Genomic DNA, 72089 nt, shown 5'->3' on the forward strand with positions numbered 1-72089 from the left:
TGAAAACTATTATTATTGCACATAATGAAGGGCCAGAGCATCCTTAGCTTATATACATCTTTTAGTGAGTCCATTCTGCCTTAATGAGAAAAAAGAGAGAGCTGTCAGCACTATTCTAAGTTAATGGGTATCCCTAAGGAAGAAAATAATTGGACGCGAGGGAAAAAATATATGCAAAGCCAGTACCTTATTTGGAGGCTTGTAGGTGGACCCAGGTTCAAGATTTCTCATTTAGATTAACTAGCCTGGGATGCTCTTTTCCTGTACTCAGTGATATCCATTTTGAAAGAATCAAGATGAGCTAGAGAGAGCTTATCTGAAGCTCTACAGTTACAAGAAAGGTGTTCACTTCGGGAATGATCCAATTACATAGTGAAATATGAAATAAGATTTCAGTTAATAAGAAGTGGTCAAAATTCTTGTTGCTGCCCATTCTGGAGATGCACCTGACATTGCCTAGAAAAGGCTCTTGGATTATTTAAGTGTTGTCTTTTCTCAAGAAAAACTTGCTGATTGGGTGCTACGCAGTCTCGGGTCTTACTTGTAGTTGGGTATTACACAGAGAGACAGAAGGACTCCTCTATCAATGTCTCTGTCTGCTAAAGTTATTTCCCAGCTTTTATTTTTATTGGCCATATGGGCATTGCCAAAGCTGAAATAAAAGAATAACAGCAGTCAGGATTTCTACAAAAACATCCTGTTTCAGAGGTCCACTGGTAAGTGAATAAAAACATCTCTTACATAGTTAATTTTATAGCTTATCAGACTTTATAGCTTATGGTTTCAATCCAGGCTAGGTCTTTTTTCCTAAAGGTCCATCCCACGTCCGCACATAGTGTGAGGGTATCACTGACCCCCCACATGACTGCGCCTCCGGTCAGGCGGAGTGTACTTTCTCCATGTGCAGTGACACGCGTAGATAACACATGGCAGAGGACGCCCACAGTTTGGTCAGCTGATGGATATGTGTCTGGTTAACGTGACAGAAAAAATGTTCACTGTATACAGCCTGCAAATGCTGCCTGTGAAGAACCTGTGAACCTTGCTGCAGTCAAAAGACCAGTATTTCTTAACATACTGCTTCATGATAAGCCACATAACTATAAAGGCAGCAATATCCAATGGATAAGGCCTGAACTAGCATTTGGAAAATTCCTGGAGTGACATCCTTTGGGTGACCTTGAAAAAAAGGTTTTGTCGCTTCACTTTTCTTCTTGTGCTTTTTCTCACTTTCCGTTATTGGAGATCACTGCGCAATAAATCTTCAGCCTCAAACAAGCCATTGATGTAGTACAAATAGATAACAATAATAATCATCCAAGTAATAATAAACTCTCTTTCCTACCCCGCCCCCTCCTTTTTTAGCTTCCCCTCCTCTCCAGACATACTTTAGAGCAGACAAAAATAAACTGTGAAGAGGGCTTGACATGTGTTGATTGGCTGTTAATATCTTGTAGTGGTTTTAATTACTGTATCATCCACGTCCTGTGTTTTGGTATATTTTCCTCTCTGGTGAAATAATGTGACACAAATTTAAGTAGGAGTGCAATCGTCCCACATAAGCTCCATCAATATTGTTCCTAGACTCTAACATGCCGTGTTTCTGTGCCAGCAGTGCTTACCTTTATGCAATCCAATCTCCAAAGTATAATCCTACTTGCAAAAAGTCTTTCAAAAGGACAAAAGCCATGTGAGGTTAAAGCGACTGTTAAGAAACAGGAGACTGGCCTCAACTTCTGTGCTGCTGTGAAATTTCTTGGCTTAATTCATTAAAAAAATGTATAAAATAGCAAGAAAGCAGGAACCTGTGAGAAGGTGTCTTTTGTCTAGGGTCAAAAAATCATCCTTTGTCTTTGTCTTCTCTCTATTAACAGACAGGGCTATCACGTTTCTGTGTTCTCTTTTGCTCTTTGCCTGCATATGTTCTTCTCTCCTGCCTTCAAAGTTATGCGTGGGCAGATTATTTTGGCTGAAGCAGCCTGTGTCCAGGTTGTTTTCAACCTCATTAGGGGCTGGATCCTGGAATCTATTCCTGAGCAAAGAGCCAAAGGAAGGGCTGAGCTCAGCCACTGTGGCACTAACAGGAGAGCGTCGCACACGACTGTCCAGGGGACTAGCAAAGGGCATCAGCAGCATTTGTAAAAACCCCACAAGGACCCACAGGGCTGTGAGGTGGTGGGCACAGGGTAGAGCTGGAGAGATGCGCACAGAGGTGCCGTATAGGTGGTAGAAAGCCTGGGGAGCTGAGGCTGTTGGAGGTGGGGATCCACCTTAGGAGGAGCTTTGGGGGAAGGAGAAGGTGCAGAGGGATGGGTTCAGAGGAAGTGGGGGGGTCTCAGGGAAAACCAGGACCCAGGGAGGTGGTTGAGTGAGGGTGGCTGAGATGTAAGGTGGGGTGGGAGTCCGCTCAATGGCTGCCAGATACGTCAAGGAAAGGACACCTCTGGGGAGAGAGGCTGGAGGTTTTTAAGGGATGAGCAAGCCTGGGAAGGCAGGCTGGCAGCATGGGTGGCAAAGGGGTCTGCGTAACCAAGGCGCCAATGTGAGCTCTTCTAACCAGCACCTGTGGCGTGAAATGCGACCAAGACAGCTTCCACACGAGCCTGGACAACTTGTACTCATTCTCCCCATCTCAGCAGCACCATCACATCTGCTTTATGGAGCAATATACGCCTTTTATAGGCAAATAAATACTGGGAAAGGGCAAGGTCCATTTAGTTTTTCTACAGCAGTTCGGTATGTTTGATACCCTCACATGCAGTGTATATGGACAGCCGCTGACGTCATTTTGCTGGCTGGAGGTCTCCAGGTAAAGAGACTTGTTTGTAGGTATGAAAATGGGGCTTCTGACCTAAAACCTTTAACGACGCTTGCAGGCATATGGATCCAGTTCAGATTTCTGTTTCTATGAGATAATCCCCTGGCACTAATGACTAAAGGTCTGTAATTTATTCAGCAAAATGTCCCACCTCCCTCTTGCTTTGTGACTTCTTCTTCAGGCTTCAGGATTATTTTTTTATATTTTTTTTAGATTTGATAATCCTATTTAACCCTACTGCAAATGGGACCCCAGGGAGAGCTTTTCAGTTACGCACAATTAGTTTTATAAGCAGCATTATTAAACCATCCATTAGCTGTTGGTTTTTTTTTTAAACTCCTTTATTAATAGCAATAGAGGCTTTTGTATGAAGAATAAAGGGTGGCATTATATGAAATGGTTTCAGACTCTAATAGTAACATTTCCTACTTGTAAGTAGAATTTAGAAATGAGCTTTCTCATGTGAGATTTCCTTTAAAATCTGCCACTCCTTTCCCCCACACAGCCTTTGTCACCTCCTTGTTTTTCCCTCTGATGTGTGAAGTACGGCTATGCTGGATCCTGAGAGAGAAGAAAGGTCACGGAGCAGGGCCATCCCTGGGGAAGTCTGGCTGGGTTACCAGCAGTTTAGGATTGTGCTCCCGCATCAGCAACCCCATTGCCAGAGACAGCTGGCTGGAGGATCATGGCTCAATCCAACCAGCAGCTCTTGGCACTTGAGGCCATGGACCATAAGAGGGGCCACAGTTGTTGCTGAATGAATTGCAGCTGGGGGCAGAAGGGAGACGGGGTGCTAGAAAGGAGCATACGAGGCTGTGTGAGGACTGTGCCAGCCTTATATTTATAAGACCACTGGGAGAGTCAGGGTGAGAGCAGGCGCCTGCCTGCTCCAGCCCCACAGTCTCCAGGGAAGAGTGTGAGAAACAGAGCAATCACGGGATAATATTTCTCCCTGCTGCATTTTCAGTATCTGACTCTGTTACACAAAGCTGCTGGCTGTACACAAACCACCACATCCACAAGGCACTTTTTTCCATAAATTCGACTAATTGCCTTCTGCACCCATTTACGCTTTTGTCTTCTACAATATCCCATAACAACACATTCCCCAGTTCCTCACTGAGTGAAAAGGTATTTTCGCTTATTTTTAAATCCATCGCCTGATAACTTCATTGTTATGAGACATACTGAGCAGCCATTGCTTAGTCACTTCCTCCCTGTCACTCCTGATTCCCTTTGTTCTCAGTGTATTGTATTTGACAAGGCTGTATTTAGGTCTTGTTCTGAGTTTACCACAAACATAAGGTTTAAAGCTCTGAAGTTGTGGAGTGGAACTGAATGCACTTCGTCTTTGTCTGCTCTCTTGGGACTGTTGTGCTGCCATCCCTATTCCTGGCAGGCCAGTTCATTTACATTTTAAAACCTGGGATTTAGAATGGATATGTAAATGGACCTTCTAGTCAGTATAGTAATTCCTTCTACTTAGTTTTAATTAAAATACTGATCATAAATTTAGGATTGAAGATATAGGCTGTATTCTTAGCTAATTCGTACTGAAAAGATCTTTAAGTAAAAATTTGATTTGAGAAAATTGAAATAAATATTCAGTTAAAGCCAATCAGCAGTATTATTTCTTTCTACTGAAGGTTCAGAAGCTTGTGTCAGTTTTGACTGACCTTTTCAAATAAAGATTCGCCTTTTCAAACTTACTTTCATGATTCTGCAACAAATAAAAAGAGAAAATTTGAGGGCATATTCTTGTGAAGAGGCCTGGCTTCCCCGGCAAGCTCCACATACAGCCCTTTCTTCAATAGCAAATTCATTCTGTTTCAGGAAAAAATCTAAACAAATTACTTTTGCTTATGAACACGTGTTGTTGTTTAACCCCAGCCAGCAGCTAAGCATCACACAGCCACTCACTTGTACCCCCCAAACGGTGGGATGGGGGAGAGAATCAGATGGGTAAAAGTGAGAAAACTCATGGCTTGATATCAAGACAGTTTAATAGGTAAAGCAAAAGCTGTGCACACAAGCAAAGCAAAACAAGGAATTTGTTCACCGCTTCCCATTGGCAAGCAGGGAGCCATCTCCAGGAAAGCTGGGCTCCATCAAGCGGAATGGTTACTTGGGAAGAAAGACGCCATAACTCTGAACAACCTCCCTTCCTCCTTCTTCCCCCAACTTTTATGACTGAACATAGTGACAGACAGTATGGGTTATCCCTTTGGTCAGTTGGGGTCAGCTGTCCCAGCTGTGTCCCCTCCCAGTTTCTTGTGTCCCCCCAAGCTACTCGCTGGCAGGGTGGTGTGAGGAGCAGAAAAGGCCTTGACTCTGTGTAAGCCCTGCTCAGCGGTAATGAAAACATCCCTGTATTATCAACACTGTTTCCAGCAGAAATCCAAAACATAGCCCCATAGTAGCTACGATGAAGAAAATCAACTCTATCCCAGACAAAACCAGCATAACACAGTAAAAGGAGCAGACGTTAATCCTTTTAACACAGAGAATTTTTAAATGAAGAAAAATTAGGATTAACAGAACCGTGCTCTTTCACCCCGTGGCCATTTTCCTCTTCTCTTCTTTGTCTTACAAAAGCAAAACCAAATCCATGCAAGATTCCAGTGGACAATATCATTTTCCTTTATTTTGTTTAAAAATATATATTGTGAGTTAAAAAAAATAGATAATATATATATACACATTGGCAACAAATATAAAATGGCACTTTCTGTTCTAAGACTAATCACAGGTTATTTGAAGAACGATGTCCCATACTGTCTGGAGACATTTATTGACAGCAGAACTCTCAAGAAAAATGGTTATCACCCACACTGGATTAACATTTTCTTTACATATCTACAATTGCTTTAGGACTTCTCCAAAGAATTTAATAGACTGGCTGATGTCTCACACTAATGTGCAGAATACCATTTGCTACATGCTTTTCCTAGGGTGGGAAAAAAAAACCAACCTCCTTACTCTCCATTGTATTGTCTTTTCATGGGTAATTTTCATAGCTACAACACAAACAGAACAAAACAGCAAAGCTTTATATTCCTATTTGGTTCAGCTGACCATAGCTGAAAAAGCTATTAGATGATAAAAAAGCTAGATCACTGGGTTTAGCTGGGAACATGGTATTACCATCTTCAGTTCTAAACAATAGCCTTTATTATTTAGTAGACCATTGTTGGCTTGATCACTTACTGAATCCAGAAGTACTTTAGGAATAAGTCTTCAGAGTCAACTCCACAAAACAAAATAGAGTTGTTTCTTTGGAGCTGCTTAGTGTTTGCTTTTCAAAGAGCTTAGGTTTACGAGAAGAATTTGTGAAAATCAGTCATTTTCACAGCAACAACAACAAAAAAAAGGGACTTAAAAGAGACACTTGCCCACCTCTCCCCATTTTTCCGGCCTCAGTAGGAAGAAGGATGTCTGATGGTTCCTCCCCTTCTCTTCCCTGGACAATTCCCCAAAGAACGCCCTTCAACCTGCAGCTTGCTCTTGGTGTCTGACCTGCTGCCTGCAGACTTTCTTGGGGAGTAGCCCTTTACTTATATTTTAAAAGAAACTTCCTTTCCCTTCCCTAAACCTCTGCTTTCCAAAAAAAAGTGAGTGAAATCTAAGGAACAGAATCCTTCCCAAAACCCAACTGGACGACTGGAACTTACGTGGGGGAATAATTTACCTTTTCTCTCCTGTCTTGACTCTTCTTAATTCAGAAATATGTCACCTTACTGTGGTAGTGGAGCATGGAGCTGAGATACCTCTGCACTGTAACAACAGCAGTGGCTTCCAACTTCATTGGAAAAACATCATTTCTGACAGCTAGATTTTCCTTGCCGCTGCCCACTGTGGAAGGTGTCTGCCCCATTCAGGTGCAGCCAGGCCTGAGGGAACCATTTTTCCAGCTCTCATGGGTAGGTGGAATTGTAAAGCAATCGGTGCACTCACAAGTTTTTCATTTGCTCATTTGCTTAAGAAACATACCTATTCAGAGCTTAGAAGGATGGTGAAAGGGGTGTTTTTTCTGCCTACACATACAAAGGGAAATGGAACTGGCTGACACAGCTCTTTTCCCCAGGCTACTCAAAGAAATTGGTAAACTGGAAGCAGAGTGTCATTTAAGGCAAAGACCAGGGGCTGGTATTTTTCCTTGTCTCCTCCCAAGGAGTTGTTAGTCTCATCCCACTTCGCAGAAATCCAAGAAGGTATGTGTGCAGGCTCATGGGAAAGCTGTTCTCTCTTGACAGGGTGGGAGGAAAGGAGAAAAGGTCAAGAACAGAGTGTGTTTACCAAAGCCATGTGCTCCTAGCTGTGTGCTGCCGCTGAGTGCAGCTGCTTCCACTCTCAGTTGGCATTTTGTGGTTTTGAATACTAGAGAATAAAATATGGGGTTTTAATACCTTTTTTTTTTTTAATATAGCCAGTGTGGGCTGCTAAAGTAAACAGAATATTGCACGAGTGCACATTTCATTCATATGAGCAGAAGCTTAAATTAAAAATGGGGAGCGCAATTAGCAACCAAAGCCCACAGTCGAAGACCCTGGAGTACAGCACAACTACAGACAGATATAAATTCCCTTTTAAAGAAATATTCTTGGAGGATCAGTTGCATAATTCTGCAAGCTAAGGAGAACACTGACTCACTAAGTCAATATTTGCTAAATCTACTGGGCCAAATTCAACTCTCATTCAAGACAGAAACAACTTTGCCGTTGTTTCACAGCAATGAAAGGGCCTGGCCATGAGAAGAACCGGCAGCAGCCTCTGCTCCCCAGGCATTTCTCTTCCCAATCCTGATCACTGACCACTTTCTCAGGATGGATTGTCCTTCAGCCTTGAAGACTTTGGGCAGCTTGTCCTTCATATTTGGTAAAATCACACAACTAGGAATGGGTGCTTTTGGTAGCTTTTCCCCCTCTTTCGACTAGTAGCAATAACAGAATAATTCAGGCCTGAACCAAGAAATTACTTTCTTTTTCAATAGGCCGTGTAGTAAACACACATTTAGTAAAGGTAAGAAATTAAGATGTGCAAAAAAAAAAGGATGGAAGCAGAGACCTGTCTTCAGAAGCAGGAGTAAGCTGAGTTGCTTAGCTGCTGCAGCCAGGTTAACAAAAGAGGGTAAAAAAGAAAAAAAGAAAAAAAAAAGAAAAAATAAAGGTGCTTAACAGGCTTTAAGTAAGTGAGCATGGCCTGCTGGGACACGGGAAGAACAGCTGGTGAGAGAACATCGTGAAGCTGAAAGATTTGCTCTGTGATCTCCTCTGGTATTTCAGCTATTAGGGAGCAAAAAAAGTATTTCCCTGCAGTTTTAAGCAGGCAGATGGTGTGTGACCTGTTGCACCACTGCAAAATCCTGTTCAGGTTTCACAGCAGCAGTCTGAGAAACCTCCAAAAAGTTTTCCTGGGAATGTGCAGTGGTACTTTGTAAGTATTATTTTAAAGAATTTATTTTAATTTAAGGTCTATTCTGCTTTCTATTTCCTATTACTGAAGCAAGTGCTCTTTCCTCGGCCTCCTTCCTGAGCTATGCGTGCTTTGCGAAAGCCTGATGAAAGTAGAAAAGAAAGCAGGTTAGAGGAAAGGGGAGGGGAAGAAAAATATTTAAATGTACAGTTTTGTTTTAGAATCACAAAACCTCCCTTCTTAGTAGAGATCAACTAAGTGGAAGCACAGGTTATGGACTGAAATGTTACTCCTTTGCGGTACTCCTGAAAGAATTTAGCTTTGTCTTGTCAACTGCAAGTGATGGCAGAACACCAATTTTCTTTTCAACTGGTTGTCATGAGTATTTGCTGAAGTTTCTGAATGAATGTTGATCAAAGCTGCTCAAAATGGCTTTAACCTTTTACATCTACCACTTAACTAAAAATATATTTAACATCATGTTAAAAAATTAAATAACATCGGTTAGCCTGTAGCTATTATTCATCCTGTATTTTCTGTATTTATAATAAGCTACTCTGGAATCGAAATATTTTTGTTGATAGCAGCTAAGCAGGGTTCTTTTTAGAGCATATGACTAATGATAATTAATTGCTCCATAAATAAATGCATCTAAAAAGCATGCCACTGTTAACTTTTTTTGAGAAAATAATAGCCATCACCCCATATTCTTCATACAGTAAGGTGGAAGAAAATTATTAACAGAAGCAGGTGTGAGCTGTCTACAGCCCTTGTACCTACAAAGCCACTCTTCCCTATTTACCTATTTATTAACAACAGAGTAGGAATAAGCAAATGTTCAGAGGGATGGACAGTGTACGCCGAGAAGGCTTCCTGAATTTCCGCTCAGCAGAATCTAGACAAATTTGCTGGAATGTCAAAAAAAACCCAAAACAACAACAAAAAAAAAAAAAAAACACAAAAAAAACCCCACATACACAAACAGTGTTGAATTACATCAACAAACCAATCACCTTTGACCATGACATTGCTTTTTTCTCTTCCAGTCTCCAGAAAAGACAGCAGAGGTTGTTTTGGAAGGACTGAGCAGCACACATCAATTTTTCCAGGTGCAAATAACTGTTGAATTTCTGTTTTGTGAGATGAGATTAATTTCGTCTCAGTTGAGAACAGAAAAATCCTAAAGTTTTTTTCTAGGCTACCCTGCACCCATTGACTTAGAGTTGAGGGTTTTGGGCACGAATTAAAATAATGTATTAAATATTTAATTTTAATACCCTACTGCAAAAAATGTAAACCTAGGCCCCGCAGGCTGAACTCAACCATGCATAGTTCTGTTTTTAAAACTGATCTCCACCTGAAAGTCAGTTGAATCAGAAATAGCTCCTTTTTGGAACCTACAGTGCAGAATTCAAGTCATTTTTGTTGACCTCATTAGTTGAATCCCCCACTCTTTTCTTATTTATTTGGTAGTCCTTAGCAAGTTCTGACGATCTGTAGCTGAGAACCATGGGGCATTCTGTCCTGTTCTGCAAGCATCACTGAAACACAAATATCAGCAGTACAGTTTCTCAAGAGATTTCCCCAAAAACATATTTTGGTGAACTATTCCTCTTCCTCTGTTTTGGAGAAAGCACTTGCCCTTAGCGCCTCCATGCAGTTCACAAGAATTAACGTTCCAGTTAACTCTCGCCACTGTTTTGTTACTGGGTTTTTCATTTTATCCAAGGCTGATTGCAGATCTTGCAGTACATCCCTGTAGCTGTCTCCATAATGGGCACCCCACGTGTAGAGAAAGTCATATGCAGGCTTCCACATCATCTGCAAATAAAGCAGAAAAAGAAAAAGAGTTTAGCTGCAGAAATTGAATTATTGAGCAAAAAATCTAAATCTTTCCAATAGTGGAATAGTCATCAAAAAGTAAATAAGTGTTTGATACCTAGCCTCACTGAAATGCTGTATGATAAAAGACATACTGATATAAAAAGTGCACTAACCTTACGTACTTCATTTCTATGAAACTCTCAAATTCTTAGAGGGGTAAATAATGGAAAGATAAATTCTTCATTTATCACCAAGTCGAAATATATCCCCGTCTGAAAATATAATTCAAAAAACAGGGGTGGAAGGAAAACACTTTCCTCTTGGTCATTTTCGCAATGCATATACCCAACAGCAGTTTCCCTATTTGGAGTTTGACTGGTTTTGATGGTAAATGCCTCCCTTTGTCTCATTAATCAACATCCCACTGTCCCCCTGCTTAGCCTGGAAATTTTAAACATGTTTCTTATCTTTACAAAAATGTCTTCTGGTAACAGCAGCAGGAAGATGATCTATCTGTAAAAACTCTGTTAAAAAAAAAAAAAAAAAAAAAAAAAGAAAAAAAAAACCAAACACTCCAAAAGCAAGACAGTCAAAAGCTTTAATAATTAATTTTTTAAAATCAGGACATGCAATTTAAAAAGCGTCCTGCAAGAAAGACAGGTTACCAGTGCTCCTTCTTTCAAACTACAATATGTTTATTTTATGCCAAACAAATATGGAGGAGATCCTTAGCAGGTGTGATCTGTCATTGATTTAGTGACATTAATTAAGCTATGACAGCATGATTCAGATACCAAGCTGGACACACATCTTTCGAAGTGCTGATGTCCAGAGTAAGTTTGCTCAGTTTACAAACACAAAGATTGTTTTCCCAGCTGCTGCTTTTCCAATTTTAACTTTGGTTATCCACTTTCTAGTTTCCCACTCATCATTGGCAATAAAGGTTTTGCCAACAGCAATTGGGTTAGTAATTGCATCAATGATACACAAAGCAAGAAACCCATCGCTTTCCTAAAAGGTTCTGGCGTTTGCTGTTTTAACAGAAACACACTTATGCATAGTAATAAAAGCATACAGACTGATGTGTGCACATTTTTATATACCTACACACAGAAGTGATCAGGAAGTCCAGATTTTTTAACATCTTTTTCTCTTTTAATGGAAAAGCAGTTTTCATGGTTCTGAAGGATAATTCAGCAGGAAACTGGTTATTTCCTCAATATAATCCTATTAATTTACAAATAATACACAACATAAAGCTCCGCTTCCTTGATTTAAGCTTTATTTACTTGATCCATTGAAGAACTGAGTAGCAGGAGAATTTTTTGCTCATAGTTCTGCGCTTTTCTCCACATTTGGGCTAAGAACTCTCAACTTATCCCAAGATTGATTCTATCATAGTTTCTGTAAACATCTCCCTCAACTTCTGCTGGCTTTGTCCCCCATTCCCAAATGGAAAAATCCATCAAACTCATAACCCCAGTAGCGTGTCTTGTAGTCTGATTAGTCTGGCTTCTGCCTTCAGTTTAAGATGTAAAAAAGTGCCTATGTTTTCAGTGCAGTTTCTCATTTTAGGTGTACAGAAGGGAAGGGTACCATCATTTACCTAAAATCAATGCTGCCTACTTCTCGCTTTAAGCAAGTCTATCTTAAATCATAACCATCAGGTTACAAAAGGAGGAAAGAAAAGTAGTTTGGTGGTAGGTGGGAAGAAGGAGAATGATGACTTCTTCCCTTTTATTAGACAGACTATGTTGAAAAAGAAGGTTTTAATGTACTACTGTAAATACTACGTATTACAATATATTTTAATGAACTAAAGCAGCTCACCACTGTTGTATTTATGGTGACACCAGAAAGTGTCTGTTCTTAGCTTGATAATCAAAGCAGGCAACAGGAGAAGCTGGGATTTCCTGATATTCTACTGCTGGCTATGCCTTTTCTCTGTCTTATGCTTCCTTTCCTTATACTCCTGACAGACCAGGATATTTGAAGAATTGGGGTACCACCTTCGGTCTTCACTAAAATATGAAGAGACAGTATGAAAAGATATGATGCTTTGAGTTATGCTGAAGGTCAGTCTGACACTGCCATCAGAGAATTGGCTGAAATGTGTTTAAAATACAAATCCTGCTTTCCTCTACTTTGTCACAATTGATTATTTTTTTCCCTGGGACAAAAGAAAAGAAAAAAGAAAAAGGGGCGGGGAGAGGGGGCAAGGGGGGTTAAAAGTTTATAAACTGGTCATCAGTGATACATGGTTAACTCAGCAATAATCTATGCCCTCACCACAATGAACTAACACTGCAAACCAGGCTTCTAAGGCAGATCCTTCTCCACATCCCCATACTTTAATGCAGTGGCTGAACTGAATTGCATTTGACTTTCCTGAATTATATTAAAGCAGATTTTCAGGCAAAACATTAAATCACTGCAGCATGCTGGGCCAGTCTCATCTCAGCTGCATGCAGGAGTTTTCCCTCTGCTCTCAATGCCTCTGCTGAGTAGGTAATAATGATACCTACATCCTCTGTAAAGTGATTTGGAATTTACTGATGAAAAGCACTTCAAAATCTAGGCACCAATTGTATGTACCTCAAGTTACCTCTGTGATCAACTGGGAAAAGACTTCTCCTACTATAAAAATATTAAGTTTAAAAGTAGAAACATTTTTCAGCCAATCAATTCTCTTGATGGGAGAACAGTCCTTGATGGGTAATGAATTGCTTAATGTTTTCAGATAATCCTCAATAATTAGCCAAGACGTATTACTCCCTCATCTGTGTTTGGCTTCCTATTTTCACACCAACAACTACTATCAATAAGAAAGCTTTTCCATTAGAAAACTCCAGGCTAGGACAAGGTGGTTTTAATCAGGGTTCTGTTATGCTTGCTAAGTAAATGTGAGGATCAGCAATCATTCTGAAATTGGTCAGACTAATGCTAACTTTGTAACAACGCTAGGGGCATCTCCACACAGGTATGAATTTACACTGCGTTAGTTGCATAAATTTTGCATCCCTACTGAACAACATACTCAAAACTTTATAAACAGAGTATTGCTTTCTCTATGTAAAGGTTCAAATTCACCAGAACACTGAGAAGTTCAGAGGTCAGAAGAAAGCACTGAAATGCAGTAGAAAATACTGAAACTCAAGGTTAGATTCACAGGACTGTGAGGATGCTGAGTGTTCACGTGAGATACCAGGGCTAGAAACATGGTGTGCTTTGAACTCACACCTGTGTGGACAAGCACTGGTACAAAGCTCACACGAAACCAATAAATTCCTCATGGGCCCATCCTAAGTCTTGAGAAATGACATAAAAATAGAGCAAAATTCTGATCTTTGATTGCTTGTTGAATGTTCTCTTGAAAAATAGAACATACTCTATTATTGGCTTTTTTATGATGAATTTGACTGTACTATCTTCTGGCAGCAGACACTGTCACTGAAAGGCAGAGGATCTTGTAGGTGGTTTATCATAAAAATAATGTAAAAAACTTTTGAAAATCAAAGAACAGAGTGTATGAAGCAGAAGATGGGCCTTATAAAAATAGACACACATTTAAAACAAAGTAAGCATACGTATTTTTTATATATTTATATATAAAACTAAATAGTTATGGTGCTGGAAAAAGAGTTTTAAGATTGTTTTTGTTCTGCTGTCTGTTAGCAAAGGAGAAAACATTTCCAAATACCATGAAGACCAGTAGAGTCACACATTGTTCAGATCTATAATTCCTTCTGTAGAAAGCTGGGGTTTTGTCAGAGAAACACAGAAAGCTTAGTAAGTAAAACAAAAGTCTAGGAAGTTAGGCAAGGCACTGCATAAAAGTTAAAAAACAAACAAACAAACCATAATGGAAATAACAAACATTCACATTCTGTTTTATTTTAGTATTTTAGAATAAGGTAGTGCAAAAACAGAGCCAATAACAGGGTGATTTTTTCAGTAAAGGAGAGTAGTAGACTAGGGATTGATAGACCTGAGAGTTTTATGAGAAAAAAATTTAATGAGAAAGGTGCATCCAGGCACAAGTAGTGTACCCAGAACAACTTAAAAAAAAATAAATACACAAAATAGCTCAAAGAGAAAAGCAAGATCAGAGGAGGCGGCAGTGTTTGCAAACAGCAATGATGATAGAAATAATTTTGCAGAAAAGTGCAGAACCTTGTAAGTAAATGTGTGGAATTTTGGTCAAATATTGATTAAGGAGGGAGAGTGGAGCATACAAAGGGAATAAGAGGTGGTGGTTCACGATTAGAGCAGAAATCTCTTGGTAGCTATCACCAGGCAGATAGAACTGAGATGAAAGACACTGGATTCAGACTATGGAAAGGAGGATATGTTTAGCAGGGAATAGGAAGAATCAGCTACAGGGAAAGAAAAAGGAAGAAAAAGTTATCTCAAGTAGTTGAGAACCTGTGAATGGGAAATAGCGATTCCTTTGGTACTAAGAGGTAAGAGAGAAGGAATTCAGGCTGGATCGTGAGCATTACCTGCAATAATTAGGGGATGACGGTACAGGCAGAGGGAGCAGAGCCTGAGTGTAAGCACTCAATGCAGAAAGGTCATCTTGAGCATCATTCAGCAATGTTTATCATAGAATCAGAATGTGTTGGGTTGGAAGGGATCTTTAAAGATCATCTAGTCCTGCAGTAAGCAGGGACATCTTCAACTAGTTCAGATTGCTCAGAGCCTCATCCAGCCTGGCCTTGGATGTCTCCAGGGATGGGGCCTCCACCACCTCTCTGGGAAACCTGTACCAGTGTTTCACCACCCCATTGTAAAGTTCTTCCTAATGCCTAATCTAAACCTACCCTGCTCTAGTTTAAAGCCATTGCCCCTCGTCCTATCACTACATGCCACTGCAAACTGCCCCTCCCCAGCTTTCTTGTAGGCCCCATTCAGGTACTGGAAGGCCGCTATAAGGTACCCCCTCTTATAAAAGACGATAATCAGGGTAACACCCAGTCTGGGACCTAGAAGTCATTGGCATATAACTCTGTGGTAAACAGTGGATCTACTGCATGCTTCAATGTTAAAGTGAGAGTAGAGAAATGGAGGAAGCAACTTGGCTGCGTGGGCAAAGGTGTGCCAGGAGCACGGGCTGGCTCTTGGCTCAGAGGCGCAGATGAGGGCCCACCCTAAGTCTTGTGGCATATCTGACATTGCGTAGATGCCATGGGTACCTCTGGGCACCTCAAATGGTACTAGAGATATAATTAGGCAGATAAAATTGCACTAAAATACATCTGAGAGGACAACTTGACTTTTATTTAGGACTCATACTTCTGTATAAGCAGAGTGCTTTACAAAGGAGGACAAATAGCGTGACCTACCTGACAAACTATGAAAGTAGAGCATGTATTTGCCGTGTTCATATAGCAGGACAGAAGTGGAATTGGTGTCAGAGCTTCCAACCTCTTGTCATGCTACCTAAGCTAAATGACCACAAATATTACACGGGCACAGAAAAGTGTTACTGGTGGCAGTAAGCTTCCTTTCAGTGGAAAGAACAAAAGCTGTACTGAGGGTGATTTGAAGTAGCTCTTGCAAGGACTGGATGGTCTTCCTCACTGTGTCTGAAATGACAGCGGAGGAGTGAATAAGATTGCCAAGAGGACAGGACAATAAGAAGGGACTGAAAATGGCCCTTGGGGTGGGAGTAAAGAGCTGAAGGTCAAGACAGAGATCAGGACGTCCACAGCAAATTAATTAGGCACAGTAACACCAAACAATTGGCCTCAAAGGAATATCTATATAATTGCAAACAAAAGTTGGTGACAATTCCTTGCATTGAAGGGCTTACAAATTAAATAAGGAGGCTGGACTGCAAAAGGGAAGAAGTGCACAATGCAAGGACAAAGAAAGGTCCCTGTCTGTGTTTGTGTGGAGGAGCAAGTGTGCACGCCCCATTACACCGGAGCCTTACCTCCAGAGCTACCACGCCATTTTTCCCTTGGTGGGGTACTTCATAAGCCTCGATTTGCTGCTTTGTGAGTCGGGCTAGCTTCTCCGCAAGCTCCCGCCAGTATTTGCCAAGCTTGACAGCTGAAGTCAAAATGATGGTGTCCTGGGTAAGACGTGCCACTAATCCCTGGCAATCTATTTTCAAAAGTGCCTGCAACAATCATTGTCATCAGTGTTCCTTCAACAGTAATTACAAACAGAACATTATCATTTGTTTTTATAGCACTATTCTGCATTTCTAAGCAGACAGAAAGGCTCTTTGTCTATTTTGTGTTCTTACAAATATGTAACTTTTTTTTCCCTACAAAAAGTGTTGCCAACAGTTTCACAGGAAAACTGCCGACAAGCTTCAGAAAAAATTAAGCTGGCATTGAGCTGCTTCAGCATTCCTGTGTCACATGGATCCTGCCAAGCTTACAGATCCTAAACGAAAAATATGCTTCTCCAACAAAAATATTTGCGACATCAAATTTAGCTTCTTAAAAGTATGACAGGAAACTTAATGAAGTTAGAGCATTATTATACTAAGGTGTGGTCCTTCATCTACTGCTTATCTGGAAAATCATTGATTACGTTGGCCGGCACCTTTTGATTTACTCCTCCAACAGAACTGATAATTTGATCAATATTAAGCAGAAATGCAAGCATAAAACTCTCCCCTCCCCCATACCAAATGAGCTTTTAACAACAAACAAATTAAAATGGTTCCAGGAGTGAAACCCTGAAATGCAGATACGTTGCATTCTCCTTTCTTTATTTGTTTGGATAAGAGCTAATGAGAAAAATAGGTTTGTTTTTTCTTCTCCTTAAATTAACAGCAAAGAGTTCCACTGAAAATGTTGACTTTTTCAGTGAAAGATCAAGAAAAAAATCCAGAAGTTTTCCTTGGTTTTAGATACTGATTTTTGATAAAATATCAAACATTGCTGCAGAAATCAGACATTTGTGTTATTTAATCGTAAAACATTTTTCTGTAAAAAAACCTCATTGTGAACCAGAACTTTTGGTAGGCACAGTACTGAGAAGGAGACTATAGTGTACAGTACCAAATCCCCCTATACTTTGGCAAAGTGGAGACAAAGTTGTTCAGTTTGCCTTTGCTCTGGTAGTCAAGAACCCTATTAAACATAAAAATAGGAGATTTATTAAAAGAAATAACCAGTAAATTCTACCCAAAAGTGACATGGGTGGTATCCAGCTTTAAGTCTAGCTTTACAAAGACAAGAACCTGCATCGGCATTTCATAGCTCAAGATCATATGCATCTCAATAAGATTAAGATTGTTAATCTTATTAATTTAATAAGATTGTTAATAAGATTGTTAATCTTATTATGCCCCATCTTTCGCCTGTTCTGTAATGAACTCTGTTTCACTGTATTCAATTAAAAGTTTGGATCATTTTCACCTTTAACTCACCCCTCCCCTTTTTGTGCAGAGACGTGGCAGACTAAACTGTACTTCACACTTGCTCAGTTTTATTCCACACAGTTTAATGCAGTCTTAAGAGTTGTAAGTAGACACTATTACCAAAATTTTCTGAATCCTTCTGAAATTGCTGTCAGCACTTCAAAGGGCATGTACTAGTCATGAGAAGTAAACCCTGTTAAGGTCTGCAATTCAGGACAGTCAAAAGGCTTTAGATGAAAGGCTACAACGTGAATTTTTAAACACCCACTTTCATAATACTTCATTTTTATAGGAGAAATTTAATTCTCTTTTGTCCCTAAATAGGCTGGTAGACTTTTCAGTCAGAGCCAAGAACAGTACTGAGTAAACATTAACTCCACAAAAATTAATTTGCACACAAATTCATAAGTAAATTAAGATGGTACACAATGAAACCTATTACCTGGAAGCATTTAGACTAAAACTACTTTTGATTCACATGTAACAGCATTGAATCATATAGAAGTTGTCCAGTGACTTACAAATGAGGTCCATGAAAATATATATTGAAATATTTGCAATAGGACTTAAGTTGCTACAACATTGACTATGAAGTTGTCATGTAGATAAAATACCTTGTCTTCAACATGTGGGTCAGGATTTCCTTGCTTTAAAAATACAAAGTGAACTTAGACATGCACCTTTATACACAAGATATATAAATAATGGAGTTTCCACACTACAAGGTTAGTAAATACTTCACAATGGGAATGTGAATTGCTCAGGGGTGCAATTTACCATGATGAATTCCATGACAAAAGACAAAACTATTTCAATCATGGCCGTTTAAAAACAAACAAACAAAAAAGTCAACTCAGTCACTCTACCAAATGAGCAAGGCTCCTGGAACGTTTACAGAACACTGTTCAGAATTAATTTATGAAAGTATTATTCTTCATTAGAATCTGGATGTATTTTCCATCCACAGGTGTCTATAACTCTTAGTAAGATGTTCAGGTTTGTAAAGATTCCCACAAGGGTGCAGGAACATTTTTTGTTGTTCACACATTACTACTGAGTAGTTTCTTGGCAATGCATTCCCAATAACCAAGCTAGTTCATGCAATACTTACAACAATGAGCTCATAAAGAAATAGTCTTTTTTTTCTGTTCGCGTGGCAATCTTCCTTCATCCTCTTCACAATGTGCGCTACTCTCTCTGATTCTTTGTCAGCAAGTGTCTCATTAAAGTCATCCAAAGACAAGTGTGAGTATCCTAGCACCTCAGCCAAAGCTCTCCAGTCATAAACACTCTCTGATACTGTAGACAGAACTACAGAGTAGATGTAAGTCAGTTTTTTGAATGGCAATGCAATTTGTTCAACGAGATTCCTGGTTGTTAGCTCACTATCAGCAGTGTCCATAGCTTGTTCTTTGGAAATCACTTTAATGTTTTTGCAATGTACAAGACCAATCTTTTTTCTGAGAACTCCTACATACCACTCTTTTATTTTAGTTTGTCCAATGGCTTTTACTTTATCTTCACCTAGAAGTGCTATTGTGTCCCCTTTAAAATATTCTAGCAAATAGTCAATCTTATTTTGACGTAACACAGTTTTCAAAGCCACTCCATATGTATTAACACTCAAAGTTTTATCTTGAAACTTTGGATATTTAACTGTTGGTATTAAAAGCAAAGGCGCAGACTTGATTTCTTTGCGGTTGTGTAAGCGCTTTGGCTTATTGATAATTCCACTTAATTTTGGAGCTGGATCAGGAGTCGTAACATGGAACTGCATTACTTGGCTACTTTTTAAGACTTTAATCTGAACGAGGAAAACAAAGAAGTGCATCTCCCTACATCCAAGCATGGAAAACAGGAATTGTTGGCGGACCATTTCACCAGTTTTCAGCTCTTCCTCTTTAATATTTTTGCTTTGGTCTTCCAGCTTCACTTCAAAATCTGGATCACAGGATACCAAAGAAATGTTTAGATCTTGTGGCTTTTCAAGCAGAAATGTATGTTTTCCCCACAGTTGAAACACAACAGGAGGCATACTTTTCCCCCCCTTTTTTATATCATAAATTGTAAGTTTTCCTGGAATGTAGTTGTGACCAAAGACTGTAAAAACTGCTGTAAAAGATGGATGAATATATTTGGGACCATAAATTCCAACTGAGACTGTTCTATGAACGTAGTCCCAGACATTAGTTGCTGGAGGCTGAATTTTGTTTGCTTGTACAGCGATCACCGCATACATCACGTGACTTAGGTCCGTTAGCTTCACTTGTATGGTATCTTGATAAGTGTAGCAATTCTCCAGTTTCTTAAAAGGCCCTTCTTTATTGAGACTAAAAAAACACACAATATCACTCATAACTTGGCTGAGTGGATCATTCTTCACTTTAGCTGCAACTTTCACCTCTAGGAAAATAGCTTCCTTCGTGTTGAGGTTGCTCAGTGTAAGTTCTATCAGAGGACTTACGGTGCTAGACATTTCATTATTAAATGATGATGGAGGGTTAAGGATAGCCTTTAAACCAACTTCTTGGAATTCCCCAGGTAATACATGGCCCACAGGCACGTGAATGTTGATATCTGAGTCAGGTAGCTGTACTGAACCCCCTTCATGATTCAGTTTACAAACCACATGAATGTCTGTAGCTTGCGTTTGTGCCCATCCAGGACTATGGCTCATGGCTTCTAAATCTAGGCAAGACCGGGTGAGTTGTCGGTGACTCAACCAAGCCATCTTGTAGGCTTCACGGTCATTTTGAAGCCACGTCATGTCTGAAGCTATAGCTTTTTGAGGTGGTGTCTTGCGAGGATTAAATTTTCGGTTATCAACAATATCCAGGAAGTCAGAGACACTCTTGGATCGTCCAGATCTTCTCGATGAAGTCTTTCTTAGAAGACAATCAATATCTAGCTCATCACCTGAGGAAGCCAAAGAATCCCTGTTGCTAGAAACTTTGGAGAACAAATAGGGTTTTTCTTTTAAGATCGAAAGGTATTTGTTATTTTCATTTCTATTTGAAACAGCTATGTCATGTACGAAAGGATTGGAGGCTGATAGTTCATTCCAGAAAGGATTAGTCTTGGAAACAGCACGGGCATGTTTGAATACATCAGACCAGTGAATATCCAAATCCAATTTACTTTCATTGACATCTGTTTAAAAGAAAAAAACAGAAGCATTTCCTAAAGCACAGCGTCTTGAGACATTCCATTAATTTCCAACTGATAGTCTGTTAAGCTAACGGGTAACTAAATTTATCCTCCTAAAATACATATAGATCATTTGTATATTTCTTCTTCAGTTTTTTAAAGAGTATCAATATTGATTGCTAAGTAGCATTAAGAATCTTTGTTAATAGAAAGAGTGCTAACAAATTAGTGCTGAAGGATGTAAAGCATCTTCTGTGAAGTGCTGATCATTATCAATTACTACAACTATTAACTGGCACCAAGTATGCTATGGACCCTTAAGGTTTAAATCCTTCCATTTCAGTAATTTTTGGCTTCTAACAAAATGCAATGGATTTCTTGCCTTTCTGTCTAATTCTCTGCAAAGATTAAACAACTACTGTTTCATTTGTCAAACACTGTAGACAGTACAGATAAATGCATTATTCAGGATTCCTTTTCATGCTAGTGCACATGCATTTAATTGATAACAGCACTCTTACAATTTGTGTCAGTGTGTGTGGAATTTGCTATACTAGCTTTCCATTAAAAAAATTCATTGGTAAAATTTATGAGGTCTTGTACAATTTGAAACTTGGAGAGAAATGTTTTTGTGGCTACTAATTTTTCTGAGATCACCCTTAAATAGACAAATAAGGGTGTAAAATTGATATTTTAATATGCTTTCTAATAGAAATACTCATTATTAACAGTAATGTCTATTTGTTCTGAAGACAAGATGTTCTTATTTTTTGTATTAATATGTGTTCACAGAGCTGGTTTATAAGTTGATCGAGACTCACATTTCCAGCAATGAATAGACTATCTGCAAGTTTTTGTGCTAAGGGCTTCTATTACTTCAGTTTGCTGTTATTTTTCTATATACAGAGGTTATACCATCCCTTCTTTCTATATCCTTGTAAAGAATTTTAATTTAAGTGGGAAAATTCAGCATTTCTATTCTTTCGGCAAATCTATATCCTTCATTATTGCACTTCCCATAATACCTTCCATATCCATGGTTACTAATTATTGATCAACTGCAAGAATGACAGTGCTTTCAGACACACACAAAATATTTAAAATTTATTACTTTTCTTTTTGTTTCATTTGTCAAGAATTGTGACAAAAAGCCAAAACCACAGTTCCAAAAAAGTCACAATTTGGAAGAACCAAAGTGGAATTTACCTGCTTCCCAGGTGCCCATCTGGAAGGCTCTATCATTGTCTTGACAAGAGCCTTCCCGGTGAGCTGTCAGGGGGAGCAAGCCCAGGGGCAGCATCTGCCCCTCTGGCACCCAGCCTCGGCCAGGGCCACCAGATGAGATTGGGCTGCTCAAGCACCAGCTGAAAAGTCCTTTTGTTTCTGCCCACAGGCCAAAAGCTTTCCTTGTGCTGTGATGCTATTACAGTCACATCGTTTTTGTCTATTAAAAAATAAATTAATTAATCCCAAAGGAAACATTAGGGTTTTTTCCCTACCCTAAAGGGCATGTTTCTATATGAAAAGTCTGAGCAGAAAACTCTGGTAGAAACTGAGTCATTAGGTTGGACACTTTCTCATGTCAAGGTAATACACCACATTATTGGGGTGCAGTAGGTTAGCGAGGAAATAATTCCGGCTCCTGAACTCACATAGCAAGTGCCAGGCCCGCCATTACTCACATCTGCTACTGGACAAAAAGCTAAGAGAGTGCCTACCTTGTGGAGGGGAATGTTTTCTTAACTTTTGGGCTAAAACAGCAATGAGGTTAAATCAACTTTCTTAAGACTCCAGTTTTTAAACTGGGCTAACTCCAAAATTACCTTGCCTTCCTGGTTCTTAAAAACCTAAATAATGTAATTTGGCTAAGAACTCCCTCTTTTCCTCATCTCAACCCCCAGTGAACATACTCTAAATAGCGTTTATTTATGAAATGTTAACGATTCCAGCTCTCCCTCTCAACCTGCCCAACCCACGTTTGTTATGGCAGTGGACAGAGGACTTCTCAGCAAGTTTCTCCTAGGGGACCTTCTGACAACACCTTGTGTTTTCGCTCCAAGGACATATGTGACGGCCTGAACAGTGCAAACCACACCCCAACTAAAAAAATGAAAGGAAAAAAAAAAACAACCAAAAAAATGGTCTACAGGGGTTTTCAGAGTAGCTATGGCTCTTGGCACTACTGAGAGTTTTGCAAAAATACAGGCTTTAGGTGGAGAGCCTTAGTATGGAAAATAGCAAAGAGACATACTGTAGCTGGCTGAAGGTGTTCGGTCATCCACGTCAATCAAAGTCCCCTCTGACCTGCTCCGTGGAATCTCTCCACTGGTTAGGGAAGCTGTTCCACTACTGGAAGTGTTTTCCTCCTAGGAAACAGTTAAACATATAAAATGGCAGCAAGTATGCAATTTGAAAAAGGGGAAACTCTTGAAGAATAATTATGCTTGGTTCCTGTGATGTGACACAAACAACAAAAAAAGTGAAGTTATGTTTTATGAGTAAATTTACAGAGTCTGCCCAAGAGCATCACAATCCTGAGTGAGTCTTACCATATAATTTGCAGCAAAAACACCAGATGCTACAGCTGTAGTACAATACAGTACCTCAGTCCATAGTGAAGCCCAATAACTCACATAATTAAGTATCTTGCAATTGGAACTGATCCAATTGTGTGATAACTTCTGTTCAGAAGGTCTTGAATAATTTTTTTTTTTTAAATAAACATCCTAATTCCTGTTTTCAGATAAGTTTGACCACAAACATTAAAGGGGAAGAGCTAGATCTGTACCTTCCTTTGCCAATTAATTTAAAATATTTCCACCCTTTCTGCTTTATTATTCTTCCTATTCTCTTCCCCGAGAGAATACCGGGTCAGATGTTCTTTCTGTTCTGTACAAGAATAACTTGAAGTGCCCTTCTGCAGTGCCCGTGCCAGCACAGCAACAGCCCAAGAGAGGACATTCAGGTCTCTCCTCTTCCTTGTTCTGGCTACAAGAAGTTCTGTTTGGTTTTGATGCAGTTTGCACATGGAGTGCACGTGCACGAGCCTGACACGAGAGCTGTAAACCAGATGCTGTGGTTGAAAGAGAGAGGGTCAACAGCAAAGCTATCGCCAGGGCAGGGCAGGAGGGGCATCCCTCTGAGGCAGGCAGTAGGAGAACGAACCTCTCAAGGTACCACTGCCCAATGCTGGTTTTGGCTGCCCAGAAAGGGGAGTTGCAGGTCTTCAAAGGAGCATTGGGTATCCTACACCCTGAAGTTACTGTGTCCCAGAAACAGAAGCTGAAGGAAATAAAACATTTTAGACGTTTTTGTGCAGGAGAGCTCATTAAATCAGTGCCATAAACCAAGGGATCATTTAGTGATTTTACCAGAATCCTCTCACTGACCCTATACATAGTGAAACAGAAATGCTGATGGGCAGTAGAGGCTTTAAGACATATGGTTAAAAAGAAAAGAAAAACCAAAACACCAAAAAAAAAAAAAAAGGAGAAGGGGTAAAAAACCCAGAAGTTTTTCTGGGTCCATCCACAGGATACAATAGTCAGCTTTGTTCAGGAGTCTGAAATATTGTAGCCTGCTGCTTCTGCAGCAGCAAATGCAGCCTAAGCAGATCTCATTTTACCATCTTTAAAATAAATTTTAAAAAAAAATTTAAAAAAGATGCATTGGGCATAGTTTTACTGTGGCTGTAAGAAAAAGGAATCTTCAGTTACAGTTCTATTAGGTGAGTTATGGGAAAAGGGAAGCATACCTTATATCAAAGAGTTACTGAACAGAAACTGGAAGTCGGCTCTCTGTTTCCATTGCACAATGCAATGGTTTAAGACATCTTTTCTTTCCCCACTACAAATGTGGGAAGAACAAAAAGTACCGATTTACAAGAGCTACCTTCAGCTAATGGCAATCTGCTCAGCTGCTGATTTGCTCTCAGGCAGGACACCATGCTGAGGTCAGGCTGAGCCTGACAGTCACGCAGCCGCGCCGCTGTCACGGGACTGTACCAACTTTCAGGTTCCTCTGTTACCAGAAATCTCAGGTGTTGGCCCCAAAAGCTCTGATTTCAGGTGGAAGTGAAAACTAGCCTCCAAGATGAATATTTTGTGGCTTCTGCTATTAATGCCCTACCGGAATCAAACTGGAAACTAAAATACATCCTTAATCCCAACACTGTAGTTCCAAGATCAGACATGCCACAACTGTATAAAAATATCACCGTTCCCTCCATCTCTAACCAGGGACAGTATCTTTGACAATGTGTACTGATTCCTTCAGAGGAAACCATTTTTGCTTTCCTGCTGCATCTCAAAATGGTGAAAAACTGAACACACTGTAAGAACATGCAAAATTTTTATCTTGGGCTTCTGCTTCAGGGACTGGGGAGGCTTAATCACCAGTGTAAGGTATCCATAGTCTAGAACTCCAATAAGTGTACAAAAGGAAAGTCTACTTTTTACAACACCCGTGTATTTGTTGCCAGTACTAATCTCTGATGACTTATTGATCAATTGACATACCAATCTAAGAACAGTTCTTTAAATAGTTAAAAAAAATGCAATTATTTCAGCAGCTGTCTGAAATGTGAGGCAGTAAGTAAGGATGAGGAAAGGGCACAAGAGCGCAAGGAGATGCACAGGGGCTAAAATAGGAAACCCTGGGGGACGGGAGAGGGAGAGAGAGAAAGAAAAACAAATTTCTTTACACAGTGGGAGTATATTGACAGAGACATGACAACAAGATTGCATATAGAAGTTTTATAAATGCTAAGAATTTCTGCAAACAGAACAAGCCATTTCCTAAAAGTTCCCTCTGGGAACTCCTTAAAACCTTCACCTCTAGCCTGGCACAAAGACAGAAAAGGCGGATACTGAAAAGGAAAACCACTTTCAAAAATAAGTCATGCCTCCCCCCGTCCCCACTCTGAAAGAATTCTTTGGTATGAGAGCATGGTGAGGGAGCCCTCGTGATTTAGGCATGTCTTCAGGCAAGCCAAGAAGAGGATGAGAGAAGGGGGAGATATAAACATTCCTGGGCAAAAGATGACCACATTTGGTCAGTATGTCAAGGGATGTGGGAAATGCTGGGGACAAGCTGTACACACGCTATTGGGTACCAGGCAACGTGCCTCCTGAACATGATCTGACACCAAGGCTGTGTCCCATCTCTCCCATGTTCCAGCCTTAGTGCTGGGAATGCATAAATCCCCAGTGCCTTTCTATGAGCTTAGGAAAATAAGAAAACCCAATGCTCATCCTTTTCCATGGGTACATTCTGTGATATAATAGCATCCCAAATGAAACTTTTGATAGAACAACCCTATTAATTAGGAACTTACCTGGACAAATCCAGAAGAACGATCATCCACAAGAGAAGAGAGACGAGTGCATGTGGGATATAAAGCCATGCTGATCAGTGGCAAAAGGGAAAGGTATGAAACCCTTTTGCTGCAAAAAGAGGGAATTATGTATAGGAAGAATCAGAAGCTAAGCTTTTCATTCGCTGTAGCTACTGAGTAAGAAAGATGAAAACTGACAAACGCTTAATGGTGCAAAGAATTATCTGACTTGATGGCGTGTCAGCTCACAGTGTGAAGTGAGCAGGGAATGAAGTGAAGAGATCGGAAAGAGACCAGCTACGGAGGTGACCAGTGACTGAACCTGAGTGACTGCTGAGAGATGTGGCGTTTTTCTGTAGGAGAGCAAGAAACACTTTGCCAGGTGCACTCTGCTGTTCAAGCCTGGTGGGCATTGCTGGACCCATAAAAGCAAGGGACTCAGGATCCAGAGTGCTGCTGGCAGGCACATTGCGGCACTGTTACAGAGGAAGAAAAACACATTAGAGGAAGAAGAAAGTCTCAGGTAGAAAGTTCAGCTTCACAGAAGTCAGGAGACAGGCTTGCTGCAAATTACATTCTTGCTGCATGGTGAAGCCTCCAGAAATCTCTTCCAGGTCTTTTAAAATTCAAGTGCACTTTTTTCTTTTTTTTTGGTTTTTTTTTTTCTCTTTCCAGTCTCTCTACCAAAGAAAACATGTCCTGCTGTGCTTAAAATAGTGGTAAGGAAGAAAATTAAAAAAGCCCACATGCAAACACATGCCCACTGTCTTTGCCCTCAAAAATGAGAGGGAACACATTCCCTTGTGTTTTTAAAGCACCAGCGTCCCAGAGCAAAACACTAACAATTTGCCTTTCATTCAACCTTAACCCTTCTTCAAAAGCAGGGTGTGTTAAAAGCAGAGCTCTCCTGTGGCAGCGTCTCCCTACAAACCTCTACGTGCACCTTAGACAGACAATACTACTCAGCCATACCATTATTCACAATGATTCATGGCCTTTGTATCCAGGGGATGAAGTTTATGCATTTGCAGAGAGAGGACAAGCAACACAAGCAGGAGATGCACCGCATTCCTCTGGCTCACTTTTAGCTGTCATGGGGAAAAATGACTTGCTAGTTATATAGGCTGGGTTGTTAGACTTACTTTACAAATTTATTTCTGAAAAAGGAGCAAGGCATATTCACCGGAATGTTAAACACAGTGTTCCTGATCTGACCAAATACTGAGTATACTGAATTATTTAAATTCTATTAAATAGAGAGAAGAAAAAGAATTCTAAAAAGAAAGCAATACACAGAAGAGAGATGGTTTCAGAAGGCCCTAAACATCACCATCAAATCTAAAACACTGCCTGTTCTCAGGAGATTAACATGTTTCTAGCTAAACATTAGTTACAGTGATAGTTAATATTTTAACAGTTCCTCAGTACTTGTGGCCTGGAACAGCTTTACGCAGCTCAGAGTTTGGTGAGAGGCAGCTGGACACGAGTTTACTGATCTTTGATTATGGGGCTGAACTGTAGCTAATGGCAGTACAGGAGGGCAAACGAAACCGTCAGCTGAAGTGATAAACTCTCTGACTTGTTCTCTCAGCCTGGTGCATGTGAGGCGGTCAAGAAAGTGCAGCTGTATCTCATTTTGAACAGAGACAGAAATAGCTCTTAATGTTCAACCTCGAGAGATCTCAACCCTTACCTTCCTAACGCTTGGCAGCAACCCTAATGCTTTAGTATGACCCTATTACTTGTCACTTTGCCTATAATGGTAGAAAGGCATGTTCAATTGATATATCTACTAGTTTACTCTCTTGTTTAATAGTTGCCAAGTTTGGTACCTACTTTTTCAATGTTCTGAAAATTTATCACCCTGTGGGAACTGTAGAGCCATTCACCCTCCTTCCTGAGCCCCGGGTTTAAGCTTTCTGCAGGCCCCAGATATTCCTGCGCTACTGCTTGTAATGGACGTAATCGTTCCTCGTAATACTTCACCTGAGCTGGCATTAAAGGGTAGAGCTAGTAGTCTCAGCACAACAAAAACAGGACTTGAAGTGGGTCATCCTCTCAGTAGATTTCCACAAGTTCACAAGGTGGGTTTTTACAGCCTCTGCTCAGCTCTGCATGACCCAGAACTGACTGCTTCCCAGCCCCATCGGGGAACACTGTGCAAGCAAAAACGACTATACTATAGACGCTCCCTCTACAAGGCAAGAATCCTTCCTTCCATTCCACACACCTACGCTTCTAAAATTGCTTGTTGTGAGTACAAGGGCTAGAGCATTTATTTTCAATTATAAACTTTACATTTGGGAATATTGCTTTCCGGAAGCCTCAAGAATCTGTAGTCAAGTTTTGATGTTGTCTTTTGGGTTTCAGCTACCACTTTGAAATAATCCATGGTTTCTCTTTGGCCTCAGGAAAAAATAAATATGTTGCCTTCTACTTACATTACTAAGTATCTTTTTTTAAGAACAGGAAATGGAAAGTAAAGATGTCACTAACAAATTAGTGAAAAGATCCAACTTTGTACTATTAAATTGTAGTATTTCTTCTTTTTTGCTGAACAGAGAAAACTTAGAAAACTAAAACGCAAGTTTATTAGCTTAATTATTCTATGAACTCATTTCCTTACCACCTCTCAAAAGCCTCTAAAACAATAATAGTTAAAAATCACACTGAATTCTCACTTAACCATACCTACCTTGGAAGCACAGCTAGTTTCTTGACTTTTGGAGGTCCTATGAAAACACTTCTGGCTCCTTCACAGAGATTACAATACTACAGGCTATTACTGACTGTGATGCCAACAGACTTATTCCTTCAAAATGGGTGTTGAAAATACTCTGTAAGGAACACCGTTTATTTAGCAGTTTCATTAAGTGGTAAAAGTTTCCATTTCTAGGTGCCGCAAGTGTCTCAGTGCCGCCATAATACATGCAACATTGCAGAGCAAAGGCAAAGCCTCTATGTACCATGTTCTGCATGTAAACCAGAGCCCTGCTGCCCCTCCTCGGGTGCTTTTAATGCTTGCTAGGATGAAACAAAAGCCTCAACTGTCAACATTTTTGAACAACCTAGAGGAGTGGGAGAGACTGGGAATCTCAAAATCTCTGCTAGCTGTTTATATCCTTGTGAGCTACAGCTGTGATACCGGGTTTGTAAGTACAGGATGCCTCCAAAATACTCAATATATTATTTTGTTACTCTGATTTCTTCTTCTCTTTCTATTAAGTTAGACTTTTACTCAAATCGAAGCTGCATGCAGAAGTTACACTGGGGCTTTAACTGAGCAGCTTACCTGTCAGGGCGAGTGGAGATAAAGCCTTAGACACCTGCACACTAGCTTGGCTTAGAGATCACTCCCAACTCTGCGCAGCATTTATTATGTTCTTCCCCAGGAAAGGCCCATGTCTCTGCCTGTTAATGCCAAAAGTCAGCTTTGCAGAGAGACAGATATGAGCTGTGGTCTGTGAGGGCAGGAAGCAGTGGTGGGGGACAGAAGTAGCAGTAGCGCTAACTGTAGTGAATGATTTACAATCTCAGAGCTGACTTCAAGGATAATAAAGGAAATTTGTTTTCTTTAAAAAGCAGAAAAGCCTTTGTATGCCTCAGTCACAGGGCCATGACAGGGGAAAGAAAAAAAAAAAGGGCTTCCACTGTCCAAAAACTTGATTTTGGCAACATCTTACCGTTTAACACTCTTCCAGTTAGATATAGAAAATAGCACATCTACTGTCCACCCAGAAAGCGAGTAAAGGGTAACAGTTTCCAGACAGTCAAACCCAGGTCAAGTAGCAAAGTAGTTCCTCATTAGGAACTGACAATCAGGCACTTAGGAGTTACATGTTTCACTGAAATAATTACTTTTAAATTTAAGGGCTGAGAACAAGCAGGGGAAAAGTTCCTCTTGGCTTTCAACATTTAAATGTCTCACCCGGTCCAGTGAAGTGACAACAGAAATCCTGCAAGAGCTGTGCTCTCTTCACAGCGTCAGGGCAAAGCAGAACGCACCAAGGAACACACCTGCAGGGAAGGGCCAGTGTTTTACTTGCTCACGGCTCTTAAAGTTCTTAAAATTATAATTGTAACTAACATTAATAACAGATTTTAAGGACCTGTATCATCTGGGTATGTTGCAAAGACATAGGATGGGGGGTTTTGCTATTCCATGCTAAAAACAATATAACAAAGCGATGTGGCTGACACTCCAAGACATCAGGACCTAGTCTTGAGCATCCAACTGTAGAACTGAATTGCCTGTCAGTATGCTGCCTGGATACTGATGCTTTATTTTGGACAGATGTAGACTGAAGATGTATGAGCAAAACATGCAATGTAAACCTTGAAGTGAATTGAACCTGATATCCAGACACATACAAGATGCCTTTACTCTTCTGATGTTCTGTTTTCAGCAAACTGAGGTGAGCGCCTGAAGAAAATTCCCAGGGACACTGCAGTGTGTTGTGCTTTTGATGAGACAGAGGACTAGAAAGGTCTCTTTCCATAAGCATGACAGACTTTTGCTCTAGGGAAAAGGAAAAACACATCAGAAAGCCTGCCCTGTCAGGTGGGCCTCTTTATATGGAACCACTTTGGTTTGGTGTTGGTTAACTTGGAGGAGGGACAAAAACAAAAAAACCCCAAACCACAAGACACCCCCACCCTCACCAAAAATTAGTTAACATGAAGACATACTTGAAGAGTTTGTTTACAATGTTTAAACTATGTCAGGCAAGCTTTCAAAATGTATAAACTAGCCAAGAAGCAATCTCAGTTGTGTAGGGCATGAATGGGGGGCAGGAGAGGGGCACAGGACAGGACTCAACTCAGTCACTTGTTCCATCTCTCCTGGGGAATATAAAGGGAGATCAATGCTGAGAGGGCAGAAATGACAGAAGGTGTGTGACACGTGACCAGCTCAACGTGGGGAAAAAAATGAATAAAACAGGCAGCCACCTGTGTTGGGAAAGTAATTCCATTAAATATGGTAGAAGAAAGTAAATCCATTTGGCAAGGACTCCTCTGGTTGTCATTAGAGGTTAGTTTACAAAGTTAATAACTGTAAGCAAAATCATTTTTCACTGCATCCACAAATTACATTTTGCTCTAGTTGACTGACCACACAACAGACACAGAGAGTATGTAACAGCACAAATAGTGTGTTTGATAGATTGTGATAATATTTACAAGGAAAGACTGATACCCATTTTTTGTGTATTGATCTGTTTTGACTGAAGAACTTGTTTAATAGTCCTTGGCACTTTAGGAACATAGTGAAGAGAGCATCAGAGAGAGAGTCTTAATCATGGGGACACTTTCCAAGGTATACCGCAGAAAGTGCACTTTTTCTTTGTTGCTTTTTATGGCAATTATAGTCCCCACAGTTTGGTCAGAACTCTTGTCCAAGAGTGTGACATCGTCACATTTAAAACATTTTTTCTGTGTTGCTAATAATAGGCTGAGCTGTCCATTAAGTTACACCTGCCAATATTTTAAAGTTATTTTTGACACTGTAATTTTGAAGGGAAGAAGGGAGGGGAATTCATAAAAATGTATTTTGTCCTCTAAAAGCCAAACCCAGTACCTCTCATTATATTGCAGACTCTCCCTTTACATAGCAATTATAACATGCTTTTCACAAGCAAAAAACTCTCTTATTTCTACCAAATGGGATTCATGTTTAAATTGATAGTTTCTCTACTAATGAAGGACATTTGAATCTCTGAATTGTGCTTTTAACTACTTATTAACAGCATTGTTAACAGAATACTTTTACTGAAATAATATGACTGCCAGATTGATTCTAAAATGGTAATGATCCAGCCACAAAAATGAAGTCAAAGGAAGATAAACTTCCATGCAACATCAGATCCCATTTAATAATCCACCTCTGATGACAGAAGACTACATATTTCAGAGAAAGAAGTAAGAAGACCTACGTATGAAAATGAGGAAGAGCTGCTTCCAGTATTGCTGGTAGTTTTAAAACTGAAATAGGAGTGATTCCATTTTTTTAAAAAAAATATAAAATACATTAGTCTACAGTATCACTGTGATCTTCTTGTAAAGGAACAATCAAGTTCAAGAATATTTGAGTGAACAAGTTCCCAACAAATTACATGCCCTTATGTGCCTAAATTTAGGTCTTAAATCTAGCTGCCTTACAGGCTCATTGTTTGAACCGTCTATTCCTACCTGCTGAGAAGACGGCATCTATACTTTTGTTTGTTACTTTTTGGTATGGTAAGAAGAATAATATGTCCATTCTCATCTATTTTTATGCAGCAGTTAAAAGTCACTCTTCAAAGATTTTCTCTTCTCATCTTTTTCAGAAGTGAAATTTAAGAATTGTGTGAGAGAGTTGTTCCAGGTCTCCTCTTCCTCCAGTCCCGATGATCTTTATCCACCTTAATTCTCTCCGTTGCATCACAATGTCCAACTGTCTTTCCAGCAGCAGTTCTCCCTCTGGTGATGCATACCGTTAGCCTGGATGCAATACCTCCATAGAAAGCTCATTTTCCCATCCAGGAAAACCACTCTATTATATTGCAATGCATAGTATTACCCACTGGAAGCATTTTAAGGATGTGTATTCCCTCATCCTGCCTCCCTGGAGGGCTCAGGGGCAGAAATCATTTCTGAGGTTCTCACCAGCCAGTTGGCTGATGTCCAAAATTGATCAATGAACTGCTCATACAACAAATCAGAGAATTGCCCCATGTCAGCCAAGGCTATGCTGACTTTAATCTCCCATTGTCTCTATTCACCCCCAAAAGCAACAGCGCAGCTCCAGCTTGCTCTTTCTAACAGCTCTACCCCTCGGGCTGCTACAGGCACCCTACTTCCCCACTGGTTCCAGCTCCTCCTTCTTAGCCAACATCATTGACTTTTGAGGGAAAAAATTGATAAAGCAGCTGAGAATGCTGCAATTGCTCAGGATTACCATGAGCAGGCACTATACACAGATGGGTGCCTACCCATTCAAGAAGTTTCCCTGCTCAGCTCTATAACATCTTTCCATGCCATTTGACATGAAAAAAGCACTTAATGTTATTTCTTCTTTGCATTTAATATGACAATGGTGAGAAGAGAAAGGAGGCATAAAGCTGTTGCTTCCTTCTTTCTTATTTCCTTCCCTAACACCACACAGGTGCCCTGGCTAGGACACTGTGTTAGAGATGTGGACGGAATTAGCAAAGGACAGAGAATGAGGGGGTCAGTGGCTCAAGCTCTATAATAAGGAAGACTCTCCACTCAATTCACACATCAAAGTGGGGGGGAAATGAAAACTAATCCCTAAATTATCATAAATTTCGTCCCTTTATACACAAAAATGGACAGTTTAGTTGAAGAAAAATTTTCATCTGCCCCAACAAATCTGGCTGATACTCTTAAATAAAAATAATGGCTGGAGCGATGCAGTTACAAATTGCTCAGAAAGTTGGACAAAAATTGAACTTATCAAATTCCCAGACAGTGCCTCTCAGATAACCCTGCAGAAAATCTTCAGGAAAGTGATTCAGAAATGCTGTGGATTATACTTATTTATTCTGCCTCAGCAAGCTTTACTATTTTTCACCACAGCTGAAGTTATTGCCTTTCTAGCAGAAGCGGAGGGCTGCAGATCAGTAACTCCTAGATACGATCACAGCATTTCAATATGATATCTCCAGCTTCCCCTCTAGTCTATCCCCCACAACTCCAATCGGTCCTGCACTCCTTTAAGAATTTTTACATGCAGTAAATCAATTTCACTCATATGGCAGTCTCTGTAAGAGCTGGACACTGTCCAGCCTTGTGAAGATCCTGGTGTCAATCCTTTGGCTTGCCTCACCCATCACGGATACTGCACATGCTCATCTTCCAATGTCACATAGACTAAGCATGCTTGGTGTTTTATACTATTAAGTCTCCACAAAGGTCGCAGTTCTTTGACTTCACTGGCTTCCTACACAGAAAAACCCTGGGCATCATTTTACTGCAGCATATGATGCTCCATTCGCTAGAAAGAATAATCACCTGGTACATGAAGTGAAACTGCTATTGTCAGGCTACAGAAGTAAGTTACAGAAAATTGATTTGAGACTGCTACGATATTTAAACATCATGCGAAACCACATTAATTTCACAACTATTACTTTGAAAGAAAGTTTTCATGCACTGCAGAGTAACCTTTGCTTCAGACAGAAAAAAATGAGGTACAAGGTTACAAGAGAAATAAGCTGAAATCCAGACCACATTTATAACAGCTTTTTAGTACTTTGACTTTCCTAGTTAGGAACCTGAAGGAACCTGCCATGTGTTGGCTCCCAGAGTTCAGCTTATTCAGCAACAACTTCAAAATGTCAACCCTAAAGAAACACTTTTTCTGGTTTCATTTTCAAAGTTTGCTGTCCTTGCTCCATTTGTACCGAAACGTGGGAGGAAGCATTCACAGCTTTTCCAAAAGGTCACTGACTTTGACGATCAAAGCATTTCCCTACCCATCTCACCTCCTTGGCAGCAAGTCTCGAGTTTTCCACCTTTAACTAGCTCCAACCTCTCAAGATAATAAGGCTTCAAAACGTGTGTCATGTTATGTGAAATACTGCAAAATCATATATGCAAAATTCTACTGTTTGTATTTTTTTCTAACCAAATTTGTTATTTTATGAATTTTCTATAGAGACCAACATACACACTACATTTACAGTGCAGTTGAAAGACTGTTTAGATCAAGCAGCTCACTCCTACCATTACACGTGTATCCTCACCATCACTGCCAAGGGTTCCTTGATTAACGCATGTAACTGTCATAACGTGTAGATATCATTTTAACATTTAACTTATAAACGTCAATTCAAACACACACCTTGATGTGAGAGGCAAGTTACTTTGCTTAAGATGTTTTTCTTTGGCTGTAGTGAGTCAGGAGACTACTGTTATACGCTTTGCTACAGACACCTGTAATCCTGGCTGTGTGATTTATTGGATGAAATTTTCAGTCTCCCTTTAATGGCAATTATTCTTCTATGTTTCAGGTCATTAATGATGACAAGCAGATATTTGCAGAACATAAGATTCTCCAACAAAGAGCTGTCTAGTACAAAAAGGGAAAGAAAAGCATGATGTACGAAAATCAAAACTCAAATTAAATATATTCTGCTTCCAAAACTTTACCTAAACTTTAGTTTGGCAAGTATCCTTGGAGGTGCATGGTGCAAATGTTGTGCAGCATGAAGACAGTTTAGGTCAGCTTCTGACAGATTATAACCCAGGGTTATGTTTGTATAGGTTGCTTTGTCTGTAATGAACAGAAATGTGTACAACTTTGTTCAAAACTTGAATCATCATGTAGTGTTTTTCTGTTGGCTATTGTATAGCTATGTCACACCCACCAGAAGTGAGAAGTATCAGTCAGCAGATCATCAGGAAGAAAATGTAAAGATATTTGTCTAATTTGGTGCAATTTCTAACCTTCAGAACTTCAGGAGATTCTTCTCAACTTCACACCAATCAGAAATGACTGTATGCCCAGATGTCTCAATAAACTTAGCTAAACAGTTTGTTCTGTTGTGAAAGTTAGTTTAGTTCATTTTTTTTTTTTACAGTGCAAATGCATCTCACATTGATGATTTTAGCAAGATTTTACAATTGTAAGTCAATGTCTGTCGTCATCGTCCAGTATGCTGAATCACTAGTGTCCATACAAGTAATTTCGTTTTAAAGTTCTTTAGAGATTAACATTAAAATAACCTAAGGCTTAACCCATAACCCATACATGAATGTTTTGCCTGGAGGGAAGGAGTGAGCTTTCGCTTTGCTATCTCCATATTAGGAGAGAGGTTATTTGCCACCTGAGAAACATGAAGGTTTTTCCAGTCTCCCAGATCTACGTGTCCCAAGAGGAAAGGGGATCAAGACACACCAATTTCGGCACCACAGGCATAGAAGATCAAAACCTGGCAGCACCAATAGCTGCCAGACTGTTTCAGAATCACTTAATTTGATTTATTCATAGATTTCAAAGCCAAAAGAAATAAAGCAATTATCTTTACTCTTCCTATGCCTATACTCTTCCTATGCCTATACTCTTCCTATCAAGGCACCAGACTTTTATCTAGCTGTTACTGTTTAAAAAAAAAATATCCAATTTTGAGCCCCAGAGCTGATGTTTACGTTCTGTTGGGATCCAAACCAGTGTTTTCTTTTTCATTTATATCAAGGTAGAACTAGCTGGAATAGCATTCCTTTGCTAAGCTTTGTACAAACACATAGCAAGCATAGCCTGGTGACAAGGAACCGATTGTTTAAGACAAGGAAGGGCAGGGATGGGGGAAAAACGAAGATAGGCAAATTTACAGATGCAAAGACTAAAATACAAAAAGACTGATAGCCACATTCCAGTGTCTTCCACCCCTACTGTAAGAATTGCCTAAACATGTGCTAACCACATAAAAATCCTGCTCCAAACTTGTCCCAGACCACTCAGGAAAACAGTGACAGAGCACAGGACGTGTGAGCGCCACAGGAAGAAAACTGCCACCAAGACCAGGGCTTTGAAAAAAACTGCATAGATATCACAAGAGCCCTTCTCTGTCCCAAAGTGTTCACGCCCTGAAAAGGTAATTAACTTGAGAGCAAGGCAGGTATTCGTAACACCTCCTGACAGCCTTTGGCATTGCTAAGTTTGGCCTCCCTTTCCAGCTATGAGCAGAAATCGCATATCAAAATCAGATACAAGTAATCTGTCACTACGTATAACAGAAAATTACTGACATATACACACACCCTCCACACTGTTTTCTCTCTCCCATTTTTTCATTTATCCAGTAAAACAACTGAGCAGTAACCAAACTTAGAAGTCTATCTTCTGTTATTTAAAAAAAAAAATTAAAAAAAAAAATCACAGTGATAATGAATGCAACTTCCATTAAGTTGAGAATTCAAGCAAATTGTCCTTCTGTTTCTGCTACCATACACTACATGACATGAGGAAAAGTCTAGGGAAAGTCTTACTTGTCTGGGGAGCATATCAGTAGTGCATACAGTGCCTTCTGCTAGTGTGTTTTGTGACTGGAGTACAACCATTACTGGTAAAAATGCACCACGGAATTCCAAGTTGCAAAGGGCTCTCTTACATATTTTCCAGATTAGTAGCATTTTTCTGCCTGGCCATATAAGCATCCACCTGACGGCGCAAGCCAAGCAAGTAACTGTGGGTGGGATCCAGCTGACAGAGCATAACTACCTGTGCTGTGGCAGACAGAAAAGTAACTCTGAGAGCCATTAAATGAACCTCTTGCTCTCCACTGATGAAGTAAAGACATTAAGTTATTTATGTTAGGATGATGCATGCATTAAGAACTTACAACTAGATTCATACACATACCTCAGAGTCACAATGCTTCCGAATGCTCCAAAAAGAGAAGTAGTTATGTCACTGGGGAAGCCACGCTAGCTTCCCACACTCTCCTCAAAACTATATGGAGTTTAGCTTGGAGGCTTTCAAGCTTGGTTCAATTACGGTAACCCATGTCCTATGTCCTACCCGTCTAGCTGTAGAACTAAACAACTTTGGTCCTTCTCAGTTTGTCCTATATATGGAAAGTGAGGGGACAGTTTTGAGTTTAGCTTTCCTCTTCTCACCCCTTAAGACAGATATTATGAGCACTTCAATCAGAAGCTGCTTCTGCTGAGGACTGTTAGATGTTTCCTTGGAAAACTAATGAGATTTTACAAATGCATTTGTGATGTTATTCATTTCATTTGATAGTTGTATACAACTTCTTGGAAGCAAGTTAACAGTCTCAGTCCAGAGCTGAAGAACTGGTGTCCACACTAAAGAACAGACTAAATTTCAAATAGGAAGAAGAAAGAAAGAAAAAAAAATTTAAAAAATCACTGAGAAGAAGAACAGAGTGACATTACTCATGTTCATAGTACTATAATTTCACACGGAGCAACAGGTGACAATTTGTGCTGCAGAAATTAGGGCAGTACTATGAATAAATAGAGAATTCTTGTCTCCCTGGTGCGTCACACCCTCCCACCTTTACAGAGATCCTGTTAAATTAAGGCTAGTGGATCAGAGGGAGTGAACTCATGAAAAGGTTATCATCACATCATAGGCTTTTCTTCAGGGCTCAGAGTTGGTATTGCATGAGATCATGTATGAATAAAAACAACCTACCTAAAAGTCTTGCCAGCTGCCTCTCCCCTCCCCCCAGTTCTTTCAGACAAAGTCATTTCCTTTTAATTACGCAGCTAAGTACATGTAGAAATACAGCTTATTCTCCATGTAAATACATATCCAAAATTCAGTCCCAACTAGACCATAGGTCAAAAATTAGGCTGTAGGATTTGCCACTGATGGGTCACAAACTTCGAGCCTGTTGGTGAAACTTCTGGTTTTTTTACAGACATAGGCTCAAGTGGGAACTCAAACAACTCCTTGTCAAGTTGTTGCATGAATGTTTTGTGATACCGCCTATTGCAGCCAGTGGGAAAGGAGCTGTTTGCTTTGGCATGACTGCAAGATGACTGGCACAACGGACAAGCAAGGCTGTTGGCAGTTGATATTAGTAAGTAAAGACGCAACCTGAATTAATAACATTATATCTAACTAGAGGTCAGTGCAGATTAAAGTGTGAGCCAATACATTTTAGAATCAATTTAAATACATGTTAACTCCCATGTAATACAGGGAAGTACTATATGCCTCCATGGAGAGAGACACGGAGATTAAAGAATTAATTCAGAGCAAGCTTGGGATAGAACTAGGGTCAAATCTCCCAAGTTTTTAAGGTATTAAACAAGAGACAAGATCATCTGGCATTCTGCTTGAGGCTAAGTCTGCTCTTGGGGATGCCATCTGACTAGGTGGCTGGCTGTCTGGCTGCTCCAGAAAGCAGCAGTCCTACATCTCCTTTGCATCAATACTGGTGCTTATCTGGTCTCACTGGGAGCTGGCCCAGGCACAATGAGTCAGTGTTCACCTGCGCTGGGCTGTGGGAAGTAATGGCAAGGTACGAGAAATGGGACTGCCCCGTTCAGCAGCAGGTAGCCATTACAGCAGCTTAAATGCAGTGCAAGAACTTATCCAATGTAAAATGGCAGCTCCCTGTCTCACAGGTGTGTTGTAAAGAGGAACATAAAGATGAAGTACTGCAAGTCTGCAGTGAAGGCAGACTTCTGCTAATAATTCAAAAAGACTCTTTCCCCATTGAGAAAGCTGAAGAAAATGGCAAAGAGATTCAACTATTTACATTTTGGATTCAAATAATCGTCATCCAGAGTCTTTTGTAAATACATACACCAAGCAGAAGACCTAGAAGAATCTCTTCTGGGCTGCCAGAATACTCATTGGTTTTCCAGAGCATTTCAGCCTGCAGAGTCACCCAGACAGCAAGGGAGAGGCAGCATTTTGGGGAGTGTAACACAGCTGTCAACAAAATAATCAGCCAGCTTCTTCCTGAGCAGGCTGGCTTACGACGTGAAGCTCAGCGACACAAGGAAAGGACTCCTACTGTTACAGAAATTTAGCAGTATATGCCTCCTATAAAATTCCTTGGAAAGGACGTCTGGATACGTCCAAACTGAAAAGCTTTTCCTCTCCACCAGGAAGACACCAAAATAGAGCCCAAAACATCACTTGCTGCAAGCTATAAAACTTTGTTTCAGTTTTCTGAAGTTTTCAGCAGTTCAAAGCCCTGATTCAACTTCATCACTGGTCCTTGGTAGGGAAGTGCTGCAGTGCCTCTGCTTATTGCCCTATACAATAGGCACTTTGAGTAAATTCTGGAAGGTGGGACAGGAGGGTCAGCAGAAAGTGTTATGACACTGTTTGCTCATAAACTGAAATTACTGAGATTACTAACACTAAAGCAGACTACAAAGAACTGCTCGAAAGCTTAATGAATTGAACAGTGTAAGATTAAGTTTGCTGTAGATAAGAACATGAAGAGTCGCTTTCAGAGGAGCAATTTAAAATTACTCATACACATTGATTTCTAAACTAGTTGTAATTTCTTAGAAAAAGTTTAAGCATGATCCTCAGCACTTTAACAACGTTTGCTCAATGTGCAGAAATGCAAATAAGATACAGGTCTGTACCGAGAAGCAGATGAAAATAAGGTAAAATATTACAAAACCAATACATAGATACGTTTTCCATGAGTATATTACCTCACCTTTACTCCAGAATTCACTTTCCGAAAAAAACCCTGTCTGCTCCTGAAAATACAGAGTTGAAGGAAATGAACTGAAAAGAACTCAAGAAAGAGGGTAAGAGTTGAGAGGAGAAGGCTTCCACAGAAGTAGTTGTTAAACAGATAGAAGATCAAATTAGACTAAACTCTTTGTGGTAGCAGCAAAGTATGGGAACGTCAGGAAAGGGATGCTGGTGAAATAGCTCCTTTTCTCCTCTCCAGTCATGTTTCATTTCCCATTGTGGGATCTGTGAGGTAACTTAGGATCCTATGCAGTATTTCATAAGAGAAGGGATGGAAGAAACTATAATTCCAGACAGAGCTATGCCTATTCTTTCACAATTTTTTTTTTTGCAAGTACACTCCATAGTCTGGGGTGCATAAATTTACCTCCAGCTGCCACTGCTGTAGAGCTCAGCTCTTCAGACAGGACATCTTTTAGAGACCATCAGATTAGGTTGACTGACTGGCTGTTCTGTCCAAAAAGCCAGTCTTTTGTCTTTTATAGCAACATGATTTATTTTTCTGCATTGTATGCGGTTTTGGTTTTTCTTCTACCTATTTCGTATTCATATTTCAAGGGTGGACTTCCCTGCAGGGAGTTACTAAGTTTACAGTAGCATAAACTTGTAGTTTCTCAAGGAGCTCGAGTTCATCTGTTGTGGAAAACAGAGAGGAAAGGCATCCAACTCCAGTGGTAGAGAATTTGAAAGCTTTTTCTTCCCTGGGATACCCTTCATAGAAATCTCTCAGAGACAGTCCACGAAACACAAATATTCCTGGGCCACGGGCCGAAGATAACTGTGATAAAGAGTTAAAAGGAAGTTGAATAACAAAGAAAATTGCAATTGAACCCAATTAGCCATTCTCGTAGTAAGGGGAGAAAGGGGGAGAAGAGAGACAGCACAACATTTTAAACCCAACATTTAAATGCTCAATAAGCCTTCTATTGCAACATATAATTAGCCTGTTGAGCACGTTCCCACAGGATATTGTTGTACTATATAGTTTAGTGAATACGACTGTAGGTATTCCTCATTTTTAATGTACCCAAGGTAAACACTATTTTATGGCTTCTAGCATGACAATAACCAGCTTGTGCTTGTGTTGTAAATGCCATTGTATATCTCCCACCCAACACAGACACTGTGCAACTGGTTTCAGTGTGCGAGTTCTGCATTGGAGCATTTCACGTTAACCGCTGTCAAATACATGGTTTTGGGCTAGGGAAAGTGTTGCCAGTGTGGCAACTTGCACCTCCCCAAGATCTATTGGGTACGAATGATCCCCTCCCTCCTTCCCTCCCTCTTTCACTTACTCGGGAGGCTGGCTACTGCCATTTCATAGTAAAGCCAGTCAAAAATTATTCCCAAGCTCTTCAGATTTTAAACCTGTCTCCTTAAAAACAGAAATCTATATCAACGAAGAGGTGTTATTAGCTGAGTGGTAATAACAGGTGGGAAGAGAACAAGAACTGTTTCTTTCTTGTCTTTCATTTAAATGTTTCTATTTTTAAAGAGACTGACCAGCTCTGCTTGTCATTTTTTAGCCATAAAGGGAGTTGGTTCAAGGTCTGTCAACATGATAGGTCTTGCCTCCGTTTAGCCTGGAGGTATTGCCTTTCAAGTATTCTTTTAATAGAGAATGAATATTTTAAAGTTCAGAAGTATACGTGCTCTTTAAACTCCTTTTTTTCTTCTTTCTAATAGCTGCCTTGTTAGCAGGGAGGATCATTACGCAGTGTTCAGCACCCTGTTGCATGCTCCTGATCCCCACCGCACAAAGCCAGGGGACAGCCCGACTGCTGCATGCAGGAAGAGGAGTATTTCAATTCATATAGTGCTTCAATAAACCCAAACCTACCAACCAACCAAACAAACAACAACAACAAAAAAAAAACCCAGACCCCACACATACACACACACCCCCCCCTACAGCACCTTATTTCACAACAGGAAAAAGACAGAGAAGGCCAGCTTAATATTGGTTGATTTAAAATTGTAAGAGGTTCACCATTATTCGCACTCTCAGGAAAGGCAATCACCAGCACTTAGCAAGTGCTGTGCCTTTCTCCACACATCCCAAACCACCCTAGGGTACAACATCGTGCAATTCAAAATGTACATGGGTCCTGCACCTTCTCCAGAGGTGCCTGGCACTAGCTATGGTCTAAAAGAGGGTATTAGACTGCAGCATTGATACCAGGTAAAAAACTACAACATTTCAGCCCTTCCAAAGTATTTTAAACAAAAACAGGAAAAGATACTTTAAAGAAAAAAAGCAAACTCACCATTCTGGGAACTAAGAGTTTTCTCCTAGATCCGAATTATATTGTTGCTCAAGACATCAGCAGTGTTGAAGGAGCACTTATTCTCTCTCCAGCTGTGAAAAGCTCCGGCGTGTTCGGGGTTCGGGTAGGTGCTGGGAGCACACCTGGCGAGCCTCCCTCTTAGGGGCGCTGAGCAATGCCTGCTGGAATGTGCAGTCTAGCAGGTACCTCACACCACTTGTTCAAACAGACAGGAGGGAGCAGTGGAACTACGTTACCCATAATTGCCTTCAGCTGGTGTATGATTACACCTGAAACCAGGAGAGGTGGTGTGGGAGTTTCACCTTAGGGAGGAGAGATAGGCACGCGTGAAAGGAGAAGGAAGCGTGTGCTCCTTGTCTGCTGCTGGAAGAGAGATTGGGTTTTCTACTTTCACATGCCATGTTGCAAATACATTGAACTTGCTGGGAGGGGGACAAGGGATGACCTTCTGATAAAGGTCAAGGTTAGAAATCATTAGATTTACAGGCAATGAACACAGAGACCAAAATCGTGTGAACCTGTATGACCGGTTTGGGCATCTCTGTGCATGTGAGAGAATCAGACAACTGGGTATGAGGAAGCAAGTGAAAGAGGGGTGGCAATGGCCTGAGAAGACATCTACAGAGGAGGGAAAGCAGAGACATTCTGGAGGGATGGGGGGAAAGAGTTCCTTTCTGGCTTCATGAGCTTGAGGTAATAGTAAGGTTTCCCAGACATCATATTGCAGGTGCTTTCCTCAGTGATTTCAACATTTTGTAGGATAAAGTTGATAAAGAGGGACAAAGATTATAGCCACAGAGAGATAAGATAAGTGGTCTTTACACCAGGAATGTCACAGGGAGTTGGAGAAGAGGTGTTTTGCCTGTCCTGTTGTTATTCGCTACCTGTGTTTTTGTGGCACTTACTTAGGACTTACAGCTGAAACTCCCCTTTGATGAAAAGAGGCTTCACAGGCTTTTTAAACCTCTCTCTAAAAAGCTGAAGTATAAATCAAACAGGATAAAAAAACAAAGAAAGGCAGAATCCGGCTTGTTTTGGGGGAAGATACTGTCAATATTGTTGGGCAATTTCCACCAAATAAGCTACTCACCAAAATGAGTGGTTTTGTTTGACCAGGGCTGGCAGCAAAGTGGGGTAAAACTCAGCAAACGGTTTCATCTGGAAAAAAATGAAGTTGAAATGGTGCCAACACCATTTCAACATTTCAATGGTCAATCAATTGCAGCACAATTCAGTTCCTTTAGAGAACTCAACACTTTCCCTCTCTGCCCCCATAATCCAGAAAACAGCCTTTCCCACCTGACCATATGGGATTTTGGGCTGGGAATCTCTTCTACTTTGTATAATAGAGTAAGGCATTGATGATGACAAAGATGAAAAAAGAGATGCCCCACCTCCAAATGCTTTAACCAAGTATGTATATTGTTGAGAGAGCTCTGTCCTGCTGTTGGAAGCAGAAGTTTAGAGTAACACAGCAGGGTTATTCACTTTATACCAAAACTACCTATTACAGAAAAATTAAGTAATTTTTACTCCCAACGCCTCTCTAAGGGTGTAGTTTAGAAATTCAAGATCTGGAAATAGAATATGTAGGGCAGATAAAGCCCTGTCAGACACCAGGAGGAGAAGGGAAACGTTTCCAGAGACAGTGGCTTACTCAGAGCTATTAAGAAAACAAGTATTTAATTTTCGTTATATATTTCATTTTCTGGGTTTTTTTGAGGTAAGTACCGTCTGTCATGTGTTTCTAATACTAATGACAATGACACCCTAAACCAGTTGCAACTCACTGTTACACTAACGTAATTTAATAATAAATAAAGATCTTGGTATCTTAAACTCTAAATTTCAAGCCCTTTCCTGTCATCTCAACCTACTCCTTAAAATTTCCATTTAGATAAGACACTTATCCCCAGACTTCATTTCTCTGAATGGACCATTAGCTCATAACACAGATGTTGGTTCCCAGTAGAAGCATTTTCAGAGCCAGATGTTTTTGACAATCCATTATTTTGATTCAAAGAATAATTTTAAAAATATTAGTAGCATTTTACCTTAAACAGAAAGACTCTGGAGCACCTCTCCTATGAGGACAGGCTGAGCGAGTCGGGGTTGTTCAGCCTGCAGAAGAGAAGGCTCCGAGGAGACCTTATAGTAGCAGCCTTTCAGTACTTAAAGGGGGCCTACAGGAAAGATGGGGACAAACGTTTTAGCAGGGCCTGTAATGATAGGACAAGGGGTAATGGCTTTAAACTAAAAGAGGGAAGACTTAGACGAGATAGAAGGAAGACATTTTTTACAATGAGGGTGGCGAAACACTGGCACAGGTTGCCCAGAGAGGTGGGAGATGTACCATCCCTGGAAACATTCAAGGTCAGGTTGGACGGGGCTCTGAGCAACCTGATCTAGTTGAAGATGTCTCTGCTCGTTGCAGGGGAGGTTGGACTAGATGACCATTAAAGGTCCCTTCTAGTACAAAATATTTAATGATTATATATCAGGCTGATGATTTTTAACATCCCTTTTTATAGGGATGAATCAAAACTCAATCAATCTAATATGCTTCTTAACTGTTTCTCTACAGAGAAAATCACTACAAGAGGGTATTTGTACCCTTAGCTTTGTGGAACCCTGCAGGTGGGACCCTGCTGACCCACATAAAGCATAAAGATTTCAGTTCACCTCTGGGCTTCAGAAAAGGGCTTGAGTATTAACAAAGTATATCTGGATTTTCTGTTCAAGGGTGACCAATTATTCATTCCCACATTTTTATTTAACTCTGCAACTTCTGTCTTGTTGCATAATGGAATTTACCTTGAAGGTGTCTCAAGTAGGTGCTTCAAAGACAGCACTGCATACCCTGCTACCTCTCCAAAAAGAGATCTATCTGACCAGTCAGCTTCTCTTTCCAGACTCCGCTGAAACCCAGACTCTGCAGCAACATTTCTTTGAATATCATTTGATGAGATGCTGTGGTTTTCTGCAGTTGGACTCATTTTCAAGGCAAAGTCTTCCGGAAAGCAGATTTAGACTGTTAGGTCTCAGGAATGCTAAGTATTATGTGGACAGATAATAAGCAATTTCATGTGTTTAATTAACTGCACTGTTTGTGTACAGGGGAAATCCACATGCTGTACACGCAGACAAAAGCAATAGCAGATGCTCACAGGCCTATTTGGCAATATATTTTTCACATTTTTTGTTTGCTAAGCTCAATCTATTTCTCGTATATGTTTCCGTCACTGAAATCAATGGAATTTGGGAAGGAATATTTTGGGACAGAAGCGGGACCGATGAGGTTAATTTTGAGTTGGGAAGTTTGGAAGCTGAGAACACACCTCTGTAGGAAGCCCTGGATGAAAGCTGGACATGATGGGTCAGTCCGTGTGAGCGCAGCGACTGGTGTAGCAAGAGCAGGCGAGGTGGGCTGCAGCAAACAGGGCACAAGAAACGCCACGGGATACTTACCTCACTTTGGGAGTGGGTGAATGCCGCCAAGCCACATCCTTTGGCTTTTGCAACCTTACTGGTAGTGGTGGCAGGATCCTGGAAAGCTTGGGAGCGTAAACAGTCACGGTCTGGCTTGACATAACATAACATATATGGGAAGTGGCGGCCAAGTCCTCACTTTTCATTTGATTACAGTATGTGCTTTCCACTTCACTGATTTTTTCCTTCTTGTTTGTTTATTTAAATAACTACATATTTTGATGGCTAAACCTAGCAATGACTGCAGAGTCAAAGGGCTCAATTCAGTTCTATCTGTAAACATATTTTATTTGCCTGCAACAGATCGAGTAGCTGGGGCAGAAAGTAGCATATCTTTTTGGACCTGATCTCAGTTTTGCTGCAGTTCTCGTGAGAGGAACATGAAACACCAAGGCTTCCGTGTACATTACATATTGTTCTCATCCCGTTTGTTGCGGTCATTACTAAAGCTCATGAGAAAACAAATATGAACCCATTGACCATCAAACCATTAGAAGAGAGGCACCACAAACCCTAGGCTACGTGACGGTTACCTGTACAACGATTTCCAATGAAAATTAGCTGTGGCCACTACACCGTGATTTATGCAGGCATGTGTGGGATGAAACAAAGGTACAATGTCAGGTCATTCTGGATATAAAGAAGCCACTCAGACATGGTCAATTTTTATTTTTTTTTTCCTCTCACCCCTCCCCACCAGTGGAAGAAAAATTTCCATGGCAGAAAATATTCTGGCCAAAGATGTTTACAGATGAGGTAGCAGCTTGAGTATATCTCCCAATGAAATAACATTTAATAGCGGAGAGGTGTGGCAGTGAAAATTGGGTTTCTGCCAGGTCTATGCTAGAAAATGTTTAATAGTATAGTTATGCTGGCAAAAGTGGTTTTGGATCCTTTTACTGATTCCAGAACCCTGAGTATAATCTATACCAGCAAAAGCACTACTTCTGCCAGTTCTGTGTCCACATCAGGACTGTTGCCAGTGTCAAACACCGCCAAAAATCACATTCCTAAGGGACATTACTTATACTAACAAAAGTTTCTAATACAAAGCAGGCTTTACAAACACTAATGAATACTCCACCCAGGCAGGCAAAACCACCTTTCCTGATAAATAGTGAACAAGAGCAATCGGAAAGTTTTACCTGGTTTCTGAAGGGCAGGATATAGTTCTGGGCAATGTTAAACATCAGAAAAACAGCTCTCAAAGCATGTTGTATCCTCAGTGGGCTGCCTTTTAGACTTTAGTCAAGGTGAAGACTTGGTTTAAAAAAAAATCTGTGGCATCTCATTTTAATGAACACATAGAACTTGTGGCAGCAGTACCACAGTATGGGAAACTACAGCCAAAGCCTGCAGCAAAAATATGTACTGAAACTGCTGAAGGCAATAGACCAAACTGAAATAACACTGTGGAGCATGGATAGTCAGTAAAGAAAATGTTATATTGAGCAGCAGAGGCTATATCTGTATTTACTATATCTGCTTGTGCTCTGAAAGAATATAAATAAATGGAATCAGTTCTCTATGGTGAGCTGGACTAAGAACTGAATTTTTTTAATTTTTTTTTTTAAGGGAAAAAATAACACACAGAAAGTCCTACTGAAAGCATAGTTGTTCTGGTTTGCACATATCAACAACTACAGGAAAATCGTTGGTTTCCTCTAGTATTTATCTAGTGAAGGAATAAGTATACCCTGCCCTTATGATGATTGAACATTAAATTTTTTTTAAAGAGATTTTTCTTTTCTAATGAAGAGAAAAATTTAAGGAGGATCATTCAAATGAAATATTAATATAAATAAGTAGCTGGCAAATTGGACTGAAGAATATCAGGGCAAGAACTTTCCTGAGTGATCAGCATATGATTGACAAAAGGGACTTGGAGGAAGAGCTCTGAAAACAGGAGAAAAAAATCTCTTTCTTGAAATAGCAAGCGGGTTGGAATTTATGCCCAAGGGAAGGACCCACAAGATGTTTTTTGAACCATGAAAACATTTGCATTTCCTCTCTGTAACTAAAGCTGCTTAGCTTGGTTAGTTGCTAGATTACTTGATGCAAAGTGTGTTCATTAAACAAACAATTTCTTTCTGCGTTTACACCATTTTCACTCTGTTGCTAGTAAACCTCTCTCTCCCACAGCGGAATCTGCTGCGCTCTGCAGGGAAGGTTCACTTTACTCCATTCCCACAGAGAAAAGGCATCAGGTGACCTTGGAAGAAGGAAAACGGATTTGACTTTAGCATGCAAGCCTGCCACCTCGGTCAATAAGAGACAGCCAAAGACCCCCTGGCCCAAGCTTTTGCCGAGCCCCGTCCTGGAGAAGTGCTCGCAGTGATGCCTCCAGATCCGAGGCAGAAACAGCAGCAGATGACAGGGCCACAGAGCACTTACTTACTCCTGTAGCATCAGACTGGGCACAACAATAACATCTTTCAGATTAGGAAAACCCTATTTTTGCCCTAGTTCTTCATTAAATCCTGCAGACTCATTAAGACGGATAGCTTCACTTACGTTGCATGGCACCAAGGAAAATGTTCCATGTGACAGTAAAAAAAAAAATCTGCAGGTGGGAGTGACAAGGCCAAAAAATGGGATCCAGGCCAAAAAGTTCATGTCTTAAAGAGTAATGAGCAGCAGGGCAAGAAAAATACTGTTCCATCTCAGATTTTCTTATATTGTGTTTTTAGAAATTATTAGCACACTGTACTCTGCCACACTTGGGTAGAAAATGACTGATTACTAGAGAAGATGCGAATATGATTTTTTTATTGTTGTTTTTAGCTGGGTTTCCTGATGAAACAAAGTGTATACGATCATGCTGTGTTTGTCTATGAGTCCGACTGATCCTACTCACCGCTACTTTGTGAACCTTTGTGAGCCAGTTTAGCTCAGTGCAGAGACAGAAATCTCCAATTTGGTAGAATGCTGCAGTTTTCATGGCAAGGCTCATCCAAGTAAAAGAGAAAGCTGAAAATCTCTGTGGAGGAAAAGTTGCTATATTATTAGACCTCAGAGAATCACACACAAAACGACAAATGAAAGAGGGACTGCTATGAAAGCACAAAATCCAGAGGTTTCCTTTTTTTTTAACAGTTCAAAATCCAGTTCTAAGCACAAATTCATGAGAAATTCAGCTCCAGAAGCTCCTCTTGATCATAAGAATACATTTTTCTTCTTTTTTTTTCTTTTGGTTAGTCACTGTCCATACAAGAAAAAAAGAAGGTATTTATGTGCATTTATACATCATAGACATAAAGAATCATCATCTGATCTCCTTGCAGATCCCAAGCAGCTCTGGTGAATTAAGTAGGAGGTGGCTAGCTTTGACCATATAGGTTGTCAACATGGACCAGTTTTTCAGCAACGACTATGTTAAGAACTTGAAAATCTGGCCATGGGTGCCTCACTGGGAGTCAGGAGATACCAGATGCTTTTGAAAGTCAAGCCTTTGTTTAGGTGCCTGTATGGAAAGCAGGTACTTCTGAAAATCAGATGTGAGCTAGCAGGGTAAGACCTGAAAAACATATTCTAGCACCATTACAAACTTAAAACTGATTGTTTCCATGTTAGGTAGGTGTTGAACACAGTCATAAACAATAGGAGTTTCATGTTCTCTACGCCAGTTAAAGATGAAACTAAGTATATACTAACTGTGGTTTCTTCCTTGTACTTCAGATTGATAAAAATGCAACTTTGGAAAGGTTCAAACACATTAAATTTCTTGGGTCATACTTTCTTAGCAACTTGAGTAATTATTTGCTCAGTATTTATCAATTACAGCATAATTATAACTTTTTACCTATAAACCAACTATTCATCCCTGTAACACAGATTATAGCTCCACTAATATAGGAGCTAATAAGCCCTGAAAACCTAGGGACACAAATTCAGTGTTTTCTTCATTGTAAAGTGAGGGGTTGTTTTGGTTTTTTCCTCCAGTTGAGAACATTTCCTCAGTTTAGTAGAAAACATTTCTCCTATTTTAAGTTTAATAATGCTTTAGCCTGTATTTAATGATAAACCCAAATGTAACTTATTTGCTGAACTGTGATCTAAAAAGTAGCTAAATAGCAAGTCAGAAGTGAAGCTGTGGATGGAGCTAAAGGCTGACTTCTAGTCCCTTCTCGCAGTCACCTGGCATCCTTAATAACAGTATATTTTTGCTCCCTGTGACATTTCCTTGAAATGTGGTCTATTACAATAAGCCATATGACTGCATATTTCTGCAATAACTGAAGCAATAGACTAGGTCTACTACATTTTTGACCTATCATACCCGGAACCTCGTGTCTAATACCTTAAGTATTCATTAGTCACATATTGCGTAGCATATCAGATAAAGAAGTGTAAAGATTTCCTTTCAAATGTTGCGTACAGCTAGAAATTGGAGTCAGGCTTTGGATAATGTCTGTAGCTTGAAGAACGTGTTATCTGTAAAACTATCGTAGAATTGTATGAGACCTGGATTGATCAAGTTTTATACATTAGTTACACATAATCTTTGTAGACTAAAAACGTACAGGTTTTCGTTGCATTTTTCATCTATTTTCCTTAGATAATTTGATCATCTTTATTTTTCTAGTGACTCTAATCAGCTAAGTTCTACTATGCCTTCATCACAGATTTGACATACAAAACTGTGGACCTGAGCGCTCACTTTCTGTGTACTCAATTACCTGGAAAAGGGCACTCTGTTTCTCACCATCAGGTACATCAAGCAAGGGAAAAATCTTATAAGAATGCGAAGAAAAAAACCCCATACCACTGATAAAGAAACCATTCAGCTAGATAATCACTCAAGTGTTCAATCAGGTTTCTGAGTCAGCAAAGCATCAGTTAATCTTGTTGTTGTTGTTGATGTAATTCAGATGCATATTTAACTGTGTATTTTGTTGTTTTGCTCTTTAGGAATAGTATTATCATACTTACATTGCATATGTATATGTTTTTTTCTGAGCTGGAATCTAAGCTCTGGAGCACATATCTTAGCTCCACAAGCAACTGATACCAACCAGACACTGTCACCATCCTGATAATACTGTCTCACTTTTCAATAACTGAAATGTAATTTTCTAAAAGCTCTACAAACACCCACCCGATCTGCAAAACACTATTTCTGGAACAGAAATCTTTTCCCTATAACCAGAAATTTCTGGTGTACTATGAGCACATCACAATTCCTCCTAATGCAGAGTGACCCCACTCCTACCAGAAAAGGCCTGGCATTATCATCCTTTCAAGGGAAAAACAGGACCTGGCTTCAATTCCCAAGTGACCTCACATGGCTAAGCTGCAGCACACGTAATGGCCCTGAGACCTTCCTAGACGGTCTTTAACATCGCCTACCGAACGGCAAGATCATTTCTGGCTGCCTTAGGAGCAATACGGCTGGAACCCAAGAGCATTTCAGCCAAAAACCACTCCCAGACCTGGCCAGCTCCGGGAATAGCTGCTGTCACCTCTGGGCCCTTGGTACTTAAAAGAGATCCTCTAATTCGGTAATACCACCAATTGCCTCTGATTACCATAATGACTGTAATTCATGCCTACGCTACCAGAGCAGTGTGTGCTTGTAGAGCAGCCCTCCACCCACTGCTGGCACCCCCAGCCATTCCCCACAGCATACAAGGCAGCAGCTGAGCATTCCCTGAAAATCCTGACATTTTTTGCATTGAGGCTGCTAATATGGGAATAATAGTAATGCAAGAAGACAATATTCTGACCTCACAATCTTCTGTTAATACCACGTTTCTCTTTGTTTTAAGTTTTCTCTTTTAAGGCTTTCAAAGGTTCTGACTAAAAATGATTTGCCAGCTTAGAGAAAACTGGCAAGGTGTAATAAATAGTATGATTTAAGTACAGCTTATGCTGAGAATGCAGTTATAAAAAAAGAAATAATGCCAGATCTTCAGCTAACATTAATCAGAACAACTCTGCTGAAGTGAAGGGTGTAATTCCAGTTTACATCTGAGGATCTCATTCCTACATTTACCACCAAAGCTGTTAAACATGGAACATTGCTTCAGCACACCAGGTCCCTGTTAACTGAAAGCTGTGGAAATCAAAGCATATTTGGTTTCAAGGCCTTTATGAGACTTGTTCTGCAAGGCAGGTTGCTGCGATGCACTGAATCTTTTCAGAGCTGACTGGCTCAAGGGAGTGCTCGCTCAGAAATCTTGCAAGGTTTGTTCCTGTTGTCTTTATTTTGAATGTAATGATTTATCTTTGTTGACACCTACAGGAGCAGGATAAGATCAAATAATGAACTGCTTTAAACTTCTCTAAATGACATGGGTGGTTTCAGGAAATATTTTCCAGAAAAATAATACAACCTGTGCTTAACCTGGCATCTTGCAGTGTGGTACATGATTCTCTTTGGCATTTAAAACAAATGCAGTGAGGAAGCTGTGATTATTGAGGGGTGATGAAATTGCAGTTCTGCACCAAAGCTGATTGTGGTGTTAACAGCTGCGACTTCGCTGACTTCGGACAACTTTGAGTTTAGACCAGCAGTGACACTGCCCTGTGGGTGGAAGTTCAAGTAGGAACTGCAAATAAAAAGGGCTGTAAAGCCATCTCGAAATGTAAGGAAAAAAACCCCATATGCATCTCAGTAAACACACACCAAAAAGTTAATCGGTTTACGAAGTAAGATGGTTTTGAATAACAGTTTGTGTCTCAGAGGATACACGACGATTCCCGTTGTATGCATTTCTTGCTGAAGGCCAAGTTCAAAAACATACAAAAACTGGACAGTGTTGCTGGCACACTTCAGTAAAACTTCTAGCCTATAGTGATGCAAATGCAAAAACACATAAGAACTGCTCATAAATACTGCCCATATAAAAACCTACTTTTTTGCTTTCATATTATTACCTACTCTTTTCACTGGCTTAGTTTACTGGCATTTTGGACTTCATTACTATGTAAAGAAATATTTTTTGGAATAGGGCTCATTATCTCACATTATTAATAGTGGACAAATTTAGTCATAGTAAAATATTATTCATTAAAATATTAATATTTTAAATATGAGAGAAAAGGACAACTTACAAATCTGAAAAAAGTCCAGACAGTGATCTTCCCGACGAGCATCTTGAAATGAATTCTTCAGCAACATCTGCAAGCAGTAAGTCATCATTTTTTTTCCCCTCATAAATATGTAAAATCATATACAAGTTCAGTCATGATTGTTAAATTGTGGATCAAAGCCATAGTTCGTTATAATGAAGGGAGTACTTAAATACGCCCACAAACAGCATTCATTATCAGTGCCACCAGGCCTGTTGTTACTGCCTTCGCTGCTTTTGAAAACAGACAGTATTGGCGCTTGCTTGAACAAATATATTATTTCTGATCTGACTTTAAGAGTCTTGTGAGCTGGCACTGTCTCCCAACAGATACGACCTGTCAGGTCTCACACACTGAGAGTCAGGGTCATGCGTGTGGCTGCTGCCTCCTGCTCCTCTGTAGCTTGGGCCACATCTCCTGTACTGGCCAAGCAGCGCCTTCGCTTTGGTTCCTTTACCGCTGTTTATTTGCTGACCAAAGTGTTTGAATGCACCTGGAGCATTAATTACAGAGTAGGGGAGTGTGCTGGGTGAGTGCTAAAGATGATGATAAGACAAGTGGTAGCTAATAGTTGCCCCATGTAGAAGGACTTCTTCCAGGACTCGTTTCTCTGGTTAAAACAGTGCTACTTCCATGCCAGCCCCTTCGACTCAGGTCTCAACCTCACAGCCCCCTTTCCATCATCCCAAATCTTCCTTATGCATTGAAGCAGATGAATCTTGAAAGGAAACGTACTAATAAAGTTGGAAAATCAGTCAATCACAGTTGCCATTAGGGCCATTCATCCAAAGCATGTCTGTGTGCCTGTTTCTATTCAGGTTGACATCATTATGGATTTCCAGATCTTATATAATTGGTGCCTCTTCTGTTCACAGTTTGATTGAGTGCTGGACATTGGGAAATCTATTTATGAGCCAATGAAAAAGTCATAGAATACTTTGATGAATTTGAGTGTCTAGTTTTATTTGTCAGCCATGCTTTCTTTGGAACTTTCCTCTTCCTTGGAATCTGAGGCACCTCCAAGAATTTCTAACTTCACATCTTTTTGGTGGATTTGTCCTAGAAAATAACCCTTGGCAAATCATTCCTGCCAAAATGTCTGTGGCAGTTCAGAAATTACACCCTTCACAGATTCTTATCCTTGCTTCTCTGCCAAGGATTCTGTAGCTACAGCTCTTCTAGCGTAACATATCAGGTGAGCGCTCCTCATTGCATACATAATCTGAAACTACCATGAAAAACCTCCTACTGTGGCCCCATTCTGCCACTTGAGCTACAAGGTGCTAATCTTTCTTGATATCTTATTTCTAGATTTCAGCAATGTCAGTGGACAGGAATAAGGTTTGCCTTCTTTTGCTGCAACTTGCATTGGAAAGAAGGTCTACCCTCTTTGGAATTTTTCCATATAACTAGTATGAAAGAGGGTGATTTTTAAAACTCGCAATACTTTGCCATCAGTTCAAACAGTCATTTTAAATTCTTTCTTTGCATGTCTCCTGGTTTTTCTATTGCAACATGTTCTAGCCAGTTCAGAAATTAAAACCAGTGGTCCTCCACATGTATGCTTTCCTTACAATGTCATCACGACTCATCTTTATTTGGCCTGAAAAACAACATTTCATTTGTGTCATTTAAATTAAATTTGATAGTTTGGTAAACAACTACAGGGTTATCACATACAATAGTGGTATTTTTACAGCCTGAAGCCATGCCAAATTCCAAACATGGGCATTGCAATGAGCAAACGGAGCCCTTGCCAACTCCATTTTGCTACATATGGTACCAAGTTTTCCATAGTATTGGAATCCTTGCAGAAGTTTCCATGACAGTTGTTGCGCCTCAGGACTGAATAAAACATTGTAACTTCACCATTACAACTACTTCTCCACACTGAGTAATCTTGTGGACTCCATATGAACCTTCTGTCATTATCCACAAATGCTTGAATAAAGTCAGTTGCTTTTTCTTGCAAGTTTGCTGTTTTGTCAACCATAATTGGATACTGTTTACAAGAAACCATTGCGAAAATAGCCCTCACAGACTTAACATCCATGATTTCTGTCATCTCATTTTGAGTAACTGGAATTATGCATTTGTTTTGACCCTTTTCCAGTTGTTGTAAAGCACGGGGATCACATCTGCTTGCAAAAAGCAGTTGAATCAAGTTGCACTTGGCTTCTGAGAAGCAGGCATGTCTTTGGTTTATTCAGTACAGTGATCTTGTGGTGTGAAATCTTTGTCTTGTAAGATGATGAATACAATTTAGGATTTTGTTTTCACTTGCCTTTTTCCTTCTTTGTCCTGTAAATACTGAAAACTTACCAAGTCACCGGCATTCTTTGTCGTTACTTGAAGAATAAGAGCTTGGATGCCTCAAACTTCTTTTCTGATTAGGGGACCCAGGCTAAGTAAATGCTTCTTATGAGTAGTTTATCAGAAGTTATTCACAATTAAAAGCTGCATAACCACAGAAATGGAGTGCATTGTCACAGATTTCAAAATAGAAACCCCAAAAACCTTCAAATTACAGTGAGCAGAGGAAGGTTTCGTTTCCCAGTGTTGCCCAGATGAAAGGCTTCAGTGGCCTCTGATGAAATCTTTCAGCTGTTTTCCCGGGATCAAGCACTGTTTGTTCTTGTTTCAGGTGCTAATAAGTATAGGCCGTTACTACAGCAAGAAAAAAAGGTTCACTTTTTGTCAGAAATAAAATTCCATTTTTTAATTAAAGTTTTAAAAACATATTTCATTTTCAATATGCTTCATTTTATCTTCAGAAAAACATTACTCTTTCTTATTATTTTGTTCAATCAGTAATTATTACATTTCTTAAAATATATAGGAATCCTGACAAACTGTTTAGTTGAATGTGGGTTTATTTGTTAACTGTTCTTCATAAAGTAATCTGAAATACAGCAGAATGATGAAGAGAAAGTTATAAAGTTAGGTTCGTACTTGTCCACAGAAGAACTACCTTCTCCTGGTTCTTAGATAACTAGTTGTAACAAGTTTGTTAAAATAGAATTTTAGAGCGGGGGAAAAAAAAAAAAAAGAAAAAAAAGTTAAAAACATTTCCTGCAAATATATTTTTTTTTTCTAAAAAGGTCTGGGAACTTCATAAAAATACTTTTATTTTAAAATATTTCCAATAGCAAAAAATAATTAAGCTGAGGTTTTGACTAAAAACTTTTGATCTCTTCTTCTATTTAAGAATCATCCCAAAGTCACACATAGATTTTGCAAAACAGAGATGCAGATTTTTTAATCATAGTCTAACCTCACAACAAGATCTACCTTTACCTCGGTGCCTCACACGAAGCTCCCGAATGACATAGGCCAAACTTTCACGAAGTATCAGCCTTGCTGTAATTGCCACTTGCCCTGACTTTTTATTGTTCTTTTGAAAAGCAGGAAACCAGGAAAAGAACTATGTCTGGTAAAAGAAAAAACCTTACTATTTATTTACTTTTGGAGATGTCCTGCCAAATGCTCCAGGTTCATTTTCATGAGAAAGAGCAATATTACCAGAAGTGAAATATGTCTTTGTGGCTCTAAACATCAGCAAAATACTGATGAATCAGAGAGATAGAAGTACGCTGCCAAAACACAATTTCAAAAGAATATTTTTTTGTTTCTTTAACTGAATACTTTGTTAGAGATAAAGCACTATTTTACCAAATCTCCATTAAACAAAAGAAGTTAACTGTCCTTTCTTCATTCCATCAGCAGCAACACAGTGGCTCTGAAAAGTAAAAAGCCAGGAGCCACATCTCAGGGTTTTTCAGTCTAAACAGAAAATCTGGTTACTTCCATGAAGTCTGAAAGGTATATTTTTCTCCTTTTCCCCTTCCTTCGCCTTCTGATTTCTTTATAAATTATCCTTTACTCAGTCAATGTTCACCATGAAGACCAGCAGAAGCCCACTTATAAAAGATCAGGAAAGTTTATATTGTTCTATAAGTTCAGGAGTTGGTGGAGGTTTAGGCTTTTATTTTAAGTATTTGGATGTTGCCGACATGTTTCTTAATAAAATAAATGGTCATTTCAGCATGCATAATGACCTTATGTATACCTTAACAACTTTCTTAATATTACAATCTTTTTTTGTTCTCATTACTTTTTCTATAAAGACCTCATCCCAATTAGTCATTGAATTCTGAGTGGTACTGATAATTTTTATTATTAATTTAACCTCTGGGGCATAAAAGGTTTTAGTTATATATTTAACTTGAAATCTTTGTATTTAATTTAAGTGTACATTTACATGCTTTTCTGATGTCAGATATTTAAACAAAAAAAATTGTTTACAATTCAATTTCTATAGTAACAGGCATTATTTTAAAAAATCGACTCTATTCTCTAACCTATTGTATGGAAAGTTGAACAAAAAATGTGATTAAGTGACTTTTATCCACACCAACTTACTTTCAGATTATTTGAATCAAGAGATTATTGAATGTGATCTGTATCTAAACATTTAAAATCAGGGTTAACAGACATCTTGAAAACAAAAAATACTCTAACATCTTTTAAAAACGTTTCCACTGACGAAACACCCATGAGTCATATTTTAAAAGCTTTGCAATAAAAAAGCTGCTATAACAGGGCTCTATTCCACACGCACACACAAAAACGGTTGGAAACTCACATTAGTTTGATAGTGGAATAATTCTATTCCAGAACATGTTCTTTTGCCAGCTTTTTTTTTTTCCTATGGAAACAGCAGATCTTTCCCCATGAAATACAAGGCTGGAAACACAGTGTACTCAATCACCAGAAAAGCATGTGCATTTTTATAGAGCCTCCTCGTAACAGGATAATACAATTAGAAATGAAAGCATATTTTCCTTTTATTTATATTTCAGTCAATGAACTCACATTTTAAATGAAGAATTTAGGCTTATCGTGACATGTAGAATTAAATATTGTCGGTCAGGAAAACAGAAGTGAAAAAGAAGTTTATAAAGCATTGTCTATAAACTTAGAATTTTCAAAATCTAATGAAGCTTTGTTTCAGTTTACATAAAATTCTTTAAAAGCTTAAATTCTGCATTGCTAATTAATATACTATAAAATGCAGTCAATCTACCCCTGGCTTACATATTCCAACAAAATGAAGCGAGCAGATGTAAAGCAGGCGTGTTTGTGCCTTGCAGCCTTTGTTCCAGGAACAGAGCTTTTTGCGAGAGCAGCAGAGAGATGCTGCACACTACAATTGCTTGCAGGTGATGACCTTCGGAGTACTCAACGGGCCTGGCACCTCGCCACCTTTGATAAACCCTACAATTTGTTATGCAGATCTTTACTACTGAGGTACTATCAGAAATGGTGCCAACAGACAAGAGTCCAGAAAGTGAGGAAAGTATTATATTGAAATATTTGCCTGGCATTCCTGGATGGGAAGCCTACCAAGAGCTATCAGAGAAGCCCGGGGCAGATCCTCCTGCACAAGCAAAGTTTTATGGTTCAAGTGCAATCTTTTTTGGAGAAATTACGTGGACTGTTTTATCTGGGAGGGCAAAACAGATGATCACAGCAGTCCCTTTTACCTTTTTGATCTATGAAAAATGAAGGATCCCATAAATGCCAGAAGAGTATTTGAGACAAAGATACGGCCAAGCCTGTGAAGGAGAGAATTTATAGAGCCAAGACAGGCCTGATATACTACAGCAACAAAGAGCAGGCCAGGGATGGTTTGTACAGAGAACACACTGCTAACACAGCTGAAGGGTTTGGGAGAGAGGGCTGAAATAAATCAACTCTGGAATTTTTAATGGGATGAAAGATGTAGAAAGGCTTGAAAGGACCATACGATAACTTTAGCTGAGTGAGATGCGCAAAGAAAATGCTTGTTATGGAGACTTCTCTTGACAACACACTTTTCATGCAATGGTTAACAGTAAGGCAGTTTTTTTAAATTATTTTTCCTTTCTAAAAAGACCTGAGGACCCGCTTTAAATCCCATCGGGCTGAAGAGACCAATACACAGCTCGCACAAATACTTGAAGGCTGCTTTTTCTGCATCCGTGCCGTGTTGAGTGTAATTTATCACTAGCTTCCCTGCAGTGTCATTCTTTACCAAAGAGGGTGAAAGCAGAAGGCACACAAGCAGGTTTTTGCACTAGTCATGACATCACTGTGGGCAAATCAGTATGCTCCGGGGGCTTGCAGCAGCCCTGGATGGCTGAAGTAACCTCACCAACTTCAGGAGCCAAGGATGACAAGAGCAGAGTCTCTGTTGCCATGGTACCCCTTTCCCATTAAACAGAAATCATCCCTGGGTTTCGTAAATGACGTCGCCCAATTATCCAACTGAAGCGTTGCTAAACACCTTTAAGTTACCAGAGTTTATGCATCCTTTTGCATTTTTTTCAATTGTTGTCTTTGATGTTTAGGCTGCACGTGTTGTCTTAAGGGAGAAAGAAAAACTTTCTTCTTGTTCCAGAGCAGCTTTTCTGTGTTTTCTTTTTTGCAATACTGACTGAAGATAAAACTCAAGGAATCAAGTACGACTGTTGCCAGATACATTGCAAAAAGATGCTAGTGTTGTTCCAGAAACTCTACAAATATTTGGGGGATACCTGTTTCAGACCCACATCTGCTCTATTGTCTAATAATAATTATACTCCAGAAGAAACCCACAGAAAAGAGGGGGAGAATGAGGACACCTTTGGGCCTGCCTGAAATGCCCCTCACTGGAGGAGTTGTAACAGGATCTTAAAGGAATTTGAGACCTGTTAATCCCATGGATCTGGAAAGAAATTGCCTTCTGGAACAGAGGGAAAAAGACTTTGTAATTATGTAACTGTGCACAAAAGGCGTCTTAGCTGCAACATTTCCTAACTTCTGAGCCCTTGATTTTGCAACATACATTTTCAACACAGCCAGGAATGATAGAGAGGAGAGGGCACACAGGCCACCTCTCTATGGTCATAATTAGGTGAAGAGAACACAATTTTCTTATGTTTGATGGGATATTTGCCAGGCCTCTGTGGGATTTTAATCGTAGCACTTTTTCCTTGCGCTAATGAGTGCTGGGAAGAAATTATCCATTTCAGGCTAGAAGTAAATGCTCAGGAAAACTGTAGGGTGGCCTCAATGCATGTTTGGTTCCTGGTTACCCAGTAACTCCAGGTGACTAAGGCTTTTTCGTGTTGTTCAGAACAAGTGACTGCTATCAATCTTCCAAGTTTCTCATGGAAAACCTCTTAGCACCAAAATTTTGACTTGTGTATCTTTTTCGGTCTTCAGTATGACCAGGTATTGGCCACCAGTGATCTGCAGACCACAGTTCAGGAATCTGTGGTTTAAAACACTGGCTAAATTATGCAGAACTGGAAAGATTTGGAAGGTCTCTCATCATTATTTGCAGTAAAAAAAATGTGGGGTTTGTGTTGGTTTTTTTTAAAAAAAAAAAAAAAGTCTTACTGTGTGCTTTGTAGGAACAGTTTGTCACTTTGAAATAGAAAGTATTGGTAACAAGGGAGGTGTTCCATTAAAATGTCCCTTTTTCAGCGTGATTAGCACTCGGAAACTTCTCCGTTTACAGGGAGATGATTCCACACCTAGCCTTCTTTTGGCCTTTCATTGCAGGTCTCAGTGCCAGAACAAGTCACCGTTGACAGTTAGAGTTGCTGCAGGTTTTGGTGGCAGATCTCTCACCGCAGTATGGTAATACTATTTTGTATGAGGGGGACTCTGTGTTGTAGTCCTTAGTGTTTAAGGATCAGACCATGGATAAGGTAAACTTGCTATAAACCCACTTTGAATAAGGTTCTTACTTTCCTTTTCGAGACCGCTCAAAGGAGGCAATATTCAAAAAGAGGTTTTCAAAAATAAATTAAATTCCAGCTTACTTTTGGCATTGGGGTGCACAATACTGCAGAGCCGCTTTGCCTTGGAGAGAATCTTTTGCTGCTCAAGCTCCCTTGGCATGGAGAGGAGGAGCAGCCCTTGCCAGCCACCTGGCTGGCTCCTCTGCCTGCAACACGGGGCACGGAGAAAAGTGCATTATAACCATGAGAATACATATGAGTAACAGTTTACAGTCATGCCTACCTAACGTGTGTCTGTCAATGCAATGTGGAATTCACAGGCTGCCCTTCCAAAGCGCAGCCTAGGTATAAAATGAAAGAGAAAGATGCCACAACCATTTGTAGATGGGAGAGCACATTGTACAACCACTGCTACTCCTCCAGCTCAGCAGGTTCAAGAGTGATAATAATCTCTCACAGCATTTAAAGGACCATGTTTTATAACAAAATCACTACTATGCAGTTGTACACATAGAAAGATAATCTTGTATACTGGGAATTTTATCAGGTTAGAGCAGAATAGAAAGTGAATGCGCTCTTCACTTGGTGAATTAATGTTTGCCATACAGGTAATGTGCAGAATATCGAAGACTCTGTTGTGTAATTTTTAGCCCTTTGAAATAGTAACAACCAAGAGAATACAGCCTCTCTGCACATTAAGTTTTGTACTTTGGCCCATCATGAGAATATCAGCATCTCATACAAGAGATAGACTCCTTTTAATTTTTTTCCATTTTGGGTTATGGAAAGTTTTAATTTCTCTAACAGGTAGAGAAAAAGAGAGGTAGCTAATAATGGTGTAATTCTGGTCCTGAGAAGGAAACTTTGTCCAACAAAAGGCTGGTGGTAGTTCTGTGTATTTCTCATTTAGCCAGTCTCCTAGCAAGAATGCCCAAGATTTACGCACTTAATTTTTGTTTTGATGATCTGTATTCCCTGGAATAATACAACCTTCTGAATAGTTCATAAGATTATTGTAAAAGTTCTTCTAGTGTACTTTTATGTCTAAGCTTTTGCATTTGCAAAACCTTGAATTCAGCATTTGTGTTTGTTGTTTCCCATGTTTAATTTGAACTTAAGAAAGAAAAAATGCAAAGTCTGTTTTCTCTTTGTTGGGAAGAGACTCAAACCCATACATATGAAAAACAGTGGGTCTAAGACCTGAGGAAGCTTTGGGATGGGGATGCTTTGAAAAATCGATCTTTAATCAAGTGACTTGTCAAATTCTCAGGAAGGGGTTAGGAAAAATCTGGGTAGAGAACTCCGTTTATTCAGAGAAAGCAGTGCAATTCAAATACGTGAGTGACAACCTGCAATAAAGAATGCTTGGAAGAGTGATTGCACCCTGTAGCATGCATTTATTTGTCAGAAGAAAAAGCACTCATATGTTTCTGACCAGCTTAAGGAGTGAAACACTTTAGTACACTTACAGGTGAACAGTACTGCAAAATACTGTGTACTTTCTATTCTCAAAAAAATTAGTGGGAACTGAATGAAGGTTCGAACCTTTGTACAACTGACACCTTTTTTTCTAAAGGATATGATTCCTTTTTCTTTTTTTTTACCTTTTCCCTAAGGGGATTTCGGTAATCTCTTCTAGCAGTATATTACCTTGCATATTATACAGTGTGTGGAGGGCACTAGCCTGGAATCTGAGACCTTACTTTTCTCCAGATTTCCCATATGACCTTCAAGAAGTCAGATTTTTTAATTATTTCTTTTTAAAGAAACTAAACCCTTTCGAAGGTCAGACCTTAATCTCTCTTCTCTATCTTCTCTACCATTTTTTTGGTGTGTAAAGTGGAGATAACAAGACTTTTCTATCTTACAGATCATAACAAAAAATAAATTTAAAAATTTAATGCAGTCAGATACTGAAGAGTTTTTTTAATAAGACTGTTAATGAAGCATCATCCATGTAGTCTGTATATTTGTTCTTGCTGGGAAAAAAAAGATGAAATTATACAAACTATAATTACTGACTTGTCAGTCTCTGTCTTTGAAAGCCAGACAATGCCCATAAATTAAGAGACTAACTTGAAATTTAATATATGATAACCACTAAAAATTAGGCTACTTTTAATTGTCATGACAAACCTGTTTAATCAGATCATTTTGAAAGATCTAAAATACAATATAGGTCAGTGTAACTGGCAGATTGAAAATATACATGCAGACATGAAAGAGTTCATATAGCTCCCTGTTATCATGGTCCCAACAGAACAAAGTATTTTCTGCCAGACAGGCTATGGAAAACAGACATTTTGGGTGTGTGCAACTGGGAGTGATTTTCCTCTGGAATTAATATATATATGGAAAAGTAAGAACTATGCACAGACTTTCACATACTTAGATGTGAATATACAAAAGTACACATAGGTATGTGTATCCAGTTTATATAGATTGAGAAAAGCTTAAAAAAAAGTTAATTATTAAAAAATGACAGGCGAATTAAGGAGATATAATTTCACAATTCTGGGAAAATGAGTTATGGCTTATTATTTTGAGGGCTTGAGTTTGACAGTAATGACTCTGTAATAGAAACATCAGTAGTTCTCTGTTTCTTGGCGTATTACCTAGGACAAAATAATTCTGGAATTCGCAGTTTGTGGCAACATTTTCTCATTTTTATTTAGCATAAATTTAGAATTCATTTAGAGTTTACAAACTGAAAGAAAAGGGCCATATACACATACACATGACATACGTATGTATGTAATACTTAACTCAGCAAGTGGAAAATGTGCTGCAATTGATCCCTCACTTCATAGCTATGAGCCATACCACAGATGACTGTTTATTCATTTTGCTTGGTGACTGTGGTAAAGGACACAAATGCTCTTGCCCTAAAAGCCCATCCCTGAATGGTAAAAAAGTAATTACTGCCCATCAGAAATAAGGATTTCTGATTCTAGTAACACAAAACACATATTCTTAGATATACACACACCAGCACTTCACCAACAACACACAAGAACATAAAGCCCTGTTATACCTCTCAAATTGTCAGTCCTTTAAATCTAGACAGTGGCTTTAAGTCTCTAACATGGCAATCTCTGATACTTCTTTATCATATACAGGGTTTCTGTATTTCATAAGCCTAGCTTTCTGTGCATGAAATACACTGCAAAATATAATGGCAGGCACCGATTTATTGAACAGGCACAGCTGAGAAAGAACAATCTGGAACAATCAACAGAATAAAAGTATTAGTAGAATGACTTATCATGATAGGAACATTTGGCTGCATGATTATTCATTAGAGTTTAAAATACATACTCGGGAATGAAGAATCATGTTCTTTTATTCTGAATTATATCTTCAATTAGGAAAACAAAATGGTAGCTCTATTTAGGCTGTAAGGAATATTCACTCCAGTGTATCAAAGAGAATTTCCTCTAATGTGTTCTGATGTAGAAGATAAATATCTAAAAGCCTAGCTTAAATTTAAAACTCCTGTATGATTTTATTTGCAAATTACTATGGCAGGGTACGTAGTAGAAGGAAGTAGGGCGGTAAAATTAAACAAGGAAAGAGCAGAGGAGGCCTCCCACAACATGTGCATGGGAGCTGAAGACAAGCTTATTGTCATGGGTTTTGCTGTGAAGAAATGAGAGCTTGTACTGAAGTATCACTTGTTTTTTCAAACATGCCTTAACAAAGAAATTATATTATATATTATTATTACTTGTACAGTGCATGCTAATGTCATTCAGTCTTTCTCCCAAAACCTAGAATTTTCTCGCACGGCAGACAACTTTTGGTCACATTGGTCACACATCATATTCTTCCATCATGATGATTTCTTTGGGGACCTGGGAACGGGAAAGCTGTTGGAGATGCAGAGAGAACAGAACTTGTAGGGAGAGGAAGAACGTAAAAGACACTTAGGTATTTCCCAATGGGTAAAATGAGAAGTGGAAGGATGAAAGTCACCAAAATACAGAGAAACTCTGGGGCTAAGCAGAAGCAACCTCACAGTCAACTTTTCTATGAACTTGACATTTTTGTTTCATTTTGTTTCAGATGCTTTTTTCTGTCTCATATTTTCCATTAATTATAATTTTAATTTATGTCACACTGTGCCTTTTTAATCAGTTGACTCAATAGAGAGATCCGTTTATCTCTGATTTCAACCTTTCTAACCTTTCAGCCTCTCTAACCAGAAGAAATATGTTAATTATGCAAAACGTGAAATATTGAAAAGGTCACAAAAACCTCCTGAAGAGTGAGATGTAAATTATACATCTTGGGACAGATGTGTATGCTTGTCAATCTACCTGTATTCACTCAAATGCCAAGCTTATCCTAGCCTTCTTCAGGCATGCACTTTACAGAGGTCCACGTCACCCTTCAGATAAGTTCTCCAGTGCTTTTCTGGTCATTGCTACTTGCATTTCCCTTTGCTTCAGTCTGACTTTTCAGTCTTTTTCTAGACTAAGCAGTAGGCCATGTGGTAGGGAAGAAAGCACAGCACAAAGCCACTAGAGAGGGATGTGAAATCCGGCAAGGTTCCTCCGCAAGTGGGGCAACAGAAAAGGCACGAAAGATGCCGTGGTGCTGTGCTGTGTGGGAAGGTAGGGATGGAGATGAAGGCACGGGTCTACCAGCCAGGATGGGAGGCTTGGCAGGTCTGCCCTGCTCTGTGCCTGCCATGGGTTCTCCCGTCTTGGCTTCTGGTTCAGTTTTACGTCAGATGGTGAGTGCCACCTACTGGGTGACCTTCTGAAAGTAAGCCATTAGCTTATGATTTAAGATAATTGTAACAGGTATTTATACAGAGCAAAAACACAGCAAGGGCCTAAAATTAATGAATTGGCTAAGCAGACTTGGTGAGGACAAATTGCACTTAAAGTAGCTCCCCTACAGTTTCATGACCAGCTTGCTGACACTTTTAGTAATCCTTTTGTGGCACGCTGGTCAAAAATCTGTAGAGCTGATCATAACTTGCCCTCTTTATGTGTAATGAAGCTTTTCAACAGCCAGCATGCAGAATCTACCTGCCTGCTAAATCTCTCACAAATCTTAGGGTTTGAGTCTAAAGTGCAATACCGTTGTCTTTGTACACAAAGGAAAAGAAAGAACTGTCCATCAGCTCTTGACAAGGTCTTACACCTACACATAGCAAAGTCAATAAAAAATATTCTGAGTCCTCCTGGAGATCCTGTAGGAATTTTCTATGGTTCACTCAGTATAGCGGTGAAAAGCCAATGGATGAGATGGATCAAACTTTTCCAAGCAGTGTATTTTAAATCTGCACACATATCACTCTGCTAATCCTGACTCCAGGATTCCTGAAGCAGGGAGACTCACGGCACACGCCAAGAAAGGCAGACTGTTGTCTTAGCTGGGGACATCAGAGAAGATTAATTTTATAAGTTGTTTTAGGTTTTCTTAGATATTCAGTCGCTTAGATATGCTTCCGAAAGCTAGTCTAAGGAAGTTTAAGGAAGAATTTTACCTATAGAAAATGTTGTAAACTACATATAGAAACTGCATTTCTATTACTTTCCCTGTTATGGGAGGTGTTCTAAACTAAGGTGAAGGTATAAAAATGTGTCTCTCTACAACCAGATTTGAGCATCTGTGACACATCAGGTATAGCACATCATCTGCCTAAGGGAAGAATAACTATGATTTCCAAATAAAAATATTATGCTTGGTTAGTTGATGAAGTTCGCATTACACATGAAATCTCAATCTTTGTCTGCAGTTATTTGGGGGGAAAAAAAATCAAAACAAAATGCCAAAAATACATAATATCGAAAAGAAAGAGGAAGAATTGAAGACATAGCTGAACTAAAAGAGAAATAAAATCCCAGAGGTTCATCACCTGATGATAGATTTCCATGGGTTCCCTAGGAAGACACAGCTAAGTCTGTAGTGAATGTCTTGGCTTCAGAACCAGAAAGGAGGCTACTTAGAGAAAGTCAATCAGGGTCCAGCGCCTGACTGTTACCAAAATGCACACTGGAAAGGTGGAGGTGAGCACTTAATTAAATGCAACAGCAGTGCCATCATTTCCCAGTCTGACCACTTCCTGATAAAAGAAAATGGTCTAAAACATAGCAAAGTGATCCTGTGAGAGCTGACTGGAGTAAATTAATCAACTTTGGTGTGAAAAGGCCAGCAAAGGATACAATGTGACTGCAGCAAAGGGTAAAGCAGTAGAAAAATCACACATACTGACATTAGTTTAAGTTTTTAAGATGATCGTCAACAACCAAACAACACAAAGGTTTCAGTTCAGTGGCCATCTGTGGCAAAATAAAAGAAGGAGAATATCCTGCTGAGGGAATTTTGAAACGACTGCCTACAAGAAGATGAGGAAGGAACTGAGAAGGTGAACCCAGGATGTTCATAGCAATGCGGGGCGCCGGGGAAGGGGAGGGGGGGAAGATGAGAGACAATGGGCATAAATTGAAACAAGAAAATTTCAGACTAGATACAAGGAAAAACTTTCACCATGAGGGCAGACAGGCAGTTGGAAAAGGTTGCCTGGTTATGAAAAGCGTGTGTTGACTCCATCCTTTGTTTTCAAGACCATGATAAAGCCCCGAGCAACCTGGTCTGCCCTTGTAGCTGCTGTGAGCAGGATGTTGGACTAGATGCCTCCTGAGGTTTCTTTCCAGCAGAATTTTTTGTGAGCCTATGATTATATTATACTGTCAAAGTAAATAACTGAAAAATGATTTAGACTGATACAAATCTACATGGGAAGAAAATAGTTTAAAAATTGGTTGGCAGAAGAAGAATTGTATGTTATGATGAGAAAAACAGAAAGAGCCCAGTAAAATTCAATTATATAAAGATCACACAAGCATTCGAATACCTCAGCTGATGTATAAAGATCGCACAAGAATTGAAATAGCTCAGCTCTTGGGTAATGACTGTGAATAACACTGTTGGTTTAAATGTTAGTGGTCAGGAAGAATAGAAAGAGAAGTTGGAAAATCCCTGCAACAGGAATACGCTAAATAGACGGCAATGTCAAGTGAACTAGATGATGATTCAGCAAGTCACAAAGTACATGTCAAATTGGTGGCCAGCAAGGAAGGCAGAAGAATGACTACTGAATAGAATGAAAATGGGATTTCTCAGCAGAGTTCTGCATAAAGGGGCAGATATGGAGAGAAATTATAATCACAGTCTAGGGAACCCCTCTCACAGAAAAGCTGGGTGAAATGAAAAATTGCCCAAAAAACCCAATTTATAAAAGTTTAAAGAAATCAGAGGAAAGAACAGAAAGACCTGAAAGAAACTGTGGTCAACTTGAAGATAATGAATGAGTTTTGCTGACTCCAAAACCAGAATAATAAGACTACTTAATTTCACAGATCTGCATAACACTTGAAGAAAGAGTAGAATGCAATAATAAGCTCATTAAAAATAATAGTCACTGATATAAATCAAGCGAGCATTTCACCCTTGAGTTTTGTTCCAAAAAGATGATAATCTTGAGATGTACCCTAGGAGGACTATCTTTTTGTGAGTAGTTCTGCCCTTGCTGTTATACTAATAAATGCTATGTGAACATGCAGCTCTAGGCTGAATACAACAGATGATGATGCAAAGGGAACAGACGAAAAGAAAATACAGATATGAAATTGCTCCATTTTACCTGCTATTATTAATATTTTCAAAGGGTTGCATTGCTGTGCTAGTCCTAATACAATTTCTTGCATTTTATACCCAGCTGATCAATTTTAATAATAATAATTTCCAGCTTGCCCACGTCCACTTAGCTGTCCCATCTTTTGTCTTAGATATTGTTTCATATATTTGGGCACTTTTTTTTCATTTTATCTTCCCATCATTCACCTGTGGTGATTTTTACAGCAACATTTCTCTTTGAAGATGGTCAGGAAACATGGTTCTGCTTCCACAAAAAAAGAAAAATAAAAAATTACCTTTTAAGAATTACAAATCAAGATGAAATTCTGAAAGCTGATAATTTTTTCTTTTAAATGGGAGTCTAAAGCTATAATTTTTAAACTACCAAAACATTACAAGAGCTGCATCCATGTTTCTGAAGCCAGCTATGTTGCCTCAGCTCCTTTGTGGGTGGATGTTTGGGCAATGAGTTCCAAGGGGCTCTGAGCTTCCCAGCCCTTTCACACGCTGCGTTGCAGTGGCCTGGAAGGACTGAGCTCTCAGGACTCAGGAACCAGCAAGTTTCTGAAGAACCAATTGATGAAAACTCTGGGATCCTGGTGCCTAGGTCAGCTGCTAAGGTATAAAACCCACTTTGTAAAAAAGCCAAACAAGTGCCTACAGAGATCAACATTCCCCAGAATATTTTCCGTTTCAGCAGATTAGTTTTCTCCAGCAGAAAAACTTGACATCAGAAAATGTCCAGTTGTTATTCTCAACTCATTTGCATTTCTGCACAATGGGCCTGTATTGTACGAAATAGAGTATTTCATCATGGCTCCAGCTTCCAGCTTCACTGATCGTTCATTGGCCTCTTCCCAAATCTGAATTTACCTTTCTAGACAGTTTGGAAGCCTATGCGATTGTAGCATCGATAAACCCTTCTGATTTCTGCAATAGTCCTTGATCTAGATGTTTTGGGGTTTGTGCTAATATAAGGAAATATGAGCTTTTCCCTGTCAAAACATTGTGGAGCAGGCGTCCACTAATCATGTTGACAGCTTGCTCTTCCCAAGAAATTCTTTGGGCAGGACATCATTTGTTCACATTATATATCACAGCAAAGGGTGTCATGCCCAGTAGTGCTTGGTGACAGCTTTCCATTAGATAAAATGAAAGACAGCAAAAACAACACCTACCCCTCCACCCCGTCAAAAAAAAAAAAGTGCAGTTTAAGAACTAGAAAAGAGATGTTCAGTTTTCTTGTGTAGTTACTATGTGTTTGTTCCTCAGCAGTAAAGTAATGAGTCTCCTCTTGGAATAGAGAAGTTATGGCCTCGTATTAAAGAATTGTGTTTTTCCCCTTGGTTTAGCAAAACATGAAAGATTTTTTATTGATCTCAAAGTTTCAAGATGGTACTGAACCTGGTTGATAAAAAACCCGCAACATATCAAACCATTAAAACCTAAAAGAGACAAGAAGTAAAGGTTATAACTGGGGTAGATAGGGAACAAAAAAGCCGAATACAAAAATGAGGGAGAGATGTGAAAGTTCTGGGGAGACTGGCTGGTTATTTCTGAGTGCTCTTCTGCTGTCAGAAATGTGCTTAACATGAAAAGAGTCTACTTTATTGCTCCCAGTTCTCACCTTTTTACACTCAAATCTGGCATTTGCATATAGGATGTCTGATTATGAAATGCATATATGTACATCTGATGATGTACCTGTTGATACATTTATTGTCTTCTGTTTGATTAGCAGTGATGTGCTGGAACATTCTCAGTGGCTTCAGTCTCACGCCCCTTATATGACACAGGAAGTTATACTGCTTGATTTGAGTCAAATCTGTTCTGACACTGGAGCTCTGCCTTGAAATACTTCATTATATGGCTTCAGATATTTTACATTGGGTTTTTTTGACTAATGCTCCTGTGCAAGAGAAAGTGCAGTTGTAGGAAAAGCATACAAGAGAACATGCAGTTGTAGGAAAACAATGTCTTCTAATTATTCTAATTATTTAGAAATAGTTTAAATTATGATTTTTTAAAATTTGATTGAATGATCTTGTATTGTTTTCATCACTCTAACAAAAGCTCAGTCTTAAAGAAAAGTGATACCACTTAATTTCTTCAGAGTTTTCATTATAGCCTCTAGTCCTTGGGGCTCTGGAGACAGAATAAAAATACTTACATGCATTTCATGACTCTGTCACTAACATAAAAATGTGTCATAGTCAGTTCAGGGCTTCAGTATTTACATCTAGAAAATAGAGAGCATGTGTACTTGCCTTTATAAAATATTTGAACTTCTAAAGTAATCAAATTTCAGCAAGCTTAAGAGTAGAAGGTTCCCCTTGGGATTTATTTCATGGTAAAATTGTGCTCAAGTTACATTTTTCATTTTATACATGCCTACATCTTGCTTTGCTCAGTTTTACTCACTTCAGTTATTCCAAGCTGAACCAAAATTTGCTTGTAGTTCACTTTTAAATTTACGTAAATTTTAAACTGCCAAACCCTAAAATTATATATATCATTTGGATTTTCCCACTAGTAATCTGAATACCTGCACAAACCAGGTTTTCCTTTAAAATATAATATGGATTCCCCCAAACTGATATTTGATGACATTTTTGATGGAAAAATCTAGACAAGCACAAATATCATTAGATGTCACTAAACCATCATTTCCTTTTCAAAGATTCTACTTGTTTTCCATTTGGTAAGACATTTATATTTAATTAGTTTAGGTTTCATGTCCAGATATGACTTCATCTTCTATGACTGCTTTGCTTATCACCTACATTGTGTGCAAACCATCGTGCTGTACGCTTCAGTGCGGGGTTGCTTTTTTGGTCATTGGGTATAACTTGGGGGGGGGCAGGTAAAGCCTCCTAGTGGGTTTGTTTTTATAAAGTATTCTGGTTTCACATACTCCAAGTAACATAAGAACTTCCATTTCTGGTAGCTTAATGTGCTTTTTTGAACTGAAATACTAAAAACTCTCTCCTCATTGAGAATATGTAAAGAGACTATTCATACCTGGCTTTCTGTGGAACTCGCTTTAGGTTTCATATGCACCAAACTACGTATTTTGCCGAAACTTTGTAGAGGCAGCAGAAAATGAATACGCAAGAGCAGAAAGGCAGCCATCCCTGTGCTTCTCAGGTTCTAGTTTTCAACAAAAGCCAGACTGGCCCCTAAAGTCTGCTTTGAAGGGGATACGCCAGCTTACAGTTGTCTCTACACATCTGCCTAAGAGGGACAGAGGGCTATATATTCCAAAAAGCCTCTACCTTGAGACAACCCAAGAAAGGTAAGGAACTATCCTGGCCCTGCTGAAATAGCCCAAGAATTCCAGCTGTGCCACTGTGCAAACACCTGGCAGGCTCGTCATGCAACCTGGCAGCAGCCAAGACCAGCCCTGGAGACCTCACCTCTGACCAGGAGACCAGCGCCACCGGTGACAGCAGAATATCCAAGCGGAGCTCACACTCTGCAATGCAAGAGAGGTTCCAGCATCGCCTCTTGCCTCCCTGCTCCTGGCTCTTGGGCTGCCAGTTATCTTGTTCTGTGCTTTCAATACCCAAATATCTCACTTTTGTGCCATGTTCTACTGTCACCAATAATTTGACATGATCCAGAATACGTGATGGTGCCACAGCTTATTTAGAAATGAGCGTCTAGTTTGAACATCTCTCTTGCTAA

At 39.5% G+C, this 72089-nt stretch overlaps 1 protein-coding gene across 1 annotated transcript; it reads right to left on the bottom strand.

Moving 5' to 3' along the window:
• Positions 1-9835: 9835 nt before the first annotated feature.
• MACC1 (MET transcriptional regulator MACC1) lies at positions 9836-42509 on the bottom strand. The gene is made up of 5 exons (XM_074573462.1): positions 42394-42509; positions 22837-22951; positions 18550-20588; positions 15993-16181; positions 9836-10051 (listed from the first exon to the last, which is right to left on the bottom strand). The coding sequence occupies exons 1-5, from the start codon at positions 42394-42396 to the stop codon at positions 9836-9838; spliced, it is 2562 nt and encodes an 853-aa protein (XP_074429563.1). The 5' UTR covers positions 42397-42509.
• Between the last annotated feature and the right edge of the window lie 29580 nt (positions 42510-72089).

The sequence above is a fragment of the Larus michahellis genome, chromosome 2 (assembly GCF_964199755.1).
Source record: "Larus michahellis chromosome 2, bLarMic1.1, whole genome shotgun sequence".
In the NCBI taxonomy this organism is placed as follows: domain Eukaryota; kingdom Metazoa; phylum Chordata; class Aves; order Charadriiformes; family Laridae; genus Larus; species Larus michahellis.

Excerpts from the sequence above, each read along its gene's own strand:
- MACC1 (XM_074573462.1), bottom strand. Across the intron at positions 16,182-18,549 it reads TTCTTTATGAGCTCATTGTT|GCACTTTTGAAAATAGATTG; the intron begins GTAAGTATTGCA and ends TGATTGTTGCAG. Across the intron at positions 10,052-15,992 it reads ATGGCGTGGTAGCTCTGGAG|ATGATGTGGAAGCCTGCATA; the intron begins GTAAGGCTCCGG and ends CTTTATTTGCAG.